Here is a 69,124-nt window from a genome sequence, read left to right as displayed (position 1 = left end):
TCATCACCCCCACCAGCGGCTCACTCCTTCCCCCATGCCCAAAGGATGTCACCTGGTGTGCTGGGGTCTCACTGAGCCCGCCCTTTCCTCACCCTGTTCAGCTGAGCCCGGCCCTCAAGCCTCCTCTGGCACACACAGGTAGGGACACACCCAGCTGCAAATGGACACTGAGATCAGCTCTGTGTGAGAGGAATCAGCTCGGGGATTCACCCAGCACCCATGTGCACATCTCCTTGGGGATAAAATAATATTGTCTTGCTCTGTAGAGAAAGATCTGCACAGCACAAGCTCATAAAAATTCACCCTCTCCCTCAATGTGGAGAGAGAGAGATGCACAGCTATCCCTCCCTCCCCCAAATATGAATTACACAAACTGGGTTCTGAAATAAACAAGAAATACATTTATTAACTATAAAAGGTAAATTGTAAGTGATTATAAGTGCCAGCAAACAGACCCCAGCAGATTACTGAGCAAATAAAACAAAACACACAAACTAGGCTTAATACACTAAAGAACCAGGTTACACGTAGTCATTTCTCACCCTCAGTGGTGTTTGGGCAGGTTGTAGCGTTTCTGCAGCTCAGAGTTCCAGTTATTTCTCTTTACAGGATAGACCCCTGGACTCAGCCCTTGCCTTCCCCTAGCTTAGTTCCTCCATTTCTTCAGGAGCTTTCAGCAGTCTCCCTTCTCCGGCGGGGAGGCAGATGGGGGGCTCTGGATGCCTGGCTTCCCAGCCTTACATAGAATTTGCATAAGGCAGGAAGCCTTTGTTTCCAGTGGAAAAGGACCAGCAGTGTCCAAGGTGGTATTTTGTCTTTTCCTAATGGCCCAGTAAGGCTGATTGCTCACTGTCGGGGCGGCGTTTCCCAAGCACATACCCACAGTTCTGATTGTTACAGAGACAATATCCCTCACTTTAGAAACAGAGATGATACGCGCATACAAATTGGATAAACACATTCATAGATCAGAACCTCTTCAGTGATACCTTACCGGACCCATCTTGCATAAAACATGTCTTAGTTATACAATATTGCTATGCAGAATAGGGGGTGTAACGTCACAGAGATGATTGGAAAACCCAACAGACCGTGACCCACTGAGGAGCACACGCTGTGCGGGGTCCGCCTGGTGCTGTACCGCAGCCACCCTCCTACTCTGCTCTTCTCATGCAGCATCCGCACCGAGAGTCCGGACCTGCGCGCAGGGCCCTTCGCGCTGTGCACTGCTCAGACACAGGGCGAGACAGGCCCTGCCCCAACGGGCTCACGGTCTGAACAGACAATGGATGGACCCAGAGCGGGGCAGGAACTCGCCCCCAGGCCCAGAGCAGGTCCGTGGTTTCTTAGGTCCTTTTTCCTTCCTCATCAGTGTGTATCTAAGTGCCTGGAGGAAACTTTGTCTTTCTTCAGCCCGTCCCCTCCTCGCTTCCCCCCAACTTCTTGCATCAGTTGTTAGCTGGTGAGTTCTTGGAGGCCATGGGCCTGCCACCTCCTTCTGGTACGTACTGGGGTGACTCCACTGAACTCAAGGGGGGTCGAGAGTAGAGCTGGGCACGGGGGCTGCCTGTTAGTTCTGCAGAGCCCCTCCCACACTCGTGGATGCCGTAGACTCAGTTCTTGTAGGCCTCAGCCCCCTTCCCCAGCCATGTCCCCACCTCCTGGAGCCGCGGCCCGGTTCCCGGCTCCGGGAGGACTTGGACAGGGTTGGGGGGGGCGTGAGGTAAAAAGCTTGGGGACCACTGTTGTAGGCAGGGGGGTGATGTGTCCTCATTTAATGCGGAGTCTTGGGGTCAGTTGGCGTTAGGGGCCGGATTCTGCTCCAGTGCCAGCCTGCCCCTCACTGAGAACATTCCACGTTCACACTGGCGGGAGCACGAGGAAAACCTAGCCCCGGACATTCCTTGTTTTCAGGGAGAAAAGGGTGATGGGGCAAAGCTGCGTGGCTGGCTCAGCGCGTGGGCTGGGGGAGTTGTGATGCTGGAGTGATGGGAGAGTGTTTCCCAGAGGAAGGACATTGAGGCCCTGGGTGATCTGGCCGTCTGTTAATAACGTAGATGCGCCATAATCCAGCAGCTTCCTTGGGCGCCTCCTGCCTCACCAGCCACAGCACTGGTCAGTGCTGTCTCTAACAGCCCGGGGAGTCCGCTGGGAGCCAGGGACGTTCAACCTCCTACCAGCGGCGTTTCTCCCCTCCGCCTCTTCTGCAAGGGCAAAGGACGGAGAAACGCCAGCCTGATAGAAAGTGACCCACACAAGCTTGCAGCAACCCAGTGATGTGCCAAAGATGGCTTCCAGGAGCCCAGGGCTGAATCGACCTTGGGTTTCCGTCCCCCGGGGCTGTGAAGGAGCGAGGAAGCCTGTAAACGTAGCCATTGCTCAAAGGCAGGTGAGAGCACCAAGGGGCCTGGAACAGGCCTGGATTCCGAGCCAAGCCTGGGCCATACACACAGCAGGGCCCTGCACGGCCCATGGCTCCCAGGGATGGGCTAGGCCCCGAGACGGTCGCTCCTTCCCCGCGCTGGTTTCCATGATTCTCCGCCTCGGTGGCCTGTCGTCACCCTCCTTCCTTCTAATTAACCTGGCTAATGATTTCCCCCAGCTCAAAACTTCTCTGTGCAGCATCAGAAACAAGCCATGGGCTCGCTCCCGGAGAGGCCGGTAACAGGAGCCTCCAGGCCTAGCTACGGCGAGGCAGAGGCCTCTGCTGGCAGGGTCTGGGGATTAGAACCCGGGTCAGCCTGACTCTGACCCCGATTCCAGCCCAGTACCTGCGACCTCCAGTCTCTGACCTCGATTCCAGCCCGGTACCTGCGACCTCCAGTCTCTGACCTCGATTCCAGCCCGGTCAGCACTTGCTGCCTAATGGGATAAAAAGGAGGAGACGGGGCACCAAGGAGATATGTTATGGAGGTTGCTGGGCCCAGGCAGATCCTGCAGCTGCCAGACTGAGGGATCCGGCTTGTGCTGTGTAGGGTGGGGTCCCCCACCAGACCTGGCCTGGATTCGATTGTGGCCAGCAGCGCGTTCGAGGGCTGCAGAGGCCCCAGAATCGCAGGGTCCCAGGTTTAGCAGGGGTCAGCTGGGCTCACTGCATCCAGGAACAGTGATTCCGGTCACTTTGGCTCTGGCCTTAGCTGGCCTTGCGGTTACCCACAGAGCCAAGTCCCGAGCGTCTCTGCCACCTGCCCCGCTCCCCTGGAGCTGAGAGCGGACTGTGCCCCCCCCAGCAGCGCTCCGAGCTTGGCTCTGACCTATGGGGCGTGACTCCCCTGAGCTGCTCTGGGGCTCCTGTCTCCTCAGCTCAGGAGGGGCTGACACACCCAGGCAGCTGCCGTCTCCTGCCCCAAGGGGAGGGCTGCTCAGACCCAGTGCCAACCTCCTGGGGTGAGCAGAGGGCCAGGAACGTGGTGACCCTGCAGCTTGTGCTGAGCCACTGGCGGGAAATTCACCAAACATGTGTTTCTTCTTCAGCAGCAAGGATTTGTGCTGACAGCGTCCGGCCTGGGCCCCAGCGCTCCCTGGAAAGCCCAGCCGTGCCCACCTCATCCTTGGGTTAAAGCCAACGAGCCCCCTGGAGCAGCCCCGGCTGCTTGTCACAAGCGGTGGAGCTCCTAGGAGAGGGGTTCCCTGCTGCAGTGACGCTCCTCTGGCGGCCGTGTCAGTGCCCAGTTGCCAGCCCTAGAGGTGGCTGAGATGAGCCCCGGCTGGGCAGAGAAACCTGCTCAAGGGACAGAGTCAGGAGTGAAGGGGCCCAGCCCAGCGTGTGCATGTGGCACCCAGCAGTGGCTGCGCAGCCAAGCTCCATAAGGGAGACGTGCTACAGCAACAGGAGCTGGTGCACAGTCCATAGAAGATCAGGGCTGGAAGGGACCTCAGGCGGTATCTAGTCCAACCCCCTGCTCAAAGCAGGACCAATCCCCAGACAGATTTTTGCCCCAGATCCCTAAATGGCCCCCTCAAGGACTGAACTCACAACCCTGGGGTTAGCAGGCCGATGCTCAAACCACTGAGCTATCCCTCCCCCAAGTACTCCTGGAGCATGCTGGGAGCTGGACTGTCCTTCACCGTGCTGGGCCTGGGCTGGGTGCTTCAGGCTCAGGTTTACGTATCTGATGCTGTGAACCCAGCCACGGGTTGGAGCTCAGCACCCAGGGGGGCTAAGCAGCACGCGTGCAGTGCTAGTGCCAGACCTCTGTCACCGGCCCGTGTGCACTAGAGTGTGCTGGGGGGGCATGTGCAGTGCTGCCCTCTGCTGGATTGAATTGGAACTGCTTAGCTGCATATCATAGGGCCTATACTGCTAGTGGAGATTCTCCTTTAGCTGAGGTTTTTTGAAGCAGGATGCTGGCGTTCTGAGCAGCCAGGGCCTGCAGCAGAGTAATATTAGGTGCCCACAGATTTGTTCCATTTTCTCCCTCACGGTGCCACATGAATGCTAGTGCAGTAACCTCTGTCCTGGCAGGAGCTTTGCCTCCTGAGCAGCACACGGTCAGCCCCGGCTGCCTCGGAACTACTGGTTGGGCTAAAATGAGGGTTCAGCGGCTTCTGAGCAAAGGGACATTGTTTTTCAAAGCCTTTTTATTGTGAATGACATTTGAAGAGTCCAGGGAAGCTTCCCATCAGCCTGGGGCTGGGAGCACTCCAGAGAGACTCCACTGCCTGGAGCCCAGCTGCAGCATGAGCTGTTTACAGCTGCTAGTGTCTGCAGGCTCTCAGCATGTTGCACTGGTGTGCAAATCTTCACACACTCGCCTCCCTCAGCAGCTTGGTCCTGGGGCACTCAGCGCCTGCTAGTGCAAGTCCTAGTCCCACGGGTGCAAAGCATGCGTGTGACCTGTGGTGCTCGTGCGACACTGATGGGCAGAGCGTTTACGCTGCTGCAGAGTTGGGCCGTGGAGCGCAGGTATTGAAGCTGGTGCCTGCCTGACACGGCTGACGGAAAGGGACTTGCAGCCACCTGGGAGCATCTGAACCCCCCGAGCTTGGGCCTTTCCCGCTCCGTGGCCCGGCCGAAGGGGCCTCAGCACCCGGGTTGGTCGTTTTTTTTCCTTGTTTGTCTCAATCTTCAGACAAATTCACCACAGCATGGCCTGGGCTTGAGGGGGCGTGTTGTGTCCAGGCTGGGCCTTGGGAGCCCCACACATTCATTGGGGGGGAGGGGGACTTGAACTGAGGTGTCCTCTCTCCCTAATGGCAGGCACTGGGGCTAGAGGCCAACACCCAGCAGCAGCCTCCACACGGCCTGGCTGAAAACCTGGCCTGGCTCCATGGCTTGCGCTCGCGCCGGCCCTTCGCTGGTTCTCCCGCTGCCACAGAATCATGGCACTGGAAGGACTTGCCTGACCTCCCTAAAGCCTCCCCACCCCGATCCCGACCCTCCCAGGCCCCCACCCCTCCCATGATCCTGACCCTCCCAGAACCCTGCCCCCACAATCCCGACCCTCCCAGACCCCCCACCCCCTCCCCATTATCCTGACCCTCCCAGAACCCTGCCCCCCCCACAATCCCGACCCTCCCAGAACCCTGCCCCCCCAATCCCGACCCTCCCAGACCCCCCCCCAATCCCAGCCTTCAGCCATCCGCATGTGCAATGCCGAGACAATGGGTACGTCCAGCATCCACGTGGGGTACACACTGAGCCCCTTAAAAATCTCCACACCAGCCCCATGCTGGGCCCCTCTGCCAGGCTCTGGGAGCCCCAAGGAGTGCTGGGAAGCGGGGTGGCCGGTGGGCCTAAGACACGGGGGGGTCATCTGTGGAAATGCCCTTCAGGGGCAGGGGAGAAGGGGCTCCCTCTACCTCATGCTCCAGCTGGACGCCTGGCAGTTAGCGAGGCTGCTCCCGGGTAATGTTAAAAAAGGATTCGGCCTGCGCCCGGTGAGCATGGTGTCCGTTAGCCCCTCCCCCCATGGTGCACCCCCCCCCCAGGGCCGGACACCGCCCAGCCCCCCCCCCCCCCGATCTGTGCAAGGCATCATCGCAGCAGTGCACGGGGGCGTCCTGCCCTGGAAAAGTGACCTGGCTCTGGGCCGGCAATGCTGCCGCGATCAGGTGCCATTTTGCTGCCAGGGTACGAACCTCTGGCACGGAGCAGGGCACCCAGGTTTTATCCAGGAACTGGCAGCTGTGGAAATGGCAGTGCAGGCCGGGGGCGGGGGTGCATGGCCACAGCTGGCACCAGCCACTTTGGGACATATTGGTCCATAAGTTCCACCTGGCCTCTGAAACTCCCAGGTCTCCATTGCCAAAGGCTGGGGTAGCTGCTCCCTCCCAGCCTGTGCCAGGGTCCCGTCCCTCCAGCTGCCTTAGCCCTAGTCACTCACCTAGGCCGTGCCACCCAAACCCTCTGCACCGGCTCAGGGCAGGGAACAAGGTGGCCCCAGGTTACAGTGCTAAGGGTCACGTAGGCCCCTCCCCAGAGGAGCCTACTGCTGAGCGCAGGGCAAGGAAGTGCAGCCGCCTCTGTCTGCAGAGCTGCCAGGCCTCCCTGCTGCTGGGGGGAAGGTCCCACGGCCGAGCCCACATGCAGCCACGAAGAAGCTCTGGCTTCTGGTGGAAATTGAGGCCAGAAGGGCAGCACAGGAGGTGGCAGTAGGAGGCTTTATACCAGTTTTGTACCTCCAGGATCCTGGGTTGGCTGCTTAGCAGGTGGGTGATGGCAGGACCTGGCCCGTTGCCAGGCGATGGCAGGATCTGCCCTGTTGCCAGATGACCACAGAACCTGTCCCATTACTGGGTGACGGCAGGATCTGCCCCGTTGCTGGATGACCACAGGACCTGCCCCGTTGCCGGGCAAAGGCAGGATCTGTCCCATTACTGGGTGACAGCAGGATCTTCCCTGTTGCCGGGTGACAGCAGGACCTGTCCTGTTACTGGGAGACGGCAGGATCTGCCCCGTTGCTGTGTGCCATCTGGCAACAAGGTGGCTGCTCTGAGCACAGATCTCTGGCCTACATTCTCCCTTCAGACCTAGGTGATCAGCCGAGTGGTAGCCCATAGCTGAGGTCAGGATTTGGGGCTGTGTAGCTTAACTCCCGGCTCAAAGGCACTGAAGCAGGGACACCATCACCTCCATGTTGGGATCTTGTTGTTTGCCCTGTGGTACTAACAACCCAGCTGGATTTTAACACTGCACATCCCCCCCCCCCCCGCCCCAGTTTACTGCTTTCAATTATTGCACTGACAGTACATGGAGACTAGGCAGTTTTACCTTGGGTCAGGTCAGTTTCACTGTCTGGTTCTGCACTGTCATCCTGCCCTTGGGTTTGCAAACACTGCAAGGCTTTGCCCACCCCAGCAAACGTGGCCTCAAGTTTTGGTTTTTCAAATGTTTCTGTAAGCGGAGTCAGGATGAGCTCTACCCTGACATCTGGTGGTGAATTGTGGCGAGTTGTGGAAAAGAACTTCAGGGGCTGATCTTGTTTGCATAGGCACACCCACCCCGCCTAGCATGAACCCACAGCCGCCCAAATGTCACTTTGACAGCTGTGGGATCCCCAGTTTCTCTGTTATTGGGGCAGGAAGAATAAAGTGTTACCCTGATTATGTGAATCAAGGACAATGAAACTGTTTTATGACAGAGGGACTCGCCATCAACTAAGTAGCACTCGCTAGACAAGGGACATGGGCTCCAAAACCCAGTGAATTGAGAGAGGGTGGGGACCTGTATTTGATAGTATGGGCCCCCCTTTGAGTGTCTGAAATACCAATTGCACCTTCTTTTTGCTCTACTGTGGAATATAAGAGCTAATTTTAATTCTATTAGGAGTCTAGTTACAGGCTGCTGAGCTGAATTCACTTTGGGCTGATAGTGCACCAGCACTGAGGCTCCCCTGCTATAAGCTGAAATCACTGAGTGCTGGGGGCAGGGGGTCTGAAGGTATGTTGCTGAGCAGCTGGCAGAGCAGAGCAGTTTGTGGGATGACTGGAGTGGCTTGTGGGACGCCTGGTGGAGTGGAGCAGCTGGTGGAGTGGCTCGTGGTGAAGGCTGCAGCAGAACCCCATGGAGAGGCAGGACAGTCAGTCTCGGACCACGTAAGGTGCCCCTTAACACAGCTGCACCCTCCCCCCTCAGGCTGAGAGGTAAAACTCTGCAGATAAATTTTTGAACTCTAGGGCATGACCAGGGACAGAGACTTTTGGGTTGTTGGACTTTTGGGTGATTTTTGCGTTGCTGGACTTAAGACCCTGAGGGGAAACGGACACTGCCAAACTTACTTGGAGGGGGTGGGTGGGTCTTCTGCTCATGGTTTGTGTTATGGATCCTGTTTGTGGTGTTTCCCCAACGTAATGCCGCATTGTTTCCCTCCTTTATTAAAAGGATTTTGTTACCCTCAGACTCCGTGCTTGCCCCTTAGAGGTGCCCGGGGGGTGGTATGTACTTGTCCCAGGTCATTGGGTGGGGGCTCGAGCCAGTTTTGCATTGTATTATTGAAATGGACCCCCTAGATACTGAACCCGGCCCTTGTTGCTGCCAACTCAGACGGGCAGAAGGGCTACATTTCCAAGATCTTTTTTTCCCCAAAAGAACCCCCCCCCTCCCCCGAATTAGCAAACTGGCTGTGTGCTGTGTCTGCAGCCCAGCTGGAGGTGCCGCATTTCACTGTCCAAATGGCCTGAGATGAAGTGCCTGGAAGCAGGCTGGCCTTAGCCTCGGAGGTTTGCATTGAGCTGACGTAGCTGGTTACTGAGGACACTCTTCCAATGGGCCCTCATGTGAAAAGTTGAGAGCTTAAAGTTAAGCAGCAAAATAAATGGCGTCTCCTTCCAGTGGTGCTGAGTCCCCGCTGGCTGCAGTGGGAGCCGGGGGTGCTCTGCACACTTGATAATCGGGACATTGTAGACACCTCACTATGGCTTTAGGAACCGACCTCAAGGCTCCTACGGCTGAACATTGGGGCCAGCCGTGCTGACCGGGCTGCGTCTGGAATGAACCGTTCTGGCCTCAGAGCAGGGGCTTGCTGCGGTGATGGGCCCCACTAAACCAGCCAGGCCACTGAAAGCCACGTGGAGGGGTGGGACTTCTACACCAAACACACTCTGGGCCAGATCCTGCCAGGTGGTGTAACTCTGGCATTACCCCACTGACATCTACGGTGCTTAGGCACCCTTCACACCAGCACGACTGAGGGCAGAACAAAGTGATTTTTTTTTTATGCTGTAAGTAAAACCTCCCAGTCCAAGCTCATGGGAAATGCAATGCCCACCGCAAAGAGCAGGGTGCCCTGCCAGCTAGCGCCAACTCACGAGCAACCCCCTGCCCCAATCCCGTCCAGCTGGGAGGAGGCCTGGCTTTTCCTAGGGCCAGGCTGCACCAGGCCAAAGGACCGTCAGTAGTTGGCAGCATCTGCCCCCATGCTGCAGCCCCAGCTGTCACTGTGTGAACCCCTTGCTGGTCCGCTCAGGCAAAGGCCCCTCCTGCGGCAGAGCTCGGCCTCTGGGGGCCAGCAGAGGCTGCTCCAGCCCTTACGCAGCAGGCGAGGCCAGCACAAGCCGTGGAGCGTGTGCAGGGTGCGGTTTGGGCTGGTGGGGCTGGCCAGGGCTCTGGGGAATGGAGAACTCTGCTCAGCCCTGCTGCATGGGGTCACAGCCCTCCTCAGGTATTATCTGGTTACTCTACCCAAAGCCACCAGCCGCACCCTGGAAACCCCACCATACGCCACTTGCCAAGCCAAACAAGCCACGTTCCGGGGCCAGGGAGGGCGAGGAACTTTGCAGGGCTGCCCCAGGTTCTCCTGCTGCCGGAGCAGTGGTGCAGCAGCTGGGAAGGTGGGTAACCGTCTCCAAGGGGTCTGAGGCGCTAGGGGCCCTGTGGAGGTGTTGGCTGGCCATGGACCTGCTCAGGAGGCAATTCGCTGTCTGGCATTTTCTCCCAAAGGGGGCAGGCAGATTCCCTGCCCTAGCAGCAGAAGCTCATCCCTGGCTGATGTCCCTCCCCAGGCCTGCTTCTCCGCTAGCCCCACAGCCTGCAGTGCCAGGGCCCAGCCCGCACAGGCCGTCGCTGGCATGGAAAGAGCTGTGCCTGCAGGGCGTGGGGTGGGGAGCCTGGCTGGGCCTCCAGCCTCACCGCTCCCTGCCCGGAAGCCGGGGGCGCTTGGGCTGGGGAATGACTGTAATGGAACAGCCTCGTCTCGGCGAGGAGAGAGGGCCCTGGGCAGTGACAGGCAGAGCCAGCACAGTCCCTCCTGGCAGCTCAGCAGCATCACACCTATGCGTCAGAGGGGGAAACTGAGGCACACGAAGGGGAAGTGATTTGCCTGAGGCTGCACAGTGAGTCAGTGGCTGTGAACCCAGGAGTCCTGACTCGCAGTTGGGCACAAGAGCCTGAGAGAGGGTGGGACGTAGTGGTGGACGTGCCAGCTGCTGGTCAGAGGAACCCAGCGGTGCAGGGCTGGTGGTGGGCAGTGGTGTGAGTGTCCCGTGGCAGTTTCTCGGCAGTGGTGGAGCCGTGTCGGGCCCAGGAGTTAGAGAGACCAGGTGGGGGAGGGGCTCGCTGGTATTGGCCCAACGTGTGTTGGTGCGAGAGCAGCTTTGGCGCTTCCCGGCACAGCCACTGGGCCATTCACGCCGTGATCGCCCCACCTGGCCTCTCCATGGCAGTTTGGGTTTGGTTTGCCTGTGGGCTTGGTCCCTGTTCCTGGGTTCCCACGGGAGCAGACCCCTGAGTTGATGGGGCTGGGCAGGTTTGAGCTGGAGACCAGGCACAGGCGTATCTTCACCTCCCCACTGGTTTGCAGCTGTTGGGTGGGGTGAGCGGGCGACACGAGACCCTCTCCCTGCCACCCCCAGCAAACGCCCAGCTCCATGCTGCCCCCCCGGCTACATTCATTGTGTTGCTTTGCATTAAAAAATATCCCTGGCAGAATCCCAGCCCCATCGGCACGGCAGGGCACCAAGCCCCCAGCAACTGGTGCCGGCAATGGGTCACGCTGGAGACGCGCTGAGGGCTGAGGCCAGGCCACGCGAATGATGGGAGCCCAGGCAGCCCCTGAGTCACGCGGTGGCTCTGACTCCATTCCAGCCGGCTCCTCGCCTGTCCCCTGCGCGCCGTTGCCCGCTGTTAGCTGTGCCACCCAGACCCCGTGCAACAGGAACGTGAGCGTGTCCGCCCGCGGGCGGCAGGCGGGTGGCGTGCCATGGTCTGCGGGGCGGTGAGCGGGTACATTCCTTGGTGGTGGTACAGTGCAGTGGGGGTGGAAGCTACATTCAGCCGGCCCGTCGAGGAGACAGTGCCCTTGGCCAGCTGCGCACAAGGCTGCGGGGTCTACGCAGAGTCTGTGCCACCAGGGTCCCTCCAGTGCAAGGCTGCGGGGCCCCTTCCCGGCCTCGCCAGGTGCAGCCAGGGCCATGCCAGGCGCCGGGCAGCAGCGGAAGACGTCACTGATTGTTCACCCTCTCGTCGCATCATTATTTGGTGGCTGGTTTGGTTTTCAGGCGATTTCTCCCCTCCCCTTGGGCAGGGCAGGCAGAGAGCCGCCAGGAGGGGGTGGCCAGGCTAGGCCCCTCCCGACCTGCAACACAGAAGCGAGGGGCACGTTAGCGCTGGCACTGGCGTGCGGGAGATGAGGGTGACCCTGGCGCGGTCCAACAGGCAGTGCAGGCAAAGCCTCAGGGGCTGGTTAGTCCCAAACCAACGGAGTCGCACAGGGCCCGGCTGCCTCAATGCTGCTCGGCACCCCAGGACTCCTACCCAGGCCTGGGGTGCTTGGGCCTCACCTGGGAACCCCAAGACTTGTCTGAGCACTACGGCGGTGGGGGGGATGTCTGGGGCCCACCTGCCAGAACAATGCACCAGCTGGGGGGAGGGGGCGGAACTGGGGGGCTGGGCAGGCGCTGTGCTCTCACCCCCACACTGGCTGGGACACGCCTGGCCCCACCACTGCAGGTCTAGGCTCTGCCACTCTGGGGGCAAACAGCCAGCTGGGGGGAGTGGAGCCAGCACCCGCCCCAACCTGCACACTGTCTCCACTGCCCAGCCCCTGGAGCGCCTGACGGGCCCCAGGCTCTGCCCCTGCGAACTGGCCAGGGTGGGGTTTGAACTGGCCACCTCGAGTCAGCGGCTCCGTGGGCCGTGGCCAGGCCCAAGCCCAGCTGGAGCACACCCTGCCCTGGGCCATCCACATATGCCCGGGGTGCCCTGATGCCGCTAGCCTGGGGAACAGCAGCCAGCGGGGACACCTGGCATGGGATAGCTCAGGCTAGTGACCTCTAGGCTGGTGACCCTGCTTCGCCCACCTCTGCCCCACGGGTGGGGCAGTGCCCTGGGGCGGGCGGGCTGCCCCTCAGCAGCAAGCTTCCCAGGGATGGTGAGTGCCGCAGGCACAAAGACGGGCATGGCCCCCGGGGGCGACGAGATGGACACACAGACAGTGACGTGTGGCTGGAGGTTCACATCGGGGGCACGATCCCGCACCCACCCCACCCAGTCCCTGCCCTGGGGTGCCCAAGGAGCAGGCTGCACTGCTCCCTGCAAATGCGGGCACCTTGCCGTGTGAATGGGGCGCAGCGTCAGGGGAGGGAGAGCAGCGGCTTGGGGCAGGGAGCCGGCTGACCGCTGGAGCCGCTGCTAGTGCGGGGGCCAGCTGGGCCTGGCCCCTGGCAGGGTGCCCCAGCAGGATCCCTCCCTGCAAAGGGGTCAGGTGCTGCTGGCAGCAAGGGGCCGGGCTGGACGGCCCAACCTCTGCTGCCTGCCCCTGCGCTCCCTGCCTCTCCGGCCTGGCCCAGCCCGAGCGCCCAGGACACACTGGCAACGGAGGGGCTCTCCTGCCATCACCCTCCCGCTGGCCCCACAGAGCCCCCAGGCCTGCGCCCAGGGAGGGGGACACAGCCCCATGGAGGCGTAGGAGCGATGGTCATGGCCCGTGCAGCAGGTTCCAGGCAGGCAGGCGCAGCAACCAGCAGGAGGCGACGGTAGCGTCCCAGCAGCCGGGGGAGAGCGAGGGGAGGGGATGGGATGGTGATGGGTGACAGATGAGTGGTGGGGGCTATCCCAGCCCCGGCTGAGCCGGGTCGTACCTTCCTCTCCGGATGTTCCTGGCGAGGTGCGGAGAGAGGACACAGAGAGGGGGGCGGTTAGCGAGGCCTCCGGGGGCAGCCTTGCTGTGTGCGTCGGATCCTGCCCGGCTCTGCCCCGACCCCGCCAGGGCCCTGCTCTGGGCGGCATGTGGCTGAGTGCCAGGGCCCCTGCCAGGAGCCAGCCCCAGGGCTTTGCAGGCCTGGCATGGTGCGCTGGGCTTGGGGGGTGCTGGTGGCTGCAACGTCTGGCCCTGGCGCTAGGGAAAATCTCAGCCCCACAAGCAGTGCGACCCACCAGGGCGAGGGGCTGCCCCCTGCCAGTGGGTGCCCATCAGACCCTGCTTGCAGCCCTGTACAGGGCTCTCAGCCCCCCCTTTCTGTCAAGTGTTTTGGGTGCAGCTCTGGGCAGCACCAGTGCGGGACGGGGCGTGAGCAGGGCCAGTGCAGGGAGAGGGAAACGCGGGGCAGGTTTTCCCAGGGAGGGGGCATTGCAGCCTCGGCTCGTGGGCCATGGCGTGTTCTCCAGCCCCAGGAGCCTTTCCACTGAGTGCGCCTGCCCTCCGGAAAGCCGTGTGCTCGCTCAGCCCAGCGCTGGTGCCGCCGGAGCGCCGAGCCTGGACACCGGCGGCTGCTCCCACCGTGCACAGACCCCCCAGCACAGGACAGGGGCCGAACACTGCAGCAGCAGGGCCGGGACCGTCAGCCGCGCTCAGCAGAACACACACCAGGAGTGGGCCAGCCAAATAGCAACAGCCGGGGTGGCGGCAGCCGGGCCTGCAGGGCCCCAGGGGCTGAGCCCAGCGCGAGGGCCACCCCATGCCAAGATCTGGTCCCTGCAGTGTCATCAGTCAGGGCTGGGTCGCCCAGGGAGCGGCTCCCTGTCACAGCCCCAGGGCAGGGCCCTCCTGGCCCCGTGCCTCTCGCTGCTGCCAGGCCTGGGGCCTGTTGCCGATAGCTGGTGTGTGGGTTCAGGGCCCGGGGGTCTCACCACCTCTCCACGTGGGGCAAGGCAGAGCACACCAGTCCGGCCACGCGGGCACCACCCAGCAGGGCTCCCCCTACACATGCAACTGCCACTGCCCGGAGGCTGGATGCCACCCTCCTTGGGCCGCAAGGGCATGGCTGCAGGGGCACCCCCACCCCAGAGCCCCCTGCTCCACGCTGGGGACATTGTGTGTGTGTGCAGGGGGCAAGCTCCTCCCTGGGTTATTTCTGCCTGTCTCCCTCCTGCCCCCCTCCCAGCTCCATGCTGCTCCTTCTGCCCCGTCTGCTGCCCCTTGCCCAGAGCCCTCACCCGCTGTCTTCTGGCTGGCAGGGCCCCGGGCAAACTCCCGGCGTGACATGCATTGCGGCGTGAGAGCCGAGTGCCCCCAGAGCCTGCAGTCAGGCTGGGGGGAGCCCTGCGGTGCCTCACTCCCCTTCCTGAGCTCAGCTAGGGGGCAACTCCCAGGGGACAGGGCCGGGGAGTAGCAGTGTGGGGCACCCCCCCCTCATGCCCAGTCCCCTCCCCGCCAGATCTAGCAGCAGGACTGGGTCAGACTGGCCGAGTGCATGGAATGCTGGCCTGGGCAATGCCTCCCTCCCGCAGCCTCTGAGCAGGGCAGGGTCTGTGGCCCGGTGCCCAGCCCCGGCACGGGGGAAGGATGCAATCAGGAAGAGGCACGTGGCGCTCGCTTACTTAAATCCCCAGCCAGTTCCCCCCAGGACAATGGCCGCCACCAGCACGGCGCCAGCAATGGAGCCGATGATGATGTTGGTGCCGCTGGGACCTGCGACAGAGAGAGGGGAGGAGAGCACAGGTCAGGTGCGGGGCCTGGGCACTGGCTTGGGGAGGGGCAAGGGGCAGGCAGGGCCCGGCCCGGACTCTGCGGTAGCTTCGCCCCCTGTGGACGCTGCGCCAGGAGCCATGCCGGGCCATGCACCCCCCAGCTCTGCTCTCCTGATGGCACGAGATCAGCTTCTCTGCAATGCCAGGGGCCACCCTCGCAGGGACCATGGGGAACGGGCACCACAGGGTCCCACCCCCACCCTGAGGGCTCAGCAAACGGACCCCCCCCCAATCCCATCCAGAGCCCTGACGCCCGGCCACTCACGGGGACGCCCCGGGCAGAGCCCGGCTCTGCTGTTCCTCGGCCTGCCCACGCCACCCTGGCTCCCTGCAGCCAGCAGGGCCGAGGGATTCCGTCAGCAGGGGGCGCTCTCCCGGCTGCCTGGCCCCGCCCGCTGTAAGCCCACGCCCTGGCGCTTCGCACTCCTCCGGGACCGCAGCAATAGCTCGGGGCCAAGCCTCCACCCCAGGCTCGCCTGTGGAGGTGCCCCTCTAGCTGGGACCCCCAGCCCGCCCACCAGACCGGGTGGGTGGAGCGGAGTGAGAGCGACAGGCAGTTGGATCTGCGGGGTGGGCTGGGGCCAGGACACTCCGGAGACAGAGCAGCCCCAGCCTCGCCCCACGGGAGGGGGCCCAAGGTTCTGGGCAGGGCTCCGCGTCTGGGATCACACCGCCTGGCCCATGCAGGGAGGCGGGGGCTGGCAGCGGCTGGGAACCGCTGAGCGGCCCGGCCGATGGGGGACACGGACCCTTGTATCGCTCAGTTTCGCCGGTGGGCTTGGGCTCCGGGATGCGGTCGTAGACGCTGCAGTCCTTCCCCGTCCAGTCAGCGTGGCAGATGCACTTGCCCTCGTTGCTGCAGACCTGAGGCAAAGGAACGGGAGGCGGGTGAGCGCCGCAGGGAGTCGAGTCCATCCCTGGCCAGGCCCTGTGCTCGCCCGGGCCATGGGGCCTCCCTGGGGCTGCGATGGGGGCGCTCTGGCCTTTGGCCGCTCTGCTCCTCAAAGCTGGGGCTCCCCAGGGAACACCCCACACCCTGAGCATTAGAGCAGTGGGGCTGCGGTCTCTTCCAGGGGTCCCGCCCTGCCCCATGCTAGCCATCCAATCAGTCTAATCCACTGCCATGGGGCGGCACCAGGAGCCGGCGATTCATGGTGTCCCCAGGCAGCGCCCCCCGCAGGCAGCGACATGCATGCACCTCCGAGCGCAGGAGACGGGGAGGCCAGAGGCCAGGCTCAGCACAGGAAGACCAGCTGCTCCCGGCGGGGTGGAAATCAGGTACTGGGGGCAGTGAAGATGGGAGACGCTGGGTACCCCTGGGCAAGGTGCCACCGCTGTGCTCCCATGCTGAGGCCTTCTGCCCTGCAGAGCTTCTCTCTGTGCACAGGGAGGCCTGGCCCGTCCCAGCCCCCAGCAAGGACTCACCCCGTGGTCAAAGCAGATCATCCCGTCCCAGCTGCTAGGGCAGGCGCTGAAATTGAAGGCTGCTGCGGGAAGGCATTTGTGGTCAAGACACAGCATGCCGGGGCCGCAGGGGGTGCCGTCCTCCACGTAGCTCAGATCCGAGCCGTCCACCAGCTCGACGTGCCCACCTCTGGGGAGGGGAAAGCAGCTGAGGGAGGGGGCAGGTGACACTCTCCATGCCCCAGGTGTGGCTAACATGCCCCAAGGCCCCAGCTCCTTGCCCGTGGCCCAATGGGGGTGCAGGCTGGGGACGTATCTGTGTCAATCATGAACCCCCATCGTGCACCTGGGAGGATCGGAGCCTCTGCGGTGTAGCTCTTGCAGAGCTTGGCAGGGCCATCAGCACTGCCTGATGCCACCAGGGCACTGCCTCTGCACAGCTCTCCGCACCGCAGCAGAAACGGGAGCTGAGACCCGGACCCCCCCAGCCTGAAACACGTTAGTAAAAGGCCCAACTGCCATGTGAGAAGAGCTGCCTGCCCACAGACGCTGGCCAGACCCTGCTTCACGGGTGGGCCCAGGCCAGGGCGCCCTGCTCAGGCCATTGCCGGGTCCCAGCGAGCTGTGAGGGGAAGTTGTGACGAAGTGGGACTGTTCTTAATGTTTCCTCTGAACGCTGTGTGGGTGCCTCAGTTTCCCCTCTGCATTTCTTAAGTCTCCAGTGTGCATAAATGGCCGACACGCTGTCTCCTGGTAACAAATGGCCGGGGCCCTTCTCCCTGCAAGGGGATGCCCAAAGGTGAACAAAGAGATCAGGTGACCTCCTGGCCCGGGAAAGAGACAAAGGCCAGAGAGGAGGGGCTGGAGGGGGGTTCAGTTTGGAGCTGGCTGGGGACGGGGAGTGAGAGCAGATGGGGGTGTCTGCCTCACTAGGCCCCAGAATGGACCTGACTGAGGTGTACCGTTCTCTGTACCTACAAGCTCTGTTTTAGACCCTGTTCCTGTCATCTAATAAACCTCTGTGTTACTGGCTGGCTGAGAGTCACGTCTGACTGCAAAGTGGGGGTGCAGGACCCTGTGGCTTCCCCAGGACCCCGCCTGGGTGGACTCGCTGGGGGAAGCACACGGAGGGGCAGAGGATGCTGAATGCTCCAAGGAGAGACCCAGGAGGTGAAGCCGTGTGAGCTTCTTTCCCTGGGGACAGTCTGCTCCGAGGGAGAGGAGACTCCCCAAAGTCCTGCCTGGCTTTGTGGGGAGTAGTTCCAGAGCATCACCCAGGGACTCCGTGACAGACGTGTCTGTGGTTAGGAGCCTGTTCTATGTGTACGACGAGCAGAGGTCGCTAGCAGGATGTTTCCGTTTCTGGGGAGGTGGAGTAACGACAGCGATGGAAGAACCCCCACCAGTGCCGTAGGCAGCTTCTGCAACCGAGCGGGTGGCTGTAGCGTGCACATACCCTAGGCTGGCTCCTCGCTCTCCGCACACTCTCTCTGAAGGGCGAATTGAGACCCCAGGGCTCCCAGAGCCAGGGCTCTCGGGGACGTATCGAAGGGACTGGGGCTCTGGACAGCTGAGGCCCTGCTTCCAGAGTCTGCACCTGGGACCGGGAGCTGGCAGTGCCCAGAGCCAGGAGGCTGAGCAGCACAGGGGGCCAGGATGTGGGTCGGAGAACTGCAGGGGAACGCTAGACTCCGGGGCCAGGCTACAATGGGGTTCTCCCAAAGCCCGCTCAGCTGCTCCCCTTCCCCCATCCCACAGTGCGCTGAGACAATGCCATGTGCCCCCCACCCCCAGCATGAGGGGTCACTTGGAATCAGGGTCATGTGGGATGCGCTGAGCCAGGAGAGGGCAATTGAGCCGATCTCACCGTGGCCAGCCCTGAGTCAGGGGCTCCCTGCTGGGACACCCCCCAGACCTGCCCTGGAGCAGTGATGAGATGCTCCCCAGTAATGCCCCACTCCCTCGTCTCACTGGGCCCCCGGTGCTGGGGAGCTGGCCTGGCCCAGGGTGCCCTAAGCCATGTCAGGGGGTGGCACTGGCCCGGGGCAGCCCCCCACCTGCAGTCGACGTATCTGTTCTGATGGTAGAAGGTCATCGTGGTGATCTCCCCGCTGAGCTCGCCCAGCCGCGGCACGCCCGTGATGTTGGTGCACAGCAGGTAGCCGCACAGGACGTCTCTGCAAGGCGGACACAGAGGGCAGAGGGGTGGGCCCAGGGTACCCACTCCCGCCCCAGCCCAGCCCCAGCCCGCCCGGCCCAGCTCAGCCCAGTTGTGGGAGGGGAGTGTGTGTCAGGACAAGGAGTGCCAGCACTACAACTGGTTTGACAGCTGCCAATTACCGCGTGGCCACCCCCGCTGCCCTCGCAGGCCTGGCAGTCTGCTTACAGGGGGCTGGGCCTGGTGGCAGGAGAGGGGGTGGCGTTCCCTGGGGGTGGGGGTAAGACCCTCCCCCCTGGCCCAGAGCAGGTGCCAAGCAGATGGTGGCAGAGCATGGAGGAAGGCCAGTGCAGGGGCGTGTGCACTGGGGCTGGGGGCAGCAGCTGGCATGGACAGAGGATGCTGCGATGCCCACGTCCCACCCAGCAGAGTGGGCCCCAGCACTTACTGCTTGCTGCACTGCACCCAGGCTGGGCCCTGGCGCCCACAGCTCCCTCTCTCGGTCCCTTCCACATTCAACTTCTCGTAGCAGAACCTGTCGGCAGCGGCTGCGGTGGGAGGAGAGCAAGGGGGGCGGTTACCTGCAGACGTGTGCCCCAGGCCAGGCGGTGTGGAAGCAGAGGCGTGTGCTCTGGCACACAGGCCAAGCCTGGCAGAGCCCAGCTGGGAGCACGTGGGCCAGGCGTGTCCGTGTGGGATCACGTGTGGAGACCCGGCTGTCACGCTCCTGCTTTACAAACACATCCCTTAGCGGTGGGGCAGGGAGCGTTAGCTGAGTCAGTGCCAGAGCCACGAACAGAACCCAGGAGTCCCAGACCCCAGAACTGCCCGAGGCGCCTGCCTTCAGCCCTGGGCTGGAGCCGTTACTGCCACAGCATAACAGCTGGTCCCACAATGGCTGCATTCACAGAGCCCCGTGGCTGAGAAGGAACAAGCGTCCAGCCCTCAAGGGCCAGGGTGGGGGCTCAGCTCCAGTGTTAGGGGTGCGGCCGGCAGGGCCGTTTCCTTCCCACACACTCCAGTGGCAGCGGGGTTTCTGCGGAGTGGGGCAGGGCTGGGAGGCACTGGGAGAGGGCCTAGCCGTGAGTACGACGGGTGATACGCAGCGCACCAGAGAGCCCGAGCCGGGACCACTGATCAGCCAGGCAGGGCCCCGCTCCGGGCCTTACACTGGTGTGTCACTGCATGGGCGGCAATGGATCGACCGGTGGGACTGGGAGGACAGCCAGTCCTGTTGGGGTCCATGGGGGGGTGGGGAGGCAAGAAGAGGACTAACCCACAGGGATGTCCAGCCTCACTCATCTCAACGGGCCTTGACCCTTAACATCCATCGTGGTTTATTGCAAATATCTGGGCCACGTTCTCCACTGCCCTCCACCCTGTGCCACCCATCCCGCTGGTGCCAGGTCCTGTTTGAAGCCAGGTGCCCCATGCCTCTCGGCACTGATGCGCTGACAGTGAGAGGAGGAAAGCCAGAGGAGGCTGGGAGCCATGATGTTTCCTTTGGCAGGTTCCCTTTAACTGAGGGCTCCCAAGCTGCGTCTCTGCTGGCCGAGGAGAAGCGCGGCCGCAGGGGGATCTGCAGTGTGAAAGCGCTGGAAGCGAATCGGGGTTTGATGTGGTTTTGCTTGAGAGTAAGCAAAGGGCCCGATTCTGCTCTCACTGACCGTGCAGTGACCTGGAAGTGACTCTACTGAAATCTGGCAAGGAGTGACACAGGCACACAGGGCGAGCCTGTCGTCTGTCGGCGGCTGCCAGCAGGATTAGAGGGCTGCTCTGGGAGAGATGCAGCAGTGACATTGCCAGGGCAGTGCACCCGGCGCGCCCATGGCAGAGATTGGCTCACAGGGCCTCAGACCCCAGAGCTGCCCCCTCGCACTGCGCAGCGCTGCACTTATCACTCTGTGGGCCTCGCCAATGGGAGCCGCGGAGCCCTTGGTCGCTGGCGTTCAGCCTCCAGCCTGCTCTGCACCCCTGCCCTGTGCACGCGCTCCCTCATCTCACTGCAGCTCTGCGCCCCCAGGCCAGCTGGAGAGCTCAGCCAGGCACTTACCACGCCCCCAGAGTGCATTGCACTGTCTGTCCCTGGTTTTGCACCTGCCCCCATAGCACCGGCCCTGTGGAGCAGAGAGAGCCGATTTCACACAGCGACACTTGCAGAGGGGCACACGTGTGTTGACATGCTCCCAAGCCTTGGCATGGGGACTGCAGCCAGACAGCATGAGGCAGGCATGAAAGAGCTCACTGGAGCAGCAGTGTCCCTGGCCGGCCAGCCGGCTGCCTCAGGCCGTGCGTCAGGGTACGGGAGTCACTGGGAGCCTGTTTAATGGAGCAGGTGAGCTAGTGTGTGTGCACAAGCAGCAGTGTCAGGCAGTCTGTCTGTGGGAGCAGGCACGTCTGCCAGTCCGGGGGAGTGGGCACGGGGGTGTGAGGCCTGCCAACCAGCCTGTCCGGGGAGTGGGCATGGGGGTGTGAGGCCGTGCCAACCAGCCTGTCCGGGGAGTGGGCATGGGGGTGTGAGGCCGTGCCAACCAGCCTGTCCGGGGAGTGGGCACGGGGGTGTGGGGCCGTGCCAACCAGCCTGTCAGGGGAGTGGGCATGGGGGTGTGGGGCCGTGCCAACCAGCCTGTCCGGGGAGTGGGCACGGGGGTGTGGGGCCATGCCAACCAGCCTGTCCGGGCAGTGGGCACGGGGGTGTGGGGCCGTGCCAACCAGCCTGTCGGGGGAGTGGGCACGGGGGTGTGGGGCCGTGCCAACCAGCCTGTCGGGGGAGTGGGCACGGGGGTGTGGGGCCGTGCCAACCAGTCTGTCGAGGGAGTAGACACAAGGGTGTGGGGCCGTGCCAACCAGCCTGTCGGGGGAGTGGGCACGGGGGTGTGGGGCCGTGCCAACCAGTCTGTCGAGAGAGTAGACACAAGGGTGTGGGGCCGTGCCAACCAGCCTGTCCGGGGAGTGGGCATGGGGGAGTGGGGCCGTGCCCACCAGCCTGTCGAGTGAGTTGCCACTTGGGTGTGGGGCCGTGCCAACCAGTCTGTCGAGGGAGTAGACACAAGGGTGTGGGGCCGTGCCAGACAGCCTGTCGGGAGTGGGCAGGGTGTGGGGGTGCCAACCCCAACCAGCCTGTCGGGGGAGTGGGCACAAGGGTGTGGGGCCGTGCCAACCAGCCTGTCCGGGGAGTGGGCATGGGGGAGTGGGCACGGGGGTGTGGGGCCGTGCCAACCAGCCTGTCGGGGGAGTTGGTGCAGGGCTGTGCCAATCAGCATGTCCAGGGGAGCGGGCACCGGTGAGCCAGTCAGCTCATGTGGGGGCGTGGGCGAGCGGGACATGCCTACGCTCTGCAGGGCTGTTACCTGCTCATGGTCACAGAAGTAGCCATCCAGCTTGTGCAGGTTGGGCGGGCACTGCAGAGAAAGAAAGGGAGTCTCCATGGGCCCTGCTCGCACACGGCTCTGCCAGTGCCCCACCACCATCCCAGCTCTGCCCCCCACACCACAGCACACCCCACCACTCCCCCCCAGGCCGGGTCCCTGCCCAGCAGGCACCCCCTGGGCTGCTCCAGGGCCAGGACTGGGGCTCAGGCGTTGGCCAGCTGGGAGCAGTGCCACCTGGGGCCGGGCCGGGTGCAGCACAGCCTACGTGCCGGTGGCAGTTTGCTCCAACGCCACCGCAGAGCTGCCAGGCGGGCGCCCTGACTGAGCTCCCACCCCTGCCCCCAGCCCCCTCACCTGGCTGGAGTCCCCCGTGCAGCTCTCTGGGATGTCGCACTCATTGACGGCTTCCCGACACAGAGTGCCCCGCCGCTCGTACTGAAAGAGACGGGAGCGAAGGCCATGACTGACGGGGGCAGCAGAGGAGCCAGCATCGGCACTGCTGAGTCCCCGAGGCAGAACTCCTCCCTCCAGGCTGGCGGCAGCACCCTCGCCATGTCCTGGCCAGGGCATGTGCTCAGCCCCTCGGGGTGCTGTGACCTGGGTCCGGGCTCCTGGGTGCTCTGCCTCCAGGGGGGCCTTTGGCGACTCACTCCCTGTGCAGGGAGGGGCCCGTTGGCTGGCTCTGACCCTCCCTGCCCTGCAGCGGAGCCAGGATCCCAGGCTCTGTGCTCTGCGTGGAAGGGCCGGGGCAGGGACTGGCTTTGGGTTGGTACCTCTGGCACATGAATGGTTCATTAATAACCTGTCCTGCTCCTGGAGGGTGCTGCCCTCTGCTGGAAGGGCCCAGCCCAGGCGCTTGTGACTACCTCGCCCTCTAGTGCCCGCAGTCTGCACTAGCCGCTGGTAGGCCCAGTGCAGGGCCTCTCGCAGCCTCACCTTGCAGCCTTTGCAGCAGAGCCCATCACTGCACATGGCATCATGCGTCAGGGTGCATTTCTTGCAGCAGTTGCCGCCGCCCTTTGCACACTCCTGCCAAGGAGAGACACAAGCAGATGCCCATGATGCCTGTGCCTAGGAGCGAATGCCCCCGGGGGGGATCAGTGTGAGACACTGCGTCCTCATGCTTGTGGGCTGCGGGGTTAAGGCTGCAATGCTCCAAGCAGCCAGCAATGCCTGCTCCCCAATGCCCCCCCCCGTGCCCTCCCCGAGGCCCAGCACCCACACTCTGACCCGCCCCGGCCCTGCCTCCCCAGTGCCTGAGCAGGGCCAGACTCCGGGAATCCTCCTTTGCCTGTGACGTGTGTCTTCGCTCCTGCTGAACAGCGGGGGGTGGGGGCAGGCCCCAGAGTGCCCCCCAAGCCAGAGTAAGAGCCCCAGCAGCCCAGGCCTCTCCCCACCTCTCCCTCAGCCCCACATTACAACACCTGGTCCCTGATCAGGGTGGGGGGCAGGTACCCAGCCCCCAATGTCCCCATCCCACAACTGTGCTCCTCCCCCGATGTCCTCCACCCCGGTGGCTCACGGGCAGACTGGGGGAACTGCAAACAGGCCCCGCCCCTCCTGCGCAGCCCCTCACCGCAAGCGAGCCGCAGTCGCATTCCTCTCCGGCCTGCACAAAGCCATTGCCGCACTCAGGGGGGTCCAGCAGCTGCAGGGAAGGAGAGAGAGGGGGAGATGGGTCCTGCAGCTTTCACTCCCTCTCTGCCCTGGTGCGGGCATGGGCCATGCTATGGAGCACCCCGGCGCTGGGGCCGAACACTGCACAGACACGGGGGGCTCCCCATCTGGACGGGCAGGAGGGAGCCAGGCAGCTGGGGTGTTTCCAAGGCCTTCCTGGACCTGCCTCTCCTGTGCTGGGAAGCTGGGCTGGGCTCGTCCCCGGGAGCTCAGAGCCCCTCAGAACGGGAAGGGTCTGCGGCCACGGGAAATGCAGTCGGAGACAAGCACCTGGCTCCTTTGCTGCCTGAGGCGACGGCAGCAGGGTCTGGATCCCACCCTGGCCCACATGACAGGAAGGGGGAACTCTCCACTCCAGCTCCCCGTCTGCCGGGGGCTTGGCAGTCTTCCAGCTCAGGAGCAATCGGGTGCCCCCTACCCTGCAGGCCTGGAGCCTCAGTAGCACCCGCCCAGGCACCCACCCTGCCCTACAGCGACCCCGCTCCTGGGGCCCTTTCAGACCTGGGCCTGTCTGCTCAGCCAGCTGGCCAGGGGCTAGTGTTCTGCTGTGGTGTGGAGACTCGTGGCCCAGGAGCTGGGAGGGAGCCCACATCCCCCCCCCCCCCCCAACGAAGGGGAACAGCTCTCGGGACTGCGCTGCCCGGGCCATGGCGGAGCAGCGCTGCCGGGGCAGGAGGAGTCCAGCCCACAGGCCTGGCCGGGGGGGGTGCGTTACCTTTAAGGGTTTGTTAAAGAGGCAGCTGCCCCCACCCTCCTGCAGGAACTGACTGTACTCCTCCATGCTGCAGCGGGAGAACTTGCGCGGCAGGTAATACCTGGGGGGAGAAGCCAGCAGTTATCCCTGCCATGGTCAGTGCAATGTGCTACGCTTCCCTGCCCCCCAGCCAGCCAGAGCCATGTGCCCTGCCCACCGTCTATTTCCTACACACTGCGTCCTGCCCAGCTCAGCATGAGACACGCACCAGCTGAGCATTCGACTCTCTAGCCATGTCTAGAGTCATTCCCAGCCCTGTAGTGCCGGGGGCTGCAGGCCAGTCCCTCTGCTGAGGCTCCTGCAGCATCAGCCGTGAGTGCAAGGCGGGGGATGCCCCATGGGGTCAGGCCGGACTGCTCACATCCTGGCTGCTGTGGGCGTAGCTCGGTCCCTCAGCAGCGGATAGCGAGGGTCACACACCAGCCCAGGGCTGACTGTAGGCTGGGAGGAGGCTCTCTGAGCACAGAACAGGCGAATTTAACATGTGTGGCTGCTGGTCACCTCGCTGGCAGGCCAGCCTAGGAGCTCTGTTGGCCAGGAGCCGCTCTGCACAGCAATACAGGCGTCACCAGCGAGATCAGCTAGCAAAGCGGGCGGCCCCTGCCGTACCAGCCAAGCCGAGCGTCTCTCTATGCTCCAGGAGTGACCTACTCCTGGACGGCAGGAGGAGGTGCAATGCGCAGTGTACTCTGGGGCACTGCCCTTTGAGTGCCCCGTGCCAGCAGAGGTGCCCTTCATGTACCACATATTGGGGGGCCCTTCATGGCAGCAGCTGGTGATCAGCAAATGCCCTGCCCAGGGCTCAGAAATGGCTGGTGCCACCCATATGTTTTACCAGCACATCTGTGACCCCACTGCCATCTTGTCCCGCCCCCATCGGCTCCAGGGGCCAACCAGACCTGCTGTGCATGAGCGGCTAGTGCTCTCACCCACTCCCACCTTAGCTCAGAGTCCCAGGACGCCAAGGCCCCCGCCCCTGCCCCGCCCCCGCTCACTGAATCCAGAAGGGAGCTCACCCCGTGTCTTCCATGATGCATCCCAGCCAGGAATCTGGACACCGGCAGTCCCCTGCGGAGAGACAGGACAGCGCATGAAGGCCCAGCCCTTGCCGTCATGGGGCCAAAGGCCCAGCCCCTGAGCCCGCCCGGTAACTGCGCCAGAGGCATCTGGAAAGAGCCTCCCCCCCGGCGCACCCCAGGCCGCACCTCAGGGGGTGGCAAAGCCGCGGGCTCAGCTGCCCCAGCAATGGGGACACGTCACCCCCTTCTGTCATTTCAGGATACAGCCCCAAATCGGCTTCCTAAGTCCCCAAAGCCAGGATTCTGCTGCTCGGACTGGGACGCTGACCCATCCCAAGCGCAATCTGCCCCCCGCCAGGCCCCACTGGCCTGGTGCCCCGGCCTCAGGGCTGACCAGCATTCAGAGCCCCCCAGGCTGTGCAGGCTGGCAATGGGCCAGTCCCACCCCCAGCTCCGCAGCCTGTTCCTGAGGCGCCGTCCCTGCCCCTGCCGCCTGGCTCTGCAAAGTCCTGCCTGGCCCCGTCACCCCAGCCACCCGCCCAGCACAGCCTGCTCTCCCCCTCGTCAGGCACCCGCCCCTCCCCAGCTCACCGCACACGCAGCCAACCTGCGCCCAACACCCCACCTGGCCTGACACTCCAGCCTCTGTCTCCGCAGGGCTCTCTGCCCCACGGCACTTACCAGGCACCCGGGGCTGCCATGACGTTTGAGACGGGTTAACACCCCAACGCCGGCCCAGGGGATCTTGAGCTGACCACACACAGAATCATAGACTATCAGGGCTGGAAGGGACCTCAGGAGGTTCTAGTCCAACCCCCTGCTCAAAGCAGGATCAATCCCCCAACTAAACCATCCCAGCCAGGGCTTTGTCAAGCCTGACCTTAAAAACCTCTAAGGAAGGAGATTCCACCACCTCCCTAGGGAACCCATCCCAGCGCTTCCCCACCTGACACAGCCAGGAGCTGAGCTGAGGTCCCACCTGAGGGAGGTCCCAGCACCCCTAGCCCCAAGCTGGGAAAGTGGGGTCAGCAGTGGCTCAGAAGGGCGCCCCCCGGTGCACCACTCTCCCTGCAGCACCGAGGGTTCCCATCCACGGACTGGCCGAGCTGTGCTCTGCTTCGCCCAGGCCAGGCCCTGGTGGGCCAGCGGCGGCCTGTGCCCTTGCACACCCCGACTGCACGGCAGCGCCGGCTGTTCGTGGCACCCCGTGCCGGTGCCAGGGCCAAACAGCCGGCCCTCTGCACGCTCGGCGCCTTACCTGCGGCGCGCCGCTGCTTGTTCCACAGCATGCCGACGTTCTGCCCGAGGGTCTGAGCCAGAGTCACAGCCATGGCGCCGACGTTCCCGTACTGCGGGGGCGGCAAAACCATCAGAGCGGCTGGGAGGGGAGAGGCGCCAGCAGCCCCCGTCTGTGCGCCCCACAATCCCATACCCCACCCCACACAGATCCTGCCCCCCCAACTTCCCAGAACCCTGCCCCACAATCCATACCCCACCCCACACAGATCCTGCCCCCCCAACTTCCCAGAACCCTGCCCCACAATCCATACCCCACCCCACACAGATCCTGCCCCAACTTCCCAGAGCCCTGCCCCACAGTCCCATACCCCACCCCACAACCTCCCAGAACCCTGCCCCACAATCCATACCCCACCCCACCCTGGATCCTGCCTCCCCACAACCTCCCAGACCCCTGCCCCACAATCCATACCCCACCCCACCCGGATACTGCCCCCAGAACCTCCCAGAACCCTGCCCCATAATCCCATCCCCACTCCACCCCGGCACCAGCCGCCCCCACAACCTCCCAGAACCCTGCCCCACAATCCATACCCCACCCCACACAGATCCTGCCCCCCCAACTTCCCAGAGCCCTGCCCCACAATCCCATACCCCATCCCCCTGAATCCTGCCTCCCCACAACCTCCCAGAACCCTGCCCACAATACCATACCCCAAACCACCCTGGATCCTGCCTCCCCACAACCTCCCAGACCCCTGCCCCACAATCCCATGTCCCCACCCACAGATCCCATAACTTTCCAGAACCCTGCCCCACAATCCCATACCTTACCTCTCTGGATCCTGCCACCCCACAACATCCCAGACCCCTGCCCCACAATCCCATGCCCCCCCCAGATCCCATAACTTTCCAGAATCCTGCACCACAATCTCATACTCCCAGATCCTGCCACCCCACAACCTCCCAGAACCCTGCCCACAATCCCATACCCCACCCCCATGATCCTCCCGCTCCACAACCTCACAGATCCCCGCCCCACAATCCCATACCCCACCCCCATGATCCTCCCACTCCACAACCTCACAGATCCCTGCCCCACAATCCCATCCCCGATCCTGCCACCCCACAACCTCCCAGAACCCTGCCCTACAATCCCATTCCCCCGCTCCCCTGGATCCTGCTGCCCCACAACCTCCCAGAACCCTGCCCCACAATCCCATGCCCCCCCAGATCCCACAACTTTCCAAAACCCTGCAGGGCCGCCCAGAGGATTCAGGGGGCCTGTGGTCTTTGGCGGCAGGGGCCAAAGACCCAGCACTTCGGCGGCAGGTCCCGGAGCAGAAGGACCCCCCGCCGCCGAATTGCCGCTGAAGACCCGGAGTGGAAGAAGCTCCAGGGGCCCGGGCCCCACGAGAGTTTTCCGAGGCCCCTGGAGCGAGTGAAGGACCCCGCTCCAGGGCCCCCAAAAAACTCTCGTGGGGGCCCCTGCAGGGCCCGGGGTCTGGGGCAAATTGCCCCACTTGCCCCCCGTCTCTGGGCGGCCCTGGAACCCTGCACCACAATCCCATACCCCACCAGATCCTGCAGCCCCACAACCTCCCAGAATCCTGCCCCCTAGATCCCACAACCTACTGGAACCCTGCCCCACAATCCCATTCCCCCTGCCCCCGGATCCTGCCGCCCCACAACCTCCCAGAACCCTGCTCAACAATCCCATACCCCAGCCCTTGGATCCTGCAGCCCCACAACCTCCCAGAACCCTGCTCAACAATCCCATACCCCAGCCCTTGGATCCTGCAGCCCCACAACCTCCCAGAACCCTGCCCCCGCAGATCCCACAGCCTCCCAGAATCCTGTCCGACAGTCCCCTGGCCTCCCAGTGCAGTCCCACAGCCCCTAAGCATCCTGCTCTGTATCCCAACACCCTCCCACTGCTCCCCACACCTCCTATCTCCAAGGGGGAGGCTGTGTTTGGCTGAGGGTCAAAGCTGCATGGAGAGGACCATGTTCCCTCCAAGCCCCTGGGCTCCTCTGCACAGAACAGGCAGGACTTTCTTCCCCACCCACCTCATTGACACCCCCGCCCCGGGTGAGCGAGCAGATCCCCCCCACGTAGGCACTCCCGCTGCGGCTGCTCTGGAACGTCCTTCCGCTGCAAGGGAACAAGGAGAGAGGAGGTGAGTGGTGGCAGCCCAGCTGCAAGGCTCTTAGTGTCACTAGCACCCAAGGGCTCAGCCCTGGCTGGTCTTGTGAAAGGAACCTTCCACGGAGGAGGGAATGGAAAGATCACACAACTCTCCTGTTGAAAGACAGGCCTGGGAGCCAGGACTCCTGGGTTCTCTTCCTGGCTCTGCCGCTGACTAACAGCTTCAGGCTTCCCCCTCCATGTCTCATAGACCCATACACTTAAGGCCAGAAGGGACCATCATGATCATCTAGTCCGACCTCCTGCACATCGCAGGCCACAGAACCTCACCCACCCGCTCCAGTAACAGACCCCTAACCTCCGGCTGAGTTACTGAAGTCCTCAAATCATGGTTTAAAGACGTCAAGGTTACAGAGAACCCACCATTTACTCTATTTCAAACCAGCAAGTGACCCAGGCCCCATGCTGCAGAGGAAGGTGAAAACCCCCCAGTGTCTCTGCCAATCTGACCTGGGGGAAAATTCCTTCCCAGCCCGATATGGTGATTGGTTAGACTCTGAGCATGTGGGCGAGACCCACCAGCCAGACATCTGGGGAAGAATTTGCTGGAGTAACTCAGAGCCCTCCCCAGCTAGTGTCCCACCTCCAGTCATTGGAGATATTTGCTAATAACAGGTGCACGTGGGCCGTATGCCACTGTCGGCAGTTTCATCATCCCAGCCCCTCCATAAACTTGTCAAGCTCAGTCCTGAAGCCAGTTAGGATTTGGCCCCCCACTGCGGGAGGGAGAGCTCAGTGGTTTGAGCATTGGCCTGCTAAACCCAGGGTTGTGAGCTCAATCCTCAAAGGGGCCATTTGGGGTTTGGTCCTGCTTTGAGCAGTGGGTTGGACTCAATACCTCCTGAGGTCCCTTCCAACCCTAATAATCTATGATTCTATACTCCCCTTGGGAGGCTGCCCCAGAACTTCACTCCTCTGATGGGTAGAAACCTTCACCTAGTTTCAAACCTAAGCTTGTTAATGGGAAGTTTATAGCCACTTGTTCTTGTGTCCACATTGGCCCTTAACTTAAATAACTCCTCTCCCTCCCTGGTATTTATCCCTCTGATGTATTTTTAGAGAGCGATCAGATCTCCCCTCAGTCTTTGTCTGGGTAGGCTAACCAAGCCAAGCACTCTGAGTCTCCTCCCCTAAGGCAGGTTTTCCATTCCTCGGATCATCCTAGCAGCCCTTCTCTGCACCTGTCCCAGTCTGAATTCATCTTTTTTAAACATGGGAGACCAGACTTGCACACGGTGTTCCAGATGTGGTCTCACCAGTGCCTTGTATAATAGCAATAAAACTTCCCTGTCTCTACTGGAAATACCTCGCCTGACGCATCCTAGTATCACATTGACCTTTTTCACAGCCGCATCAAATTGGCGGCTCATAGTCCGCCTGTGATCAACCAATATAGCAGGTCTTTCTCCTCGTTCGTCACTTCCAACTGAGAAGTCCCTCACTTATGGCAGAAGTTTTTGTTGTTTAGTCCCTAAATGCATGACTTTGTACTCTGCACTATTCAATTTTATCCCATTTCTATTACTCCAGTTTTCAAAAGTCATTCAAATCTTCTTGTAGGATACTCCAGTCCTCCGCCCAACTTCCTGGCATCTGCAAATGTAATTAGCACACTCCACTTTTTGTGCCAAGGTCATTGAAAATGTTAAATAAGTTTGGTCCCAGGACCAGTCCTGGAGGAACTTCAATTGTAACCTCCCTCCAGCCTGACAGTTCACCTTTCAGTACGACCTGCTCTAATCGCCCCTTTAACCAGTTCCTTATTCACCTTTCAGTACTCATATTAACCCCCATCTTCTCCAAATTAACCAATAATTTCCCATGTGGAACTCCATCAGATGCTTTACTGGAATCCAGATAGATGAGAGCTACTCCATTTCCTCAGTTCCCCCTTCTATCAAATGGGGATGATGACCCTGCCCTACCTCATGGAGGACTGTGAGGATTAGTTAATCAGAGTTAAAATCGCAAAGTACTATGAGTATTCTCCACATGAGCCTCTCCCAGCAGGGGGCGCTACGGGGAGCAGGGCAGGAGCACCAGCCATGGGGGAGCTCTCGGCTACTCCAGTCCCGGCTTCTCCCAGCAGGGGGCGCTGTGGGGAGCGGGGCAGGAATACCAGCCATGGGGGAGCTCTCGGCTACTCCAGTCCCGGCTTCTCCCAGCAGGAGGCACTGTGGGGAGCGGGGCAGGAGCACCAGCCGTGGGGGAGCTCTCGGCTGCTCCAGTCCCGGCTTTCTCAGTAGGGGGCGCTGTGGGGAGTGGGGCAGGAGTGCTGGCTGTGGGGGTAGAGAGGAGGGCCGCATGGCCGTCGCGGCTCTCACGAGAAGAGGTGGACAGCATCGCTCTGCTCCGGCAGCGCCTCCGTCCGGTATCTCATGAACTCGCTCAGCGTCTGCAGCGAATCCTCCCCCACGTGGATCTTGTCCTCGGAGGCCCACGTTTCCATGGCCACCAGCACGATGCGCGTGTTCAGCTGCTCCTTGTATAGCTGCAGTGGCAGAGGAAGGGGACAGGCCATTACCATCCCAGCAGCCTTTGCAACCTCCCCAGGCTTCTGTGACATGAGAGCTGTGCATGGCCCTCCCCAGGCACCCCTGCTATCTCAGCGGGGAAGGGCCTCACGTCCCCCCCCACGCCCCTCCCCATCCCCCACACCCATCCAAGCAGGTCAGCCGGCAGCGGGAGAGGCAGCGAGCCGGACGTCCCCGCACAGCCAGCACTCACCATGTCCGCTAGGTTCACCACGGACTTGGCGAAGTTGCTGGTGAGGACCACAGACCGGCGCATCTGTTCGAACTGGAAAAGAACACACACAGGAGAGCAATGGAGGATGGCTCTCACCCCACCTGCCACAGCTCCCCCTGCTGGGAGAGGCCAGGGCTGAAGTATGTGGGAGCTCCCCCCACAGCCAGCGCTCCTGCCCCGTTCCCCACAGCGCCCCCTGCTGGGAGAGGCCAGGGCTGAAGTATGTGGGAGCTCCCCCCACAGCCAGCGCTCCTGCCCCATTCCCCACAGCGCCCCCTGCTGGGAGAGGCAGGTGCTGTGCCCGGCGTAGTCTGTTGTGTTCAGCCTGCCTCTGGCCCTGAGCACAGCCGAGACCCCGGCTGGCCCCAGGGCCAGGCCGTCCCCTCTCTGCCAGGGGAGTGGGGCCCCGGGCCCCGCCCTCACTCACCAGCTGATGGTCGTTGACCACCACCAGCTCGATGTACTTGGTCTCGCTGTGCACGGTGGGCTGGGCTCGCCGCACCTGGGGAGCGCAGAGAGAGACGTGAGCGAGAGCGCGGGACCAAGGGAACCCGCTGGGCTGCTGGACGCAGACGGGGCCCCTGGTCCCCTCCGGGGACACTCGCCCCAGGCCACCGGCCCAGCCAGCCTCTCGCTGGGACTGAACAGCCTTCGGTTCCTGGCCAGCCTGGGCCCTGCGCGGCTGGCCCTGGAAAGCTCAGCACCCGTCCCTCCATCCCATAGCCCTCAGCCCCCTCCCCCGGCCCCTCAGCCCGCAGCCCCCCTCCCCGGCCCCTCAGCCCCCCTCCCCCGGCCCCTCAGCCCTCAGCTCCCCTCCCCCGGCCCCTCAGCCCCCCTCCCCCGGCCCCATAGCCCTCAGCTCCCCTCCCCCGGCCCCTCAGCCCTCAGCCCCCCTCCCCCGGCCCCATAGCCCTCAGCTCCTCCCGGCCCCATAGCCCTCTGCTCCCCTCCCGGCCCCTCAGCCCTCTGCTCCTCCCCGGCCCCTCAGCCTCAGCTCTCCTCCCGGCCCCTGAGCCTCAGCCCCTCCCCCGGCCCTCAGCCTCTGCTCCCCTCCCCTGCCCCTGAGCCCTCTGCTCCCTCCCCAGCCCCTGAGCCCTCTGCTCCCGGCCCCTGAGCCTCAGCCCCCTCCCCGGCCCCTGAGCCTCTGCTCCCCTCCCCGGCCCCTGAGCCCTCTGCTCCCCGGCCCCTGAGCCTCAGCCCCTCCCGGCCCCTGAGCCTCTGCTCCTCCCCAGCCCCTGAGCCTCTGCTCCCCGGCCCCTGAGCCCTCAGCCCCCTCCCCGGCCCCTCAGCCCTCTGCTCCCCTCCCCAGCCCCTCAGCCCTCTGCTCCCCTTCCCAGCCCCTTAGCCCTAGGCTCCCTCCCTGGCCCCTCAGCCCTCTGCTCCCGCCCGGCCCCTGAGCCCTCAGCCCCCTCCCCGGCCCCTGAGCCTCTGCTCCCCTCCCCGGCCCCTGAGCCCTCTGCTCCTCCCCGGCCCCTGAGCTCTCTGCTCCCCTCCCCTGGCCCCTTAGCCCTCTGCGCCCCGCCCCCGGCCCCTTAGCCCTCTGCTCCCCTCCCTCGGCCCCTGAGCCCTCAGCTCCCCTTCCCCCCACTGCTGGATGCTCAGCTCCCCTCCCCCACCAGCCTGAGCGCCCTGCTCCCCCTACCCTGGCCCACCCCAAGTGCTCAGCTCCCCAGCCCACCCCTGAGCGCTCGGCTGAGCAGTGCCCCTACCTGCCGCCTCCTCCGCAGTCTGGGCCGGGTGTCTGGGCCCTGGTGTCTCAGGGCTTGAAACAGGCAGCCTAGGGGCAGAACACAGCAGGGTCAGGGGGTGATGGTGGGGCTGGCAGGCAGGGCCAAGGCAGACAGTCCCAGGGCTGGATCCTCCAGCCGGGCACAGGGGGTCCAGTGGGAGGCAGAGCCAGGGCTGCTGCTGGGCAGGGGTGGCTAGAGGAAGCGCCATGGTGGAAGTGACCAGGTGTGATGACGTGGGACCTTTTTGCAATACTTTGTATGACCCCTATGTGTGCCTGGCCGGGGGGGGGGTGCATTGCTTTGAGCGGACTGACCGGTCCTTACAAAGGACTGGCCAAGGCAGACCCATATCCATGGAAAATCCAGGACGACCATGGAAAACCCACTCACCACCACATTGACATTCAGCAACCTACAGCCCAGAGGGAGGGGTTTTTTCCTGCCTCTCAGCCGGAGGAGAGACCCCCTGCTCCAGAACAAAGGGCTCGAGGAGAGACCCCCTGCTCCAGAACAAAGGGCTCGGAGGCGGGGGCTCTGCAAGGCACTTGTGGGCCCTCTCCCCTGGGAACTGACTAAGGAAGAAGTCAGAGAGACAAAGCCTGCAAATGGAGGTCGCTGCAGCTTGGCAGGGCTCTGGGCTGATCAGAATGGCCAATGCTTTAATCTGCAGTTCTCTGGGCTTCCCTGAGGGCTCCCCGTGCTGGGTTCCTGCTGACTAACCACCCCGGCTTTTCTGGCGAGCGTCACTGGGAATACCCGGGGAGGTGCATCAATCCCTGCTGAGGGGGAGTCCCTAACCAGAGCCCATGGCAGTGGGATTGGCTGAGCAGTGCCCGGGGTGACCCCCAGAGGACCAGGCTCAGGAGGTGGTGAGGTCACGTGCCCCACCTAAAGGAAGGATGAGACCCGTGGGGTCTGGCACACTGCAGGGTTCCTCCCAGAGTCGGTTCCAAAGCTGGGGCGATCCTGTGGATCCGACACCAGGTGAGAAGGGAGCGAGCTCTCAGCACAGGCAGAGGGCTGGGAATGCCAGGCAGGAAGCCCATAGAATGGACATAGGGGGGAGAAGCAGCTTCTGTAGATCTGCTTCCCACCGGCTCTCGGCTCAATGGCCCCAACACAACTTAAGGGCCACTGTGTCATGGGGAGCGGGGCTTGCATGCGCCACTCACCTGGCTCTGTGCACCCCTGAGCGGGGCGGGGAGCTGGCATGCGCTGGATCAGGTGAGGCAGAGGCTCCTGCACAGGGAACAAGAGAGCAGGAAGGTCGCCGGTGGCTTTCCCAGCTCCAGCCTGGGCCACAGTGCGGGCTGGGGCCAGGAGCCACCGTTCCTTGGTTTCCTGTGTGTGTGGCGGGAGCGGGAGAGCTCCCCATGGACGGGTGGGTAGCACCAGTGCACTGGCCACCTACTGCTCAGGGTCCCAGCGCCAATCTGATGGGAGATGCCCCCGCCCAGGGACCGGAGTCCCAGCACCAGGGCCCGTTATCCACACCCTGAAGTGCGAGTCCCAGGGACAGAGTCCATCTCCCGAGCCAGAGGAGGCATCGCCAGGCCTGGCCGCTGTGTTTCAGCCCCTTGGCTCCACACTGACACCAGGGATCATTAACTGATGACTTCTGTGGCTGGAGGGGCCGGTTTGCTCCGACTGGGCCAGCGGCAGGGTGGCAGGGATAGGATTTCAGCCCTTCCGTGCTGCCCAGCGGCTGGGTGATCGGCCTGGGGGTGCAAGGGGGGTGAGAGCAGGGGATGGAGTGGGGGAGAGACCACTGCTGGCCGGGATCCGGCACAGACCTGGCAGCTCGAGGGGAGGCCCCTCATGGCCCGACACCGTTACCCCACCCACCGGTGCTTGAGGGCCTCATAGACCCCACAGGGGCTCTCACCCCAGCAGCCCTGGTAGGCACAGCCTGCCCATCCTGCAGGGACGGCATGGGGCTGGGGAAACCGAGGCAAGGATGGGGGAGGGGAGACACTCCATGGACTGAGGGAGCGTGGGGGAGGGGGAAGCTAATGACTGGATGGGGAGCAGACGTCAATGGAATCTCCTTCCATTTGCTGCCATGGCAACAAGGGGAAAGGAGGCACTCTGGGAAATCCCTCTGGCTGCAGCCTCAGCTGCAGGGCTTTGGATTTAAATGGGCCAGTGCAGGCGATACCAGAACCTGGTGTCCGAGCACCCAGGACCCAGCAGCACCGCTGTCCGAGCGCCCAGAACCTGGCACCAGTGTCCGAGCGCCCAGGACCCAGCAGCACCGGTGTCCGAGCGCCCAGAACCTGGCACCAGTGTCCGAGCGCCCAGGACCCAGCAGCACCGGTGTCCGAGTGCCCAGAACCTGGCACCAGTGTCCGAGCGCCCAGGACCCAGCAGCACCAGTGTCCGAGTGCCCAGAACCTGGCACCAGTGTCTGAGCGCTCAGGACCCAGCAGCACCAGTGTCCGAGTGCCCAGAACCTGGCGCCAGTGTCCGAGCACCCAGGACCCAGCAGCACCCGAGCGCCCAGGACCCAGCAGCACCGGTGTCCGAGCGCCCAGAACCCGGCGCCAGAGTCTGAGTGCCCAGGACTCCGTCCGAGCACCAAAAACCTGGCGCCAGTGTCCAAGCACCCAAAACCTGGCGCCAGTGTCCGCGCCCAGGACCCAGCAGCACCGTGTCTGCCCAGGACCCAGCAGCACCAGTGTCTGAGCACCCAGAACCTGGCGCCAGTGTCCAAGCGCCCAGGACCCAGCAGCACCGGTGTCTGAGCGCCCAGAACCTGGCGCCAGAGTCCGAGCGCCCAGGACCCAGCAGCACCGGTGTCCGAGCGCCCAAAACCTGGCGCCAGTGTCCGAGTGCCCAGGACCCAGCAGCACCGTGTCCGAGCTACCAGAACCTGGCGCCAGAATCTGAGCGCCCAGGACCCAGCAGCACCGGTGTCTGAGCGCCCAGAACCTGGCGCCAGTGTCCGAGCGCCCAGGACCCAGCAGCACCGGTGTCCGAGCGCCCAGAACCTGGCGCCAGTGTCCAAGTGCCCAGGACCCAGCAGCACCGGTGTCTGAGCGCCCAGAACCTGGCACCAGTGTGCGAGGGCCCAGGACCCAGCAGCACCGGTGTCCGAGCGCCCAAAACCTGGCGCCAGTGTCCAAGCGCCCAGGACCCAGCAGCACCGGTGTCTGAGCGCCCAGAACCTGGCACCAGTGTCCGAGTGCCCAGGACCCAGCAGCACCGGTGTCTGAGCGCCCAGAACCTGGCGCCGTGTCCGAGCGCCCAGGACCCAGCAGTACCGGTGTCCGAGCGCCCACAACCTGGCACCAGTGTCCAAGTGCCCAGGACCCAGCAGCACCGGTGTCTGAGCACCCAGAACCTGGCGCCAGTGTTGGAATGTCCAGAACCTGGCGCCAGTGTCTGAGCACCCAGAACCTGGCACCAGTGTCCGAGTGCCCAGGACCCAGCCGCACTGGTGTCCCCCAGACAGGACCCAGCAGCAGCTCCGAGAGTTGGCAGGACACAGCAGCCAGCTCCGGAGTGCCCAGGACCCAGCAGCTCCGGTGTCCGAGCGCCCAGGACCCAGCAGCTCCGGTGTCCGAGTGCCCAGGACCCAGCAGCACCGGTGTCTGAGTGCCCAGAACCTGGCACCAGTGTCCGAGTGCCCAGGACCCAGCCGCACTGGTGTCCGAACGCCCAGGACCCAGCAGCTCCAGTGTCGGAGCGCCCAGAACCAGCACCAGAGTCTGAGCCCCAGGAAGGCTGGCTTGTGCCCTGGTGGCTGGCCGTGCTGTGACCCTGGGCCTCCCCTTCACCTCCCTGGGGAACAGGAGCCGGGTGAGCGGGAACCCAAGTAGGCAGCACGGGGGATGATGGAATTCCAGCCCAGCCCTTACCTGCCAACGCTCGGCTGCTCTGCGGGGCTCAATCAGGTACATTTCCCTCCCGTCCGAGAAGACACCGCTGCAGGGAAAGCAGACACCCCTTTGTCACAGATGGATGCAGACCCACTCCCCTCCCCCGCCCCCCGAACCTTCCAGCACCACTGGGCAGCGAGGGACCTGCAACCCAGTTCCCCCGCCAGTTTGCTGCCCCACAGCACAGAACCACCCCTCCCACTCCCTGCACCCAAAGCCAATGCAGCACTCTGGATTACCCACCCACCCGCATCCAAATCCCCCTAGGGTGAGCAGCCCTGCAAGAGTGCTCCCTCCCTCCCCGTTGCCACTCCAGCATCAGAGCCTCCTGGGGGCTCTGTCCCTGGGCCGGCTCAATCCGCTCCCGCCCCCCATGCCCACGGTGGTACTCACTGCAGACCACGGCAGCTGGACAGAGCTGCCAAGGACCTCGCCTCCCCTCGGAGTTTGCCCTGATAGTAACAGTGCTCCCCCGCTCCCTGCAACAGAGCAATGGGGCAAGGAGAGCCATCAGCCACCGCAGCGGAGAAGGAGCACGGGCTAGTGATTGGAGGTGATTGGGAGCCAGGACTCCTGGGCTCTCGTCCCAGCTCTGGGAGGGAACACGGTCTAGTGAAGAGAGCAGGGGGCTCCTGGGTGCTATTCCTGGCTCTGACCTGGGGCAAGTCCCAGCCCCTCTCTGTGCCTCAGTTCCCCCCCAACTGGAACATGGGATGACAACTTGCAGCCCCTTCCTGGTTTAGGATGCCAAACCAAAGTTTGCTGCACTGGAATTGGGGTCCCCCTGCACATCTCTCAGACTGTAACAACAGCTTCTGTCAGATGGACAAGCCCGTCTGCACACGCGTGTGCCCACATGTGCTTGTATTCCAGGTGTGTGCCCATGCACGTGCAAGTGTGTGTCTCTATGTCTGTGTACGTACCAGTCTGCATGTATGCCATGCTGTGTCTGTGGGGATGGGGTCTTTTATCCTCTGTGTGGCTGTTTGTCTGATCTTTGCATGTAGCTGCCTGTATGCATGTCCTAGAGAGTGTGGGTCCTTTGCTCCCATTTTCATGCCCATGTCAATGTCCCTGTGTATCCATATATAGGCGTTACCCTACCTGCACACCTGTCCGCAGGTGCATGCATGTCCTTGCATGTAGGCATGCATGCGTGTCTGTCCGGATGTGTGCGTGCACCTGTCTGCATGTGCATCATGTTCCCGCTTAGTGCAAGTCCATGTTTGCCAATAGCAGTGCACGGACGCCCTTGTCTGTGTGCACGGTGCCCTTCCCCTCCAGACGCCTGGGCACGTGTGTGCAGCCCCATCGCCACAGGCTTGCATGACGCACTAGCAGCAGCCCTGCTCCACTGTGTCTATTTATAGGAACCGTCTCTGCACAGGTTACGGAGCCCCGGCCTGGGGCATCCAGCGGGGCAGATGAGGGGTCCCAGTCACCACAGCCCCAGGCTGGCACAGGGTGGTGGGAGGACTCCAGGAGAGGGGGGGCATGAGCAGGGCGGCCCAGAGGGGCAGAGAGCAGGTGAGGGCAGAGGAGTCCCCGGCGGGGCAGGACAGAGCGGGCCGCCCAGCCCCCCCGCCTGTCCGTGTTTCGCACTCCCTCGGCATTACTGCTGCTCCACTTCCAGGGCAGGCTTTGTGCGGAGAGGCACCGTGAAATCTGCATGACAGGCGGGGTTGCCGGGCGAGAGACACGCCAGGCTATTTATGGACGGACCCATTCATCTTTTTACCATGGCTGCGCCTGCCGCGGCCCGCTCCCCCACCCCTCCGCCGGCTGCAGGGAGAGTCCCAGCAACCTGCTGCCATTCTGCTTCACTCCCACGTGCGCTAAGGGGGCTGCCCCCTGCCCCAGGCTGGAGAGGTGAGCTGTGTGCTCTCTGCAGCGGGCCAGAGCAACAGGAGCAGCCTGGATCACCCCCCTCACCCCCATACACACACCCCACCCTCCCAGAAGGCAAATATCTTTACAGCCCTGCTGATCTAGTCTGGGGACCCCTCCCCTCCTGTTATACCAGCCCTGGCCTCCCCCACAGACAGCCCGGCCAGCGCCCCTCAATCCTGACCCCCAGCCCCCTGCTAGCCCAGCCCTGGCCTCCCCCCACAGACAGCTCGGCCAGCGCCCCTCAATCCTGACCCTCCAGCCCCCTGCTATCCCCGCCCTGGCCTCCCCCACACACAGCTCAGCCAGTGCCCCTCACTCCCGACCCACAGCCCCCTGCTAGTCCAGCCCTGGCCTCCCCCACACATCTCGGCCAGCGCCCCTCAATCCTGACCCACAGCCCCCTGTTAGCCCAGCCCTGGCCTCCCCCACACAGTTCAGCCAGCGCCCCTCAATCCTGACCGACAGCCCCCTGCTAGCCCAGCCCTGGCCTCCCCCACACAGCTCGGCCCGCGCCCCTCACTCCTGACCCCCCAGCCCCCTGCTATCCCAGCCCTGGCCTCCCCCACACAGCTCAGCCAGCGCCCCTCAATCCTGACCCACAGCCCCCTGCTATCCCAGCCCTGGCCTCCCCCACACAGCTCGGCCAGCGCCCCTCAATCCTGACCCACAGCCCCCTGCTAGCCCAGCCCTGGCCTCCCCCACACAGCTCAGCCAGCGCCCCTCAATCCTGACCCACAGCCCCCTGCTAGCCCAGCCCTGGGCTCCCTCCCACACAGCTCGGCCAGCGCCCCTCAATCCTGACCCACAGCCCCCTGCTATCCCAGCCCTGGCCTCCCCCACACAGTTCAGCCAGCGCCCCTCAATCCTGACCCCCAGCCCCCTGCTATCCCAGCCCTGGCCTCCCCCACCCAGGTCAGCCAGCGCCCCTCAATCCTGACCCCCAGCCCCCTGCTATCCCAGCCCTGGCCTCCCCACACAGCTCAGCCAGCGCCTCAATCCTGACCCACAGCCCCTGCTAGCCCAGCCCTGGGCTCCCTCCCACACAGCTCGGCCAGCGCCCCTCAATCCTGACCCACAGCCCCCTGCTATCCCCGCCCTGGCCTCCCCCACACAGCTCGGCCAGCGCCCCTCAATCCTGACCCCCAGCCCCCTGCTATCCCAGCCCTGACCTCCCCCACACAGTTCAGCCAGCGCCCCTCAATCCTGACCCACAGCCATGGGGACAAGCTCACTGCCCCAGGCCCACCCCGCCCCGTCCCCTGAGCTCTCTGGGGAGGGGTCTCTGTGTCATGTGTCTGTGCAGCACCCAGCACAGCGCCTTGATCGGGGTCTGCAGGCACCCCCGCAATAAGACACTAAAGAGCCCCGAGCAAGCTGATCTGCAGAGTCGGGGCCCAGGCAGGCCAGAGCCACCCCAGCCGCCTGGTCAGGATCTGTAGATTCCCAGGGTTCTAAGTCAGAGGGGGCCATTAGCTCATTGAGTGACCTCCTGTGTAGCACAGGCCCTTACTTCAGCCACGTCTCAGCCCGAGGGTTTGTGCTTCATTACCACACCTTCCAGAAAGGCCTGGAGCCGCGGACACCCCTCCCCTTGCTCGGCCCTGCCAGTCGGTTCACCTCAGTAGAGTACACGTCTGCACACGTCTGCTTCACAAAGCTAACCAACGTTCCCAGCTGCTTCGGATTGATCACGGCAGGTCCCATCTAGCCAGAGGTGAAAGGAAGCTGGTACGGTCTGGTCTGGCAGACCAGCAAGAGCCAGTACGCCATGCCGGACCGCACCGGCTTCTGCGGCAGGGATTTAAAGGGCTCTGGGCTCCCCACCCTTTAAATTCCCCCCTGCAGCTCCGGCAGCCGGGCTGGGGCCGGGATTTAAAGGACTCAGGGCTCCCCACAGCGGCAGGAGCTCCAGGCCCTTTAAATCCCGGCTCCAGGCCGGCAAGGTTTGGGGGTCCCCGCAGCCATGGGAGCTGCGGACCCTTTAAATCCACACCCGAGCCCGGCTGCCGGAGCTGAGGGGGCATTTAAAGGGCTCGGCTTTAATTTGCCCCTGAGCCCAGGGGGGCTCCCAGCCACCTCTGCAGCTGGGAGCCCCAAGTTGATTTAAAGGCCCTGGAGCTCCCAGCCACAGCCAATGCCCCAGGGCCGTTAAATCTTGATAGGCCCCGCCTCTTCTGGATGAGGCCACGCCCCCCTGAGGACTCCAGCAGTACCGGTAAGTCCTGTGAGTTACTTTCACCCCTGCATCTAGCTCCCTGGCCAGCTGCGACCAAGTCCCTGGCCCCCCACCCCCACCTCAGAGAACCCCTGATGTGCCCAACCACCGTCTGCCTGGCTGCAAGCCCCTCAGATCACTGCCCTCCTTTGCTGAGCTTCAGTTCATCTGCAAATTTGACACTATCAGCTCAGGATTAAACAAAGACTGTGACTGGCTTGCCAACTACAGAACCAGTTTCTCCTCCCTTGGTGATCACACCTCATCTGCTAGAAGAGGGCCTCATCCTCCCTGACTGAACTAACCTCATTATCTCTAGCCTGATTCTTGCCTGCATATTTATATCTGCCTCTGGAAATTTCCACCACATGCATGTGACGAAGTGGGGATTCACCCCCGAAAGCTCATGCTCCAATATGTCTGTTAGTCTATAAGGTGCCACAGGACTCTGTCGCTTTTTACAGAGCCAGACTAACACGGCTGCCCCTCTGATACCTTCGGTGACCTTCTGGGGCACCCCTGCATCCTCCATAAGAGGAGAAGCCAGGGAGCTTCTCAAGAAGGAGCTGGAGGGAGCAGCTTGGGAGTAAGCCTGCGTCGTAGCTGCTGGCGTGCGTGCCCGCGGCTGGCTGGCTGGCTGGCTGTGGCTCTGACTAGTGCACCAAGCTAGAGCAGCAAGGGGCATGTCAGGTGGGGAGGTGGGATACGTACCCCAGACGCGCCCTGCTTGCAGCAGTGACTCGCTGGGCTCCATGCGGCTGATTCTTTCTGCCCGTCTCGAAGCAGTGATGCCTCTAGAGCCACAGAGCCGGGCTCGCCATGGTGGATTGCTCTGCTGGGAACACAGGCCTGGCCAGATTTGGGGCCCACACACCGGAAGCCAGAACCAAGCCACAGAAACCACCCTGGAGAGCTCACAACACAGGGAGCCGCAGGAAAGGAGGAAAGTCAGAGCCACAACACGCCCGACTCCAAACGCAAGGAGGAGGCGACGGATCACGGCGGAAGATGGATCACAGCCGAGGCCAGGAGGCCTGGCCCAGCCACGTTCCTGCACCACCAGAAAGGCAGGGGCTTGGCCAGAAAACATCCCTCTCCTCCCACAAGGCCTGGCCGGGAGCCGAGCACAGGAGAGAGGTCCTGTCCTGTCCTTCTCCCCTCATTCACTAGCCTCTGCACCGGGGGGCTCATGCTGGGGCGGCCAAGCTGCAGCCCCCCACCTATAACCCCAGGGGAGGGGACAGGCTGGTCAGAGGGAGCCGAGCACCAGGCAATTCCTGTCCCTCAGTCACAGGGGGCTTGGGCCAGAGCAGGTGGGGGTGGCGCTGGCCCAGATGCTGCTGGGCTGCAGCAGGCAGGATGGGGGAAGGCAGCTCAGGGGGTGGCTGGGCCAGAGCGGGGGCGGGGGGGGGGGTTGCAGTTAAAGGGACAGGGTCTCATTTGTTCCGCTGACTGGTGCTCACAGACGGTGCTCTCAGTATTGGTGTGATCACACCACGACCCAGTTCACCATTCACCATCACCAGCCCCAAAGCCGCTGAGCCCATGGAGCTGCAGCGCAGGGGAGGGGAGGAAGACCTGACCTGGATTTCCATCCCCCTTGAGCTGGGCTCTGGCTGGAGCCCTGCCTAGGGCAGGTCACCTCCCCTGCTCTGGGGCTGCACTGAGTCAGGCTCCTCTCGACAGTGGTACCTCTGGTGCTGGCCAGTCTCAGGCCTGGATGCAGGCGGCTCTGGGGATCCTTCCAGCCAAGGGGGCCCAAAATGACCCCGCGTGGTCCCGTCGGGCCTGTGCTCCCCTCCCCGGCCCCTCAGCCCCGAGAGGCGGCTGACGGCATTTCTCCAGCTCCACGCTCGCTGAGCCAGGCAGAAGCGCGGCGCTGCCATGTCCTGCTAGTCGCTGGCCTTGTGCGTCACCGCGCGCAAAACTCGCTTTGAATTCCCCCCTGATGGGAGCGCCACTCCACGCCCCCCCCCCCACCAGCCACCAGCCACCAGCTCCCTGGCCTGGCAGCGACTCACCCAGCAGCACCGGCAGTGCCGAGCAGGGTCAGCCCAGTGCCCTGTCTCCGGCAGGGGCCAGCACCAGATGCTGCCGAGGACGTTGGAGGAACCCCACACAGCAGGAGAGGGATAATCTGCCCCTGCAATAGGTCTCATCCTAGTCGGGGATGGGCTCAAGCCCTAAGCACCAGGTTACTATCCTGCCACCATTCGTTCATTCAGATACTCTTGTACAGCAGACATGCCTGGTCCCTGTTTGAATCTTCCTGTGGCAGTGAGTTCCACAGGCTAATTAGCACTGAGCGTAAAAGTATTTTTTTTTTGCTGAGTTTCAAATGTGCCACCTGTTCATTTCATGAGCCGTTGCACCATTCATTTAACTTTGCTAATTTCAGTCCCACTCTAGTCACCGGGCAGCCAGGACCCGCCGGCTCTCCTGACTCCCGGCCAGCCGTCTGGCCTCTCACAAAGCTGCTCCAGCCCGGCCCGCACTGCAGCATGGGACTGGGCCACTGCTGCATGACACCGACGCAGGCTCCTGGCCCGGGCTCGTCCTGCGGCTCTACACCTGCCGCCGGAAAGACTCTGCCTGGCGCCTCAGCCCCGCTGGCAGGGGCCTTCTCGCCATCAGCGCCCGGCGAAGCCCTGTGCTGCTCCCACTCACCGGGCCGTGGCTGCTGTTCCCATCCTGGCCATAGTGCCGCTCCACGTAGCGCGAGGAGAGCAGGTGGCTGCCGGGGAAACGAGAGGGGGGACAGGTGAGGAACTGCTGCTGGCTGGGGCAGGTACTGGGGCAGGTCAGATTAACCAGGGCCCCTGATGTGCAGGGCCGGTGCCATCCTTGTGGCAGCACATCCACTGGCCTTTCCCCCGGTGACTGCAGGCTCAGCCGCCTGGACCATGCACCCAACAGCCCTGTTCCCCTTCCGCTCCTGCACCCCTCGGGAAACACACACACACACACTGCGCACTGTCCACAGCCGCGCTCTAGCTACACACACACACACACACTGCACACAGTCCACAGCTGCGCTGTCACTACACACACACACACACTGCGCACTGTCCACACACACACTGCGCACTGTCCACAGCCGCGCTCTAGCTACACACACACACACACACACACACACACACACACTGCACACTGTCCACAGTCGCGCTCTAGCTACACACACACACACACACACACACTGCGCACTGTCCACAGCTGCGCTCTAGCTACACACACACACACACACACACACACTGCACACTGTCCACAGCTGCGCTCTCGCTACACAAACACACACACACACACAGCTGCGCTGTCACTACACTGCACACAGTCCACACTGCGCTGTCTACACACACACACACTGCACACTGTCCACAGCTGTGCTCTAGCTACACACACACACACACTGCACACTGCACACTGCACACTGTCCACAGCTGCGCTCTCGCTACACAAACACACACACTGTGCACTGTCCACAGCTGAGCTCTCGTTACACACACTGTGCACTGTCCACAGCTGAGCTCTCGTTACACACACTGCACACAGTCCACAGCTGCGCTGTCACTACACACACACACACACACACTGCGCACTGTCCACACACACACTGCGCACTGTCCACAGCCGCGCTCTAGCTACACACACACACACACACACACACACTGCACACTGTCCACAGCCGCGCTCTAGCTACACACACACACACACACACACACACTGCACACTGCACACTGTCCACAGCTGCGCTCTAGCTACACACACACACACACACACACACACACACACACTGCACACTGTCCACAGCTGCGCTCTCGCTACACAAACACACACACTGTGCACTGTCCACAGCTGTGCTCTCGCCACACACACACACACACACACACACACACACACACACACACACTGTCCATGCTGCTCCCGCTCGTCACTGGGGGCTCTTGCAATGGGCTGGGGGCTCGCCTGGGTCACTGGGAGGCGCACTGGAGGGAGGTCAGGGTGGGGCTGGGCTGTCAGGACCCAGAGCCTGCCCCCCCCCACCCCCGGGGGAGCTCTGCAGGTTCACTCCCTGGCACAGAAACCCAATCGCCAGCCACTTGGGCTGATCACGCCGGCTCCCATTACACCAGGCTCTGGAGCTCACCTCACCCTGCTGACACCTGGGCCTGGGGCTTCAGTGTCAGAGCTGGGTGGCTCCAGAGGGCTCCATGAAATATTAAGGGGGCAGCTTTCACCCGATGCCAGAGCTTGGCACCAGCCCAGCATGGTGCCAGGGCACCTGGCACCCACCCGCCTCCCTCAGAGCGTCTCCTGCACACGTGCTCAGAGCCTCCCACGCACACCTGGCCTGGGGGAGCCGTGGGGCCAGGCTGACACCGCAGCGCCCACGGCTCCTCTGCTGCGACACTGGTGGGGGCCCTCTATGCTGTGGATGCCCGATCGCTGGCACCTGGCCTGAGCCCCACCAAACTCACGCCCCACAGCTGCTGACCCCTCCCCTCCCCCCAAGTTCCAGCGCTGTGGGACAGGCCATGCTTTGCCTGCTTCCACCCCAGCCTGCCCTGGGCCTCAGCCCTGACTCGCACCCACAGCCCCAAGGAAGCACTTACTGATTCAGCTCCAGGTCCAAGGTGAAGGCCGAGCCAAAGGCATGAATGAGGAAGCTCACCTGGGCCAGGTGCACAAACTGCAAGAACCAGAGAGAAGCGGAGTTAAAACACACCCTGTCCAGCAGTGCACGCCCCTGGCACTGTATCCCCCAACCCCCAGCAATGCATGCTGCTGGCACTGCGTCCCCTAGCAAAGCACGCCCCTGGCACTGCATCCCCCAGCAATGCATGCCCCTGGCACTGTGTCCCCAGCAAAGCACGCCGCTGGCACTGCGTCCCCCAGCAATGCACATCCCTGACACTGCGTCCCCCAGCAATGCATGCCGCTGGCACTGCATCTCCCAGCAATGCACACCCCTGACACTGCGTCCCCCAGCAATGCACGCCCCTGACACTGCGTCCCCCAGCAATGCACAACCCTGACACTGCATTCCCCAGCATTGTATGACCTTGACACTGCATCCCCAAGCAAAGCATGCCCCTGACACTGCATCCCCCAGCAATGCACGCCGCTGGCACTGCCTCCCCCAGCAATGCACACCCCTGACACTCCGTCCCCCAGCAATGCATGCCGCTGGCACTGCATCCCCCAGCAATGCACGCCCCTGGCACTGTATCCCCCGACCCCCAGCAATGCTTTGCTGGGGGACACAGTATCAGGGGTGTGCATTGCTGGGGGACGCAGTGCCAGCAGCCTGCATTGCTGGGGGTTGGGGGATACAGTGCCAGGGGCATGCATGGCTGGGGGGACGTAGTGTCAGGGGTGTGCATTGCTGGGGGCGTGCAGTGCGTCCCCCAGCAATGCACAACCCTGGCACTGCACCCCCCAGCAATGTATGACCTTGGCACTGCATCCCCCAGCAATGTATGACCTTGGCACTGCATTCCCCAGCAATGCACGCCCCTGACACTTCATTCCCCAGCAATGTATGACCCTGACACTGCATCCCCCAGCAATGCATGGCCATGTATTTAACCCCTGTCATCACAACCCCCAACAAAGCACCCTCCTGGCACTGCGCACTCTTCAATGCACCTGCTGGCACTGCATGCCTTGCAATGCAAAGCCCTAGCACTGTACCCCCTACCACTGCAACCCCCAACAAAGCAGCTTCCTGGCACTGCAGGCACTGCAATGCATCCCCTCGCAATGCATGCCCCTGGTACTGCACCCCCCACAATGCATGTCCCTGGCACTCTACCCCGTGGCACTGCAACCCCAAAAAAACACCCACCTGGCAATGCACCCCCTTGCGCTGTACCCCTAGCAATGCATGCACCTGGCATTATACCCCCTGGCACTGAAACCCCAAACAAAGCACCCTCCTGACATTGCACACACCACAATGCAGGCCTCTGACACTGCCCCCCCTGCAATGTACCCCCTGACACTGCACTCCCCCCCCACAATTCATGCCCCAGGCACTGCACTCACCCCCCCCCCACAATATACCCCCAGCACTGCATTTCCCTGGCACTGCACGCCCGGGCACTGCACACCCCACAATTCTTTCCCCTAGCACAGCAACCCCCAATCACTGCAAGCTCCTGTCACTGCACTGCCCCACCACTGTCGCCCCAACACTATAACCTCCCTATCCCCAGTACTGCAGCCCCCCATCTGCAGGCAGAGGCTGGAGGGGGTATCGCTATGCCACTGCCCTCTCAGGGGGAGATGAATGGGGGTCCGTGCTGACACAAGGGGCTGTCTGGGTCAACACATTTGGACGCTACCAGCTTCTCTCTGCACAGCGAGCCGTGGCGGCAAGAGCCACGGCCTGGTGGGCTCACACATGCAGGCTGTGGTCACTGCAGAGCCAGCAGCGGGAGCTCTTGCTGCGGTGGCAGCGCTGCAGCTGGAGAGGGAGTACAAAACCCTGCACCCTTTCCTATGGGCCCTGCTTAGGGTTGCCAGGCATCAGGTTTTTAACCGGAACACCTGGTCGAAAAGGGACCCTGGTGGCTCCGGTCAGCACTACTGACCAGGCCGTTAAAAGTCCAGTCGGCGGCACAGCCGGGGCGGTGCTAAGGCAGGCTCCCTGCCTGCCCTAGCTCCACATGGCTCCTGGAAGCAGCCGCCAGGTCCTAGCGGTCCCTAGATGCATGGGCGGCCAGGGAGGCTCCGTGCGCTGCCCTTGCTCTGAGTGCCGGCTCCGCAGCTCCCATTGGCTGGGAACCGCGACCAATGGGAGCTGTGAGGGCAGCACCTGTGGGCACAAGGGCAGTGCAGAGAGCCTCCCTGGCCACCCATGCGCCATTGGGACCCCGCACTCCACCCCCTCCCCGCACCCCAACCCCCTGCCCCAGTCCGGAGTTCCCTCCTGCACCCAAACTCCCTCCCAGAGCCCGAACCCCCCCAACACCTCAACTCCCTGCCCCAGCCCCCTCATGCACCCCAAACTCCTCACCCCCAGCCCCACCCTAGAGCCCACATCCTCAGCAGGAGCCCTCCCCTCCCCACATCCCGATCCCCTGCCCCAGCCCGTACCCTGAGCCCCTCATTTTTGCCCCCACACCAGAGCCTGCATCCCCAGCCAGAGCCCTCAACCCCCCACCCCTGACGAGGAAGGGGCGGGGCCTTGGGGAAGGGGTGTTCGGTTTTGTGTGATTAGAAAGTTGCCAACCCTAGTCCCGCAAAAATGGTGACTCCTGCTTGGGGAGCTGCCTGAGACCCCCCCAAGGCCAGCCCGGCATGGCTACCCATGACACGGCCACCAGGAGCAGGCTGCTGCACACCTACACTGAGCCAAACCCATCCCAGGGCCGATGTCAGCCCGGCCGCCTGGCCACCCAGCAGTTTTCTCCCATCCACCATAAAAAGATGGCAAATGCCCAGGCCCCCACGATGCAAGCCACGCTCTGCCCCATGCATGGCCCCACAGAATCCCCGCTAGCTCCAGGGCCTCAGCACCCATTTACCACCCCCGGAAACACAGTACTGTCATCCTCAGTGGGTCCCATCCCCAGCACACTGCTCAGTGGTGGCCCCCCCGTCTCCAGAATGGGCAAATCAGAATGATGGGGTTCAGAGCGGGAGGTCTAGAGAGACAGAACCAGTCGGGACTGTTTGGTTTCGAAAGCAGACAAAGAAGCGGGGCCATGATAGAAGGACAGAAAACAATGAGTGAGGCAGAACAGGGGGATCAGGTGCCACATTTCTTAAAGAACATAGGGACAGTCAATGAACAACACACAGTTAGCCTGTGGAACTCACTGCCACAAGATCAGATTGAGGCTGAGAGCTTAGCAGGACTTGACGGGACTATGGTTAATGAGGAAGTCTGAAGTTGTAGTACAGCTGATCCCATTTTCTTGTAAGGAATATTGACCCTCCTGCTTCAGGCCATTAGACACTAATTGATCAGGAAGTTATTCTGCAGCTGTTCACTGGAGGGAAGATTCTTGCACCTCTTCCTGGAGCAGCTGGTGCTGGTCATGGATGGTCATGAGACAGTCGCCTGCACTAGATGGACCCTGGACTCGTCCAGTCTGGTGAGTCCCATGTACCTAGAAACAAATTCTATTTCTTACGGTTGTGAAGAAAAGGCCCAAATGTGAGCTGAGCAATAGTTCCTGAGTCTGCAGACAGCCTGAAACCACAGCTCGGAGAGGAGTTAGAGGGTTGGCCCTGGGGCCTTATGCCCACAATTCAATGTCCACATAGAGCAAGGGACAGCCTTCCCCTAAGACCTCTCAGTAGACAAAGCAGACAGAGGCTTGGGAAATGGATGGACCATTATCCCCATGGTACAGGTGGGAAAACTGAGGCACAGAGCTAGATGGGAATTTCCAAAGCATCTCCATGTTTCACAGGGAGCCTGTAGCAGAGCTGGGACCTGAACCCAGCTCTCCAGAGTCCCAGGCTAGGCCAGCCCTTCCTGCCTGACCCCAAAGTCCTTTATAAACACTAAGGAGTGAAGCTCACCACTCCCTCCCCTCTCCCTGCAGAGCAGTGAGGCCCCACAGCACAGATGGGCCACTGGCACGGGGGGAAGAGGCTTGCCCCCAGGCACCTAGTGAGTCAGCCCAGACAGCAAGTGTGGGGGAGTCAGGGCCCTGCACCCCTCTTCCTGGCATTCACCGGGACTCTCAGCCAGCCAGTAAAACAGAAGGTTTATTGGACAATAGGAACACAGGCTACAGCAGAGCTTGTAGGTACAACCAGGACCCCCCAGTCAAGTCCTTCTGGGGGGCAGGGAGCTTAGACCCCATGTGACGCAGTGGGGGGGGGTGTCTGTGTTTTCCAGTGGGTTGCATGCAGAGGGAGGGGGACTCAGTGTCCCCGAGTGTTACTGGTTTAACGAGGGGAGGGGAGAGGGAGTTTGTTGGGACACAGGACCGGAGAGGGAACTCGGGACCCCGGCCGATGGCCTGGAGGATGGAGACCCCAGCGACTGGTGACCTGGAGACACAGCTCAGGAGTCACAGCCGGTTCTGGCCAGTGGGAGGACAATGGGCTGTAGAGAGAGGACCCTGGTGACCTGACCAGCTGGTTCCAGCCAGAGGGGCCAGAGCGGGCTGAGAGGAGAGGAGACCCAGGACATCCTGTTTTACGACCCTGTTTACCTGAAGAGAAGACAATGGACAGAGGGGGCTTGGGGCCGGGGATATCGGAGGCCCAGCTGGGAAGCAGGGGGGCTCTGGGCTGGAGAGGGGGAGCAGGCAGAGCCCACCTGGCTGCAGGGGGACTGGGATGTGCTGGGCTGAGGGAGGCCAGGCCTGAGGCCCTGAGAGTTTCCTGTGCTGTGTTCAACTCTCAATAAACCTCCTGTTTTATGCTGGCTGAGAGTCACTCCGGTCTAGAGAACAGGGCGGGGGGGCGGGAGCATCAACCCCTTCAGGGGTGAGGAGGCCCGGGGGGTCCAGAGCGCGTGGACTCCCTGAGGGGGCCCACGGCAGAGACAGACGTGCTGAGGCTCAGAGAGGTGCGGCTCCAGGAGTTGGAGGGGCCTGACCCCGAGAGAGAGTGGACCCCCAAGAAGGGCTGTCGCACTTGGAGGGGCACCCCCCACGGACTGCACGGGGCCACGAGTGGGCACGATCTGTGAGTCTGTGACACCCCAGCCTTGGGGTTCCCTGCGTTCCAGCACCCAGCACAAAACTGAAACTAAAAACTCCTCCAGCAGCTCTCTCCTCCCTCCCCCCAGCTCCTCCTCTCCTTTGTCCAGTCTCTGGGCCAGAAGGTGTCACTTCTCCCAACCCCTCTCCTGGCTCAGGTAACAGCTCAGGGATCTTCCTTCAAGGGAAGTCCCCCATCCCCAATGTATCTCCCCTGCAACATTCCCAGGTCACAGCTGGCTGTGGGTGCTGAGTTCTGAGGCGGTCACAGGAGGAGCATGTGGGGCAAGGAGGATACTGGAATCTGCCTGTTTCCAGCCACTGGGATGATCCGCTGCAGACAATGGGACAACATCCAGTGTTCTCCAGTAGTGAAGGATGTTGGTTTCCATCCCGCCAAGTCACTTGCTGCAAAGCCTCTCCTTCAGTACACGAAGAACATATCGCCACGGTGCAGTACTGATATACAGAACTGTAGTGCCCAGACATCTCATAGTGCCAGTGTTATGAGTGGAAATCTTCGTGGTCTGCCAGCTCTCTTGCAGGAAGTAGTGCCTCAAGCACTGTATGTTCACTGTTTCAAGCACAGGTACTGTTTAGTTTTTGTTGATGTGTGCAAAGGAAACAAACATGCACTGAATTTTTTTCACCGTCCTGGAGAAATTTTTGTACATTTTTCTCTCTGGGTCAGCTGCACACACTAAATTCACAGCCATTCAAAAGAAAGTACATCCCCAAAATAAAGTCTTGGCATTGAAGAAGCTCTGACATCGATGGGCATGCCGAGTTTCTGCTTGCAATGCTATGACATGACAATTTCATGCATTCTTGTGACACTCGCAGAGGTGACAAGGCAGTAGGTGCACAAGTATTTGACTTTATTATCCTCCTGTGTAACCTTTGATGGGAATTTAGGATTTGGACGTAAAGAGACCTTATTGTTGAAGAGCATCGTAAAGGGGGGGGGATCTGCCATCAAGACTCCAATCTCCCCAACCCTACGGGCCAAAGCTATGGCGACTAAGAAGGCCGTCTTCATAGATAAACAGTAGGGAGCAGGTCTCCATTGGTTTGAATTGAGGTCTCATAAGGTGGTTGATAACCAGGTTAAGATCCCAACATGGAGTGCAGTATATAATGTGAGGGAAGAGTTTACACAATCTGGGACGAGGTGGAGTAGAACTGGAGGCCTCGCGGCCCTGACTCACCCTGCCCCAGAAAAGAGCAGAAGAGAAGTCCTCCAAGCAGCCTAGAGTGGCTGCAGGGCAGCAGCCAATCAGAGGAGCTACTGGAGTGACCAATCAAGAGCCAGAAGGGCCACATAAAAGGAAGCAGCAGAGGCAGAGCAGTCAGTTGCTGCCTGGAGCTGGAAGAGGGAGGTGTGGGTGCCTAGCTGGCTGGGAGAGCAGCAGGATGATGGACAGATCAGTGTGGGCAGGGGGAGCCCAGAACCTAGCCAGACCAAACGAGGGAACCATGATGGGCCCTGCACACATACAAAGTGGGAAATGACTGCCTAGGAAGGAGCACTGTGGAAAGGGATCTAGGGGTCATAGTGGACCACAAGCTAAATACGAGTCAACAGTGTAATGCTGTTGCAAAAAAAGAGAACAGCATTCTGGGAAGTATTAGCACTGAGGTCCTCAAACTGGGGGTCGTGAGGTTATTACATGGGGGGATTGTGAGCTGTCAGACTCCACCCCAAACCCCACTTTGCAGCCAGCATTTATAATGGTGTTAAATATATTAAGAAGTGTTTTTAATTTATAAGGGGGGGTCGCACACAGAGGCTTGCTGTGTGAAAGGGGCTTGAGAACCACTGTATTAGCAGGAGTGTTGTAAGCAAGACACGAGGAGTAATTCTTCTGCTCTACTCCTTGCTGATTAGGCCTCAGCTGGAGTATTGAGTCCAATTCTGGGCACCACATTTCAGGAAGGATGTGGACAAATTGGAGAGAGTCCAGAGAAGAGCGACAAAAATGATTAAAGGTCTAGAAAACATGACGTCTGAGGGAGGATTGAAAAAAATTGGTTTGTTCAGTTTGGAAAAGAGGAGACTGAGAGGGGACATAACAGTTGTCAAGCATGTTGTTACAAGGAGGAGGAAGAAAAATTGTTTTGCTTAACCTCTGAGGATGGGACAAGAAGCAATGGGCTTAAATTGCAGCAAGGGAGGTTTAGGTTGGACATTAAGAAAAAGTTCCTAACTCTCAAGGTGGTTAAGCCCAGGGAGGTGGTGGAATCTCCATCATTGGGGATTTTTAAGAGCAGGTTGGACAAACACCTCTCAGGGATGGTCTAGATAATACGTAGTCATAGGCACCGACTCCGTGGGTGCTTCGGGGCTGGAGCACCCACAGAGAAAAATTAGTGGGTGCTCCGCACCCACCGGCAGCCAAGCTCCCCCCTCTCGCCTCCTTCTCCACCCCAAGCACGCTGCGTCCCTGCTCCTCCTCCTCCCTCCCAGTGCTTCCCACCCCCCCCTCCCCCCCGCACCTAACAGCTGTTTGGCAGCACTTAGGACTTTCCAGGAGGGACGGGAAGGAGCGGGGATGCGGCACACTCAGGGGAGGAGGCAGAGAACAGGCAGGGCAGGGGCAGGGATTTGGGGGAAGGGGTAGAATAGGAGTGGGGGGAGGGCAGGGCAGGGGTGGGAAGAGGTGGGCCAGGGGCGGGGCCAGGGGTGGGGCTAGGGGCGGGTGGGGGTCGAGCCCCCACCGGGCAGAGGGGAAGTTGGCACCTATGTACTTAGTCCTGCCCTGAGTGCAGGGGGACTGGACTAGGTGACCTCTCGAGGTCCCTTCCAGTTCTATGATTCTTTCTGGGGTTCCCAGGGTCTATGGGTCTCTCGAGAACCGAGCAGGATATGATCTCTGGGCAAGACCCCTTAAAACGTGTCTTGCTCATAGGTGTGTAAATGCCCTAGGAGTCCTTCAACGTTTGCAGAGAGTCGTTCGAGGTCTCCGAGAAAAGCCATGGCTATCAAAGGGGAGGTGCTCTACTGGGTTCTGAACTTCTTTCGGAAACCTTGAAAGTTGGAGCCAGGACACCCTGTGGTTCCATAACTGCTGTGGTGGAGCTGGAGCTGACAGCAGCGTCTGCCGCACCTCGGGATGCTTGGAGAGCTGTGCTGGCCAAGAGTTGGCCTTCTGCGACTAGGGATTGGAATTGCTCCCTGCAGTCGTGTGGCAGCTGCTCAGGAGCTTGTTATAATTAGTAACGTTGTATTTGGCCGGGACTGCCTGGCAGTGTGCGATCTGGAACTGCAAGGTTGCAGATGAGTAAGACGGTTGTCCATAGAGATCCAGTCATTTTTGGTCCTGTTTACAGGGTGTAGAGCTCAAAAAGTGCTGCCTGACCCCGTTCATTCATTGCACCCACTGCTGGGAGTTAGGTGGGGGATGGGAAGATAAAAAGTCAGAATCTTTAAGGGGCATCTAGAACGTGTTCTCTGCCCTCTTGCACGTGGTGGAACAGTGGCAGGCGTTTGCCACACTCCTAGCCGGGGCCGGGAGAGCCTCGTTAATAGGTAGCGCCGCTCTGGAGGGTGTTGAAGAAATCCAGCCGGATCGCAGTGTCTGCTACCCTTCTAACGGGGACCTGAAACTACCTGAGGTCCTCGGCCGTGGAAGGTGGTAGAGGCATAACCGCCTCATCCAGTGACAATGAGGCAACAGGAGCAACGTCTTCGTCTGCCTTAGCCTCCCCCTGTCGTGGGGGTGGGGTCCGGGGAGGAGGTGAAACCCTGGGCTCACTGAGGGACGGGGACGGTGCCGGTGGGCTGTGAATTGCTGCCGATAGGCAGCCCCTGGAGCCCAGCGTGGCTGTTGCAGGCCCTAGAAGGCACTGGGGTTGGCGTGTGACAAAGTGGGGATATTTTGTACTGTTTTAAGAGACCTGTTTGTGCCTCGGCTTCCCCGGTGGGTGGTGGGTAATGGAGGCTGAGGGAGGCTTCCCCAAACCCTGCTCTCTGGACTGGGCTTGGTGCTGCCAGCCTCCCTGAATGGGGGATGCACACACCATCCATGGCTTCTCCTACATGCCGGAGTCCTGTGCGGGGGCGTGGCCTCAACTGGAAGGGGCGGGGCCTTTCAAGATTTAAAGGCCCTGGGGTTCCGGCTGTGGATGGGAGCCCCAAGGCCTTTAAATCATCCCAGAGCTACTAGCTGCAGAGGCAGCTGGGAGCCCCAGGGCTCCGGGCGAATTAAAGGGCCTGGGGCTCCGGCCGCGGCAGAGCTCCGGGCCCTTTAAATCACCACGGGAGCCCTGTCGCCACTACCCCGGGGCGGCAGGGCTTGGGCGGGGATTTAAAGGGCCTGGTGCTCCCTGCAGTTGCAGTTGCACCGGGCCCTTTAAATCCCCGCCCGAGCCCGGCTGCAGGAGCCCCGGCGGTGATTTTAAGGCTGGAGCCCTGGGCCCTTTAAATCCCCGCCCGAGCCCGGCTGCAGGAGCCCTGGCGGTGATTTTAAGGCTGGAGCCCTGGGCCCTTTAAATCCCCGCCGGAGAAGCCGGTCCAGTCTGGCACGGTGTCCCGGCTCTTGCTGGTACGCCGTACCGTATCGTACCGGCTCACTTTCACCTCTGCTTGTTTCCCAGTGGGTGGGAAAGGGGCAGGCTGAGAGACATGGGGGTGGGTGTCACGGAGGGGCAGCAGAGCCTTCCCAAAAGGGGGGGGGCTGGGGCCTCCCTACCCCTCCTCTTCCCCCCAGGGCCCCACCCCACCACTTCCCTCTGAGGCCGAAAGCAGCCCCCTGCTCGTGTCCCTGACTCCCGGACCCGCCGCCCAGGGCAGGTGGAGGGACCCACAGCTGCCCGCGCAGCTCTTACCCTGAGACGGCTCCAGCCAGGGGGCAGCACCTCGGACCCACAGCCCGGCCACAGTAAGAGCCATACGGGCAGCTGTGGGGAGCCAGCGCCTCCATCTCCATCTGCCCTGGGCGGGGACATGGGGGGGGAGGAGAGGAGGGGGAGGAGGTGGGATCCGCCATGGTGAAAAGTGGATGGGCCTGGCCCCCTGGCCCCCCATTCTGGCATCACTGGGCGGAGCGCAGGCAGGGCCACCACGGCACAGGCATCCAGCATCAGGTTGGCAGCAGCTGCGCTAGTGGAGACTGACCCTGGAGGAAGAGTGAGTGCAGGCATCTGGTTCCACCTTCCTTGGGGACCTGCAAGGTTCTCCCTGCGTGAGGGCAGATTCCCAAAGGGGAACCCTTCACTGAGATCCAGGAGATTGACTGGGAGTCCTCTCCCTCCACATCCTCCCATGGGGGAGCAGCCACTGAGGAGAGTCCTAGGCCACAGGATGGCTGCTCAGAGACAGAGGTCTCGGTGCCAAGAGATGCTTGGTACCCATCAACAACGGGGACTCTGACTCATCCAACACCAAGAGGCCCCTCGAGAATCGGAATTCCTGTGTTACTGGAAAGGACCCCAGTCCTTGGATATCCAGGGCTTCACAGGCCCGCTGGTACTGGGGGAAGAGTCTTGGCCTCAGCAGTCCCCTCGGAAACCAAGGCCTGGTGGTGACCTAGTCTCTTTGGAGTGAGAGTCTGTGCTCCTCTTTCCGGGAGTCTTCCAAAGACCTGTCTGTCGTAGGAGAAGCCTGCCCCACGGTTGCCGGGCACTGGGGCTGCCTGGGGACAGTTGAACGGGAAGAGGGGTCTCCTGACTCGGCTCAGAGGGGGGCTGCATGGCCAACAGTCTGAGACAGAGCACTTCTGGGAGACACGGCACTCCACAGGCAGTGGCCACGCTTGGAGCGCCTGTTGCTTTCCGGTAGAGCCTCCCAGCAAGACAGCCAACAGGCAAGCCCTGCCAGGAGAAGACAAGTCTCCCAGAGGGAAGTGAGCAGGAAAACAATCCTCTCACCTACACCTAACTAACTATACTAACCCTACCAACGATAAACTCCCTCACTGAGAATAAACAAGGGCCCGAGGATGCGCGAGGAGGCCATGCGAGGCAGTAGAGAAGCAGCTCTCGCCCGTCCTCGGTGTCTGCCACGAGGCAGACAGGGAGCATGCGCAGGCTGAACCGATGCTGCTAGCTGGAGCTCTCCGAGCAAGGGCTTGAGAGGTGCATGGAGCTCCCAGCAGGACACCACTCGGAGAAGAAAGGAGACCTCAGGAAACACCGTTTAGCCCTGCTTCTGCCGATACCGGGAGAACGTCAAAGATTTTCTGAAAATAAATCTGTTCTTGTTGGTGTCAGTTGCCTTAGCCCAAAGCCTGAGAATTAAAGCCACTTGCAGAACACTAGGGGGGTGATAGAGACAGTGTGGAGACTGAGGTAAAACACTTGACAAAACGAAGGGGAGGCTAGGAAGAAGACCGTTTGCTGCAGCTGCTAACTTTTCCGAATAAATACAAAACTTGCCTCACGACCTGCATAAACTCTGTGTGATGGGTGTGCGTATTCCTCCGGCGAGTGCTGCAGGGGAGAGACCATTCGCACGCTTTGATGGGTGGCAGATTACCTGAGGAACTGCGTGACATGGGACCGGTTAAGGGTCCTGGCTCTCGTGGCTATTGGAAAAAAGTATCAAAGTCTCTTGATGGGAAGAGAGTTGTCAGCAGAATTGCTGCTGCTCACAGCACCTGACACATCCAGCTTCCAGAGGGTAACTAAATTGTTCCCAAGACTATTTATCCCCATTCTATAATGTCTGAGTAGCAAAACCCTTGTTCCCCCACACTAGCGTACGCCTCCCCTTCTAGTTATTCTAGCACTGCCTTGGGCCCACACACGACTGTTAATACACCCGAGTCCTGACCTGCAACACACACGCAGAGCACGACAATTATGCCAACTCCTCTGTAGCTATGGCGGGGGGAGCATAAAGACATGGCAACACCACCAAGTTGAAACCAGTTATTTCTGCTAGAAGGAAATAGTTGGTCTGTGGAACTCCCAGCTCCAAGATCTCAGTGAGGCCAACAGCTCCCCAGGCTCCAGGAAAGGACCAGTCACAGACCTGAGTGATAAGGACGGCACCTGCCCAGGCACTGGCTGGCTGCACTGGCGTATCTCATGGTCCTGGCCAAAACCAATCAGTGGCAGCCTGGTCTTATTTCCCTCAGAGGCATGGTAGGACTTGAGCCAGCACCTGCTGAAGACTGGAACGACTCCCCCGGCTTCCCTGACTTCAGCCCAAGCCCTGGGGCAGGTTTTCCAAGGAGCCCAGCACCCTGGGGGTGCTGAGCTGAGGAGAGCCAAGCACAATGTTTTCAGGAAATTTGCACCCCAAACGTTCCAGCAGGGCTGGGCACCGAATACCGGTGGAATGTAGGTCGAAGTCAGCAAATCGTGAACTGTGGGGGAAAAGCCCCAAAGTTGAACCAGTTCATTTGGGGGTTTGCTTTGAAATTGTTTCATTTTGAAATTTAGCTAATTTTTTTAAAGGGTTTTTAATAAAACACCTGAAAATGACCTCAAATGAAAAACAAAAACAAAAAAACCCACAAATTATTTTCAGGTCAAACAAAAATGTTTCAATTGACTGGAAATGAATTTTTTTTAATGTTTTGTTTGTGTCAGTGAGAAAAGCCAAAAACCCCGAGTTTCAGTTCAAACAAAACATTTTATAGAATTTATTTGATTTTTATTTTGCAGTTCGGCCCCTGAGTCACCTCGCGGAGGCCCGGGAGGGCTGCCCTGATACAGGACTCTGGGAGTGGGTCAAACCTTCCTCGGCAGCGCCTGGTGCTGGCCAGTGGGAGACGCTGCTCTGGATGGCTCTGCAATTCCTCGCCCTCTGGCAGAGAGAAGCGAAGAGCTGCACTAGCCACCCCAAGCAAGCAGGAGGCAGGAGGCAGGGCTGTGCACTGGCTTTAGGGACGCAGGGTCAGGGGTTTCGCTGCCAGAGGCAGAGATTCCAGGTCAGCAGCCAATTAATGACAGGAACCGGAGAGTCCGATTCCATCTCTAGATGATTTGGTAACCGAAACCCTCCGTGTGCTGAGTGACAGCAATGGAGCTATCTCGGGGCGGGGGCAGGAGAGGGAGCCCAGCATATGATCTGCCTACAGCTTGGGGGAGCAGCTGGGAGAGGCAGGAGGTCAAGGATCAGGGGGTTAGTATGCAGCCGGCTGGCGGAGGCTCGCCGGGCCGGCTGCTGCTGAATGAATGAATGTGGTGCTGTTCTGTTTCTCTGCTCCTTCTCCTCCCCAGCAGCTAACTGATGTGATTCCTGGTACAGTTCGCACCTTTCCCACCCAAGGAAATCCCCCAGGAACTCTGGCCGACCTCTTCCAGCTCTTGGGACCTGATTCCTCCTAGTACTTGTTTGAATCATAGACTCATAGACTTTAAGGTAAGAAGGGACCATTATGATCATCTAGTCTGACCTCCTGCACAACGCAGGCCACAGAATCTCACCCACCCACTCCAGTAACAGACCCCTAACCTATGTCTGAGCTATTGAAGTCCTCAAATTGTGGTTTAAAGACCTCAAGCTCCAGAGAATCCTCCAGCAAGTGACCTGTGCCCCACGCTGCAGAGGAAGATGAAACCCCCCCAGGGCCTCTGCCAATCTGCCCTGGAGGAAAATTCCTTCCCGACCCCAAATATGGCGATCAGTTAAACCCTGAGCATGTGGGCAACTCACCAGCCAGCACCCAGGAAAGAATTCTCTGTAATAACTCAGATCCCAACCCAGCTAACATCCCGTCACAGGCCATTGGGCATACTTACCTGCTGATAATCAAAGATGAATTAATTGCCAAAATTAGGCTATCCCATCATACCATCCCCTCCATAAATTTATCAAGCTTAGTCTTGATCCAGATATGTCTTTTGCCCCCACTATTCCCCTTGGAAGGCTGTTCCAGAACTTCACTCCTCTGATGGTTAGAAACCTTCCTCTAATTTTAAGTCTAAACTTCCTAGTGTCCAGTTTATATCCATTTGTTCTTGTGTCCACATTGGTACTAAGCTTAAATAGTTCCTCTGATATATTTATAAAGAGCGATCATATCCCCCCTCAACCTTCTTTTGGTTAGGCTAAACAAGCCAAGCTCTTTCAGTCTCCTTCATAAGACAGGTTTTCCATTCCTCGGATCATCCTAGTAGCCCTTCTCTGAACCTGTTCCAGTTTGAATTCATCCTTCTTAAACATGGGAGACCAGAACTGCACACAGTATTCCAGATGAGGTCTCACCAGTGCCTTGTATAATGGTACTAACACCTCCTTATCGCTACTGGAAATACCTCGCCTGATGCATCCCAAAACCGCATTAGCTTTTTTAACAGCCATATCACATTGGTGGCTCATAGTCATCCTGTGATCAACCAATACTCTGAGGTCCTTCTCCTCCTCTGTTACTTCCAACTGATGCTGCCCCAGCTTATAACAGTAGTTCTTGTTATTAATCCCTAAATGCATGACCTTGCACTTTTCACTATTAAATTTCATCCTATTACTATTACTCCAGTTTACAAGGTCATCCAGATCTTTCTGTATGATATCCTGGTCCTTCTCTGTATTGGTAATAACTCCTATCTTTGTGTCATCCGCAAACTTTATTAGCACATTCCCACTTTTTGTGTCAAGGTCAGTAATAAAAAGATGAAATAAGATTGGTCCCAAAACCGATCCCTGAGGAACTCCACTAGTAACCTCCCTCCAGCCTGACAGTTCACCTGTCAGTACGACCCGTTGTAGTCTCCCCTTTAACCAGTTCCTTATCCACCTTTCAATTTTCATATTGATCCCCATCTTTCAATTCCCCATGTGGAACCGTATCAAATGCCTTACTGAAATCGAGGTAAATTAGATCCACTGCGTTTCCTTTGTCTAAAAAATCTGTTACTTTCTCAAAGAAGGAGCTCAGGGTGGTTTGGCACGATCTACCTTTTGTGAAACCATGTTGTATTTTGTCCCAATTACCATTGACCTCAATGTCCTTGACTACTTTCTCCTTCAAAATTTTTTCCAAGACCCTGCGTACTACAGATGTCAAACTGACAGGCCTGTAGTTGCCTGGATCACTTTTCCCCCCTTTCTTAAAGATGGGAACTATGTTAGCAATTCTCCAGTCGTACGGTCCAACCCCTGAGTTCGGGGCACAAGGTGGAAGCAGCCCTCCGCCCAGGTGAACGGCATCTGTGCACGGCACTCTGGGACCTGGGGCACCGGCCAAGGGCCATCACCCCTTCAGTCTCCCCCTCCAGAAGCACACGGCTCGCAACTTCTAATGGATACTGACAAGACAAAGCTCTGAACATGAGACCCAAAGAACCCAGCCAGCCCCTTCCATCCCCAGCCTCCTCCCCCTGAACAAACATTCTCCCCAACCCTACAGGGCCCTGCTGCCGGGACCGGGTGGCTCTCACTCTGTGGCATTGCTAGGGCCTTCATGCTCACTGTGCCTCATGCCCAGGCTCAAGGACAGAGGTGAGGGGAGTGCAACAGTGACCCCCTCCTGTGGAGTAGCTCAGTATTCTCCCCACTTTGCAGATGGGGAAACTGAGGCACGGAGCCAAAGTACTTGCCCAAAGTCACACAGTGACTCAGTAGCGGAGCTGGGAATTGAACCCGAGAGTCCTGACGCAGAGTCTTCTGCTCTTTCCAACCCATCACACATCCTCTCCCAGGGGCGGATTACCTGTGGCCTTTCACATTCTTGTTACAGTAAAAGCAACCCTGCTGCTGTGAGAGAAGCACCTGTGATGTGCTGGGAACTGCTCCCTTCAGGGCTTTGGAACAAGCAAGGAAGAGAGAGCCCCACCTCCGCCGAGAATCCAGGCCAGCTTTTACACTCAGCCTGGGCAGGACTTGGGGGGTGGTTGGGCAGTGCTGGATGGATGCGGAGCAGGGCTGCCTGGGTCAATATTGCTCCTGGCTCTGCCCCTCACTAGCAAGTCTAAGGATCCTGACGCAAGCAGCTCCCAGGAATGTTGGATATTCCCAGGTCCCAGGCAGGGCCGGCTCCAGGCACCAACGCAGGAAGCAGGTGCTTGGGGCGGCCAATGGAGAGGGGCGGCAGGTCCGGCTCTTCGGCGGCGGGTCCCTCAGTCCCTGTCGGAGGGAAGGACCCGCCGCCGAAGAATGAAGCGCGTGGTGGAGCTGCCGCCAAAGTGCTGCCGATCGCGGTCCCAAGGCAGAGGGAGCAGGTGATCATCCAGTCTGAGCCCCTGCATAGCACAGGCCGCAGACCTGCCCCACAGTAATCCCTAGAGCAGAGCTAGAGAGCCAGCCCATCTTGAGTTAAAACCTGCCAGGCCCTTGGGAAATTGTTCCAGTGATTAACTACCCTCACTCTTAAAAATAGCCACTGCCTTTCCAGTGCGGGTCTGGCCAGCTTCAGCTTCCACCACTGGATGCTGTTACACCCGTCACTGCTAGACTGCAGAGCCCCTTATTAAATCTTTGTTCCCCATGTAGCTACTTACAGACTGTGACCAAGTCTCCCCTTAACCGTCTCTCTGTTAAGCTAAACGGGTTCAGCTCCTCGAGTCTATTGCTACAAGGCAGGTTTTCCAATCCTTAAATTTCTCGTGGCTCTTCTCTGAACCCTCGGCAATTTGTCAACATCCTTCTGGAATTGTGGGCACCGGAACTGGGCACCGGATTCCAGCAGCGGCTGCACCAGTGCCAGATACAGACGTAAAAATAAACCTCCCTGCTCCTCCCTGAGATTCCCGTTTATACATCCCAGGAGGCATTAGCCCTTTCAGCCAGCACGTGGCAGGGAGCTCGTGTTCAGCTGATTCTCCAGCGCCAAACCCAAATCTTGTTCAGAGTCGCTGCTTCCCAGGACAGAGTCCCCCACTGCGGCGGGATGGTGTCCGTCTTTCTTCCTACAGGTGCATATTTACATGTAGCCGTGTTAAAACTCACAGCGTTTGCTTGTGCCCAGCTTACCAAGCGATCCAGCTTGCCCTGTATCACTGACCTGTCCTCTGCTTTATTTACCACTCCCCAATCTTTGTGTCATCTGCAAATGTTATCAGTGATGATTTTATCTTTTCTTGAGGTCATTAATAAAAAGGAGCGTTGGGCCAAGAACCACTCCCTGCAGGACCCCACTGGACGCAGTCCTGTTTGGTGACAATTCCTCATTTAAAGTTACATTTCAAGACCTATCAGTTAGCCAGTTTTTTTAACGTACTTAACGTGTGACGTGTTTATTTTATATCATTCTAAATTTTGAATCAAAATGCCATGCGGTCTCAAGTAGCTGCCTTACAGAAGTCTAAGTATGTAGCATGTGCCTGGTCTTGGCACATTGGGATGATCCCAAATTTGACCTATACAGGTCACTGCTTTGTCTAAAAAAAAGTGCCAACAAAATAGAAATTTAGGAGCAACCCAACACCACCAAACCCGCCAGCTCAGCCCCGAGCGCCCGAGCAACCCCACGATCCCGAACCCACCAGGTCAGCCCTGAGTGCCCGAGCAACCCCATTATCCTGAACCCGCCAGGTCGGCCCCAAGCGCCCGAGCGACCCCACGATCCCAAACCCGTCAGGTCAGCCCCGAACGACCCCACGATCCTGAACCCGCCAGCTCAGCCCTGAGCGCCCGAGCGACCCCACGATCCTGAACCCGCCAGGTCAGCCCCGAGCGCCCGAGCGACCCCGCGACCCATTAGGGCAGACCAGCAGCCATGAGTTCCTTTCAGTGGCTAATCGGTGTGTGAAGCTGCGAAGTGCTGAGCAGCCCGAGGCTAACCACCCCCGGCCGGCCCTGTGCCCCTCCGCAGTCCGGCAATCACAGACCCGCGCGTCTCACGGCTGGGCGGGTGACGTGCTTGGGGTGGGGAGTCAGGCTATTGTGGTGCTAGGCCTGGCTTGACGCTCCGGAGCTGTGCGGCCGCTGTCTGCCCAGCCGGCTAAGGGGGAGCGTGACCTGCCGTGCCGCCCGAGGCCGTTTCAAGGATCGACTCACTAACGCCAGCAGACTCCAGGGAGCAGGCGGGGGGCTCGGGGAGTGCAGGATATTGCCAATAACGCTGGGCCTTGGTCCCGTTCCCAGCTGGCTGGCGTATAACGCAGCGGGTCAGGTGCCCGCGTGGCGTAACCACGCCCGGGCTGGGGCTGGCGCCAGCAGGGCTAAGGGGGGGCAGGAAAGGGGTCAGGGTAAGAGCTGGAAAGGGGGGGGGGCGCTGTAAAAACACGCACATGAAGTGAAAGGCTCCCTGGAGCCAGCCAGGGCGGGGTGGGCGTTGTCTGGGCTCCTGGAAACCAGCGTGGGGCAGGTCTGCGGCTGTGCAGCGTGGGGGTCCCTCGGACGTGTCTGTGCCATCGCCCGGCAGGGTCCCGCACCGGGCCCTGCTCCATGCTCGGCAGAGGAGCCGGGCTCCTCCAGAGCTGCAGCTTCCCAACAGAGATCTGGGGTCACTGGGAGTCTTTCCACAGACATCGCTGGCGCCGGATCCAGGCCCTGCACCACGGGAGAGCAGCAGCCACGGAGCAGATTGTAGGCAGCGAGCAGCTGGGGGGGGGGGGGTCTAGGCCCAGGCCTCGGGCCTGCCTGGCGACCTAGTGGCACCTGGAATCCGGGAGGCCTGCAGCCAGCAGCTGGGTGACACCCTCATGCTCCAAGGCCCGCTGCCATCAGAGCCCCGGGGCGGGGCGGCAGCAGGGATCCTCGCTGAGGCAGAGAGAAGCAGCCCCAGCTGGCATGGCCACGCCTTGCCATCTTCAGCCTGTGCCTGATTCCAGAGCACGTTGCCTGGCACCTCAGCGATGGGGTTCTGCAGCGAGAAAGAACCTGCTTTGCTTCCTAAATGCCAGGGAAGCTGCTCTAACGAAACCCCTACAGGGGTCACCAGCAGGGTTTGAACCTGGGACCTCCAACCCTGCACTCTACCCCTCACACTAAGGAACAGCTCCATTAGCTGCTCGCAAAAATAGGTTGTTATTCTTCAGTGAATCAGCTGGTAGGGGACAACAAGACTCCTGTGCTGGGAGATGGAAAAGCCGTTTTGGAGCCTACTCTGCCCTGCGAGCCCCACAGATTCCTGGGCGAGATCCGGAGCCGGGGGCCGGCTGGATCTGTTTTGAGCAGGCTGGTGCAGCGAGCAGGGGGAACCTCTGGGCACGCCAGGGGTGGTGTGGGATGAACACGTAGGGCTGGGGGAAGGTCTGGTTGGGTTCTGGAATTTGGATGCCTGGATTCAGAGCTGGGCTCACAGGATCGCTCCGGCACATGCGCCAGACGGGCTGCAGCCAGAGGAACCGCCCACGACTGGCCAGGGCCCAGCAGCCGGGCCTCAGTGGCTTGCCACAGTCCCAGGGGCTCTCCCGGAGCTCATCCCTGCCCGTCGGGTCTGTTCCCCCTTCAGCGGATCAGTCAGCCCCCGGGGGCAGGCAAAGTCTGGGCATGTAAGTGCTGCAGGCCAAGGCACATCCTACCAGCAGCCTCTGTGCTCCCAGGGCAGGGCCCAGAGCGTGGCTGGGGCCCCTAGACGGGGGCGGCAGGTTTGTGCAATTTTTGGTGGGGCCCAGAATGGGTCCAAGCCTCCCCCACACACCCCACACACACACACACACACACACCCCGGGCTCTGAATTTGCTGGAGCCAGCCCTGCCTAGGCCCCGTGTGCTCCAGCCGGGGCGAGCCACGGGGGGCTCTGTCTTGGTGCAGGGGCGGGATCCAGCCGCAGGAAAGCGTTGGAGGCTGCCTGGCCGTTTGCTGGAACAGAGGGAATGGAGCAGCGTGCACAGGGCTGGAGCCCATCTCCCAGGCAGTGCAGGCTGGGGGGGGGGTTTCAGCGTGGCCCCGCCGCAGCATCCGCCCACACAGCAAGGCCAGGGAGTTAACCGGGGAGCGCTGATACCTCGCTCCTGGTTACAGCAAATGTGCTTCCTCCTCCTGAGCCTGAGTGATTCTCCCATTCATTATGCATGAGCCCTGCCCGCCGGCTCCCATTTAATCGCTCCAACCCGCCCCAGGTTGTAATGGCTACGTTAGGGGTTCGGCTGCTGGTGGGAGGTGCCAGGTAGCCCCGGGGCCTGCGAGCTCCGGGGCAGCCCAGGACGGGTACAGCGTGGGCAGTGGCAGAGTGTCTCCCCCCCCACCGCCCCGGAGCTGTGATGGTGCAGGGCACTGCTACCCCGAACCCGGCTACCCCACCAGTCTCTTCCCTGGGCCATTTTTTGCAGCGGAGCCACAAAGCAGCTTCTGGCCCCACTCTGGAGAGCAGCAGCGTTGTGAACTTGGAAGAGCCTTTGCCACCCACCCGTCCCAGCACAGCCCCCAGCTGGGACTCCTCCGCCCCGCCCGGGGGCCCGGGGCGCAAGGCGCCGACAGCGTGCAAGGGGGACGCTTGGACGGGTTCACTCACAGGGCTGCCTCCTCCTCGAGGCGCAATCCTGACCCTCGTGTCCAGCTGATGCTTCTGGACTTCTCCTCCCGCGCTCTGCCCCACTAACCTGCTGGGGTGGGTGATTTCTGAAGCGACCGGCCTTGTGTCCCATCTAGGGCTGGGAAACCTCCCCTGCAAGGCACCAGGCTGCGCCTCCGCCTTAGCGCGACCTGCCGAGTGCAAAGCAAGAGAAGTTCACCACGGGCAGGATGGGCGTTAGCCAGCGGAGTGGGGTGAGTGGGCTGGCCAGGCTCTGCCAGCAAGGGAGTCAGAGCCTGCCACGCCGGGGGGAATCCCCCCAGGCCCCTGAACAGGTCTTCCGAGACCTCCCTGCTCCCACCGCCCTGGTGCCGGGGGAGGCACTGCAGAAAAGCGTGCGGCTGCAGCAGGAGAGACTGCGGTCACGGCCGGGGAAAAACAAGCAGGGGAAAGAAAAGGGGTGGGGGCCGAAAGCCGGGATCCTGCTCACTGCCAGCAGAGCTCAGGGCCCGCAGCCCCAGCCTGCAGCCGCCAGGACCAGAACAAATCCCCGGAGGGAAGGGGGAGCCCAAAGTTGAGGGGCTGCCTTGGGCAGCACTTACCTGACTGAGGCACGAGGGAGATGAAAGCTGCTAACAGCCACTGCTGCAGGAGGCTCATGTTTGCCTCATAATCCCCCCAGGCTCAGCGTGTGCTGGGATCTGCCCCGGCTGGGCTCACGCTGCTCCTCGGGAGAGAGACCTTCGTGCCCTTTCTTCCTCTTGTGGCTTCGCATTGAGAGGCGGGCGCGCTCTTCCTTTGCTTCCTTTTGCCAGATGAGGAGGGAGGGAGAAAATGGACCTTTCAAAGCCAGCACAAACGGAGGGTGTGGGACAGGAGAAGCAACTGGGGCAGGGGGTTCTAGGCTGCAGTGCCCAGCGGCTGCCAGTTCTCCATCCTGAGCCTGCAGTGACAGAGAGAAAAGCCCAACATTAGCAGGGCGAGAGGAGACACGTGAGCTGCTCAGATCCCTCCCTCCCTGCCTGCCAGCATCCTCTGAGCTCTCCCAAGCACCTGCTCCAACCTACATGCACAATGCACCAGTGCAGGCAACCGCAGCTGCTACCAGGCAGCCTCCACCTTCCCTGCTGCTCCGCGGGGTGGGAAGAACAGTCTCACGCACCCAGACCACCTCTGCCAGGGGCTTTCCCCCTCCCCAAACAGCGACAGGTCTTCCCCCCGCGCTGGGTTCTGTGCCAGCGGTTTGAGATGGGCCTCTGCCGCCAGCACCCTGGTTTGTGTGGGGAGCTGTACTTATGCCTCTAACATGCCATCTCCAGGCACATCTCTAACAATACTGATCTGCGCCCAGCCCAAAGCCCTGTGCCCACTTGAAACATTCAACCCCGCTGAAAGCAGCCACCTCTGGGGTGGAGAGCAGCAGCCCCCTGGACATGCTGGCCCAGGGAAGGAACAGAGCAAAGCCCTGCTCTCAGGAAAAGTGCCAGGGAATCGTTAGCAGCTGCACAGGGCCAGGTCTCACCCGAGGATGCCCCCGACCCTACACACAGCTCAGCCTGCAGGATGTAGGCTGGGGATTTCGAAGTGCCCCTGCATGTCCTGGCCAGGCTGCACGACAGATTGTCGGGGCGCTGTGATGAGGTGCAATCGCTGACCAACAGAGCTGTTCTGGCAGAAGCCCCTGGGCCACGGCTTGTCTCCCTCGGGGGGCTGGCGGGTAGGGCTGCGCTCTAGCGATAATCACTGAGTGCTCCTAGGGCTCCTAGCCCCACGCTGCTGGGCTCTGAGCCGAGGGCTCCAGGGAGAGGGGGCGTCACTGTCCTGCAGCTCCCCCTCCAGCGAACCAGCGGAGCACAAAGCTCAGCCACGGCTCAGGCTGCTCCAGGGAGGGCCCTGGCCATGCCGCAGCCGCCCCGTGCTGGTAGTGTGGTGCACCCCAGGGATGGCTGCACACCGGGGAGCTGGCCCCAGCCCCGCAGCGGGGGAGCTGGCTCTGCCCGTGTGGCAGGGGGGAGGGCCGGTGGGGGATGCGGCAGCAGGCAGCCTCCAGGAGGAACCCAGCCGCCATGCACATGGCCATAGATTGTGTCACTGGCTTGCTAATAAGCCGGGCAGTGGCCCAGGGCTGCCTGGCTGCAGTCCGAGCCAGTGGGCTGGCAGCAGGCCCAGGCTGGGTTGGGGACACTAGGGCCAAGGGCCTAGTCCAGAATGGGGCTCCCGCCACTGGCTGCAGCGACTCCATTGGGCTCAGTGCCGTGACCCGAGCGCAAGGACAGGAGACGCTCCACCTCTGCCAGGGACCCCCGTCTGGCTGGCTGCTTCCCCACCGGCCTGCCTCCGGGGGGAGAGCAGCCAATCAGAGTGATGCTTGGGGCAGGCAGATCCCCCTCCCCCAGGAGGGGAGCTTTGGGGTTGGGGAGGGGGGAGCAGAAAGACCCCGGCTGCTCTGCCCCTTCCTCCCCAACCTCCTGTGAGCAGTGGGGATGGGACGGTGCCTCTGCCCTGCCCCTGCTGCACCTGGGAGGGGGTGGGGGGGTGAAGACAGGGCCGGCGCAACCCATTGGGCGACCTAGGCGGTCGCCTAGGGCACCAACATTTGGGGGGCGGCGACCCCGGTGGTCGGTGGTTGGTGGTATTTCGGAGGCGGGACCTTCCGCTGCCTCTGTCGGGGGCGCCATTTTGGGTGGTGAGACCTTCCGCCGCCTAGGGCGCCAAAAAAGCTGGCGGCACTCCTGGGTGAAGAGCACCTAGAGCTGGGGGGACAGATGTGGGGCTGTGGGGGGGACAGACTTAGGGCCATAGGGACTAGGGTGACCAGAGATCCCGATTTTATAGGGACAGTCCCGATATTTGGGGCTTTTTCTTATATAGGCTCCTATTATCCCCCACCCCTCCTCACACACACCCTTTCCCGATTTTTCAGCCTTGCTCTCTGGTCAGCCTAACGGGGACAGATGTGAGGCTGTGAGGGGCAGGCAGGGGGACAGATGTGGGGCTGGGGCCGCAGAACTGATTAATGAGCTTG

General features: G+C 61.3%; 1 protein-coding gene across 6 annotated transcripts; it reads right to left on the bottom strand.

Moving 5' to 3' along the window:
• Positions 1–8,814: 8,814 nt before the first annotated feature.
• Positions 8,815–67,120, bottom strand: ADAM11 (ADAM metallopeptidase domain 11). Of its 6 annotated transcripts, XM_039504306.1 has the most exons (27): positions 66,702–67,120; positions 66,100–66,290; positions 45,751–45,827; positions 43,808–43,874; positions 37,429–37,514; positions 37,015–37,081; positions 34,327–34,393; positions 33,134–33,201; positions 31,852–31,926; positions 31,404–31,475; positions 31,001–31,167; positions 28,538–28,622; positions 26,487–26,577; positions 25,226–25,277; positions 24,171–24,270; positions 23,355–23,426; positions 22,715–22,807; positions 22,133–22,213; positions 21,758–21,808; positions 20,461–20,524; positions 18,856–18,955; positions 18,307–18,426; positions 16,271–16,439; positions 15,595–15,709; positions 14,696–14,786; positions 13,018–13,035; positions 8,815–11,513 (listed from the first exon to the last, which is right to left on the bottom strand). In XM_039504306.1, exons 1-27 carry the CDS (start codon positions 66,757–66,759, stop codon positions 11,498–11,500), a joined length of 2,313 nt encoding a protein of 770 aa, XP_039360240.1. In that variant the 5' UTR covers positions 66,760–67,120; the 3' UTR covers positions 8,815–11,497. The 6 variants fall into 6 exon arrangements, with proteins under 6 accessions (XP_039360240.1, XP_039360239.1, XP_039360242.1 ...); XM_039504305.1 differs by lacking the exon at positions 8,815–11,513 and having other exon boundaries at positions 12,792–13,035; XM_039504308.1 differs by lacking the exons at positions 8,815–11,513; positions 31,852–31,926 and having other exon boundaries at positions 12,792–13,035.
• Positions 67,121–69,124: the final 2,004 nt, after the last annotated feature.

This window comes from Mauremys reevesii, linkage group 17 (genome assembly GCF_016161935.1).
Source record: "Mauremys reevesii isolate NIE-2019 linkage group 17, ASM1616193v1, whole genome shotgun sequence".
Classification (NCBI taxonomy): Eukaryota; Metazoa; Chordata; order Testudines; family Geoemydidae; genus Mauremys; species Mauremys reevesii.
Note: the sequence above shows the minus strand (reverse complement) of the source record. Positions and strands in the feature narration are given on the sequence as shown.

What these genes read in the sequence shown, in the direction of transcription:
- ADAM11 (XM_039504305.1), bottom strand. Translation starts at nt 66,759, where the DNA reads ATGAGCCTCCTGCAGCAGTGGCTGTTAGCAGCTTTCATCTCCCTCGTG. An exon ending in TGGTCAACGACCATCAGCTG is followed by an intron (nt 31,476 to 31,851) that starts GTGAGTGAGGGC and finishes GTTCTTTTCCAG; the next exon opens with TTCGAACAGATGCGCCGGTC. An exon ending in GCACGGGGGACTCCAGCCAG is followed by an intron (nt 21,809 to 22,132) that starts GTGAGGGGGCTG and finishes CTTTCTCTGCAG; the next exon opens with TGCCCGCCCAACCTGCACAA.